Raw genomic sequence first — 72,089 nt, 5'->3', positions numbered from 1 at the left:
GCCTTTCATCTGAGTAGTGTTTGTTAGTATCATGCATGAATGAGTTCTGAAGAGCGAATTTTATTCCTTTTTCTTATCGGTTTGACTTCACAATGCAAAATCATTACAGCTGAAGGAAATTAGTCTGGTAGTGGATGATGGTGGTCCTTCGGAGCAACTCAAACAGGGGTTCTCTACAGATTCTACTCTGCCATCCTCCCAACAAGATTCGCAAGACAACACAAGGTTGGACAGTCAACATAGCTGTGTAGATGATGAGCACATCTCCCCTACTCCACCATCACAGGTGCTTGCTCTAACTTGGCACTATTATATGTGGTTGCATGTTGCGTATGATGTCTAGCTTGTATTGCTTCTAACTTGAATTGCATCTGCTTATTTACACATAATGCCTGTGAATATGACATATGTTCCTGTTTCTAGAACATACGTGTACATGATGAGCACATCTCCCCTACTCCACCATCACAGGTGCTTGCTCTTACTTGGAACTATTATATGTGGTTGTGTTTTCCGTATGATGTCTAGTTTGTATTGCTTCTGATTATGTTGAATTGCATCTGCGTAGCTTACAACTTATACCTGCAACGATCACTTACCCATAAGACACATTTAACTTGGGACTGTGATGTAGGTTGCATCTTGCATTGTCTTCTAGCTTGTATTGCTTCTAATTTCTTGAAATGGCACTTACGACGAGGCACTTTTTACCTGATAGAGTGATATTGGTTGCGTGTTCATATGGTGCCTAGCTTTCATTTCTTCTAATTTTGTTGAAATGCCTTCCACTTACTGTTTTTCATACATATTCCATCCTCCTATCGTACGTGTGAATATGAAACGCTGTCTTTTTTTGTATATATTCCATCCTCCTATCCTGCGCTTGCCTTACATCAAAGTAGTGTTCGTCGGTATCATGCATCAACCAGTTATGCAGAGCTAATTTTATTCATCTTCTTGTGGTTTTGACTTCATAAGGCAATATCAGAAAATAGGAAGGAAAAGAGTAAGTTAGGGGATGTTGGTGGTCCTCCGCACCGACGCAAATAGAGACTCTCTAGATTTGCCACTGCTACTGCTAATGAAGTTGAAGTCCCAAGTCTACATGATGAGTTCATCTCACATACTCCAACATCACAGGTGCTTGCTCTAAGTTGACAGTGTGATAATTGGTTTCATGTTGCATATGTTGTCTAGCCTGTATTTCTTCTATTTTGATTAAATTGCACCTGCTGAGTTTATATGTTATACATGTGCATAGACATGGCTTTTTGTGTCTAGAATACACTGCATCTATCTATCATACCATGTTCTTACATCAAAGTACTACTGTTGTGTATCCCGCATCAGTCACTCATGATTGGACGTTTTTAACATGGCAGTTTGATAGTGGTTGCATCTTGCATTGATTTCTATGTTATACTGCTTCTAATTTTTCGAATTACCACTTATGACAAGACACTTTTAACTTGGCAGAGTAATATTGGTTGCATCTTTCATATGGTGTCTAGCTTGCATTACTTCTATTTTCTTGAAAATCCTTCTTCTTAGTTTGCACATCATAGCTGTGAATATGTCATGCCGTCCTGTTTTTCTTACACATTCCATCCTCATACGGTTGTCTTACATCAAAGTATTGCTTTTCTGTATCATGCATCAATGAGTTCTGAAGAGTGATTTTATTCTTTTGTGTTGTGGGTACAGCTTGACATGGCAAAGTCAAAAAAGAGCAAGGAAAATAATATAGTAGGGAGTGCTGTTACTCGTCAGGTGAAGCGAAAAAGGATCTGCCGTCGAGATTCTGCTGGTACTTATAATGCAGTCGAAGGTCCAAGTCCACCGGCTAAATCTACAAACACAGTATCACCTGCTCCACCAGCTGCAGCATCCGCTTCAACTGTACCAGCATCTCAACCAGTTACTCGTTCATTTGCTCCGGAACTGGCCAGTTCCCAAGCTGCCTTCACACCTAACACTACTTCTGAAGCACTGCTGACACAACAGGACTTGGCAAGATCAGATGAAGCTCATGAGCATCAACACCAAGATGGTACCTGACTGAGTCAAGTTACAGTTGCATGCTCCTTTATATGTACTCTCACAGTTTGATGTACACTAACACTTCCCATATTCGTTGTTGAACTAGCACCATGGCACAAGCAGAAACAGACATCAGGAATAATGCTTGATAGATTAACAAAATATAAAGGAGGAAGAATGGAGATCCATTTTGAGGCAGGTTTAAAAAGGCCACGTGATGCTACAGAGTCAGCCAAGTTAGTATTAGAGGCAGCCGTTCCCGTTAGGTGTCATGCATGTATCCTCCCAACGTGGATCCAGTACAGGAATGAGAAAGACAATACCCAGTTTAACACCTTCCTCGACCATTTATCCGTAAGTAATGTTATTCATCGCAATTAGTAATGTTGTCTTGCTCTGTCCCATACTTTCTAGCTTCCTCCTAATAAGACTCACATTCTTTTTTCAACAGATGAGGTTCAAGTTTGAAAGATCGTGGATGTCGCCTAGAGGGGGGTGAATAGGCGCTTTAAAATAATTACGGTTTAGGCTTGAACAAATGCGGAATAAACCTAGCGGTTAATTTGTCAAGCACAAACCTACAACAACTAAGCTCACCTATGTACACCAACAACTTATGGTAAGCAAGATAAGCAACTATGTGATAGCAAGATATATGACAAAGAACAATATGGCTATCACAAAGTAAAGTGCATAAGTAAAGGGGCTCGGGTAAGAGATAACCGAGGCACGCGAAGACGACGATGTATCCCGAAGTTCACACCCTTGCGGATGCTAATCTCCGTTTGGAGCGGTGTGGAGGCACAATGCTCCCCAAGAAGCCACTAGGGCCACCGTAATCTCCTCACGCCCTCGCACAATGCAAGATGCCGTGATTCCACTAAGGGACCCTTGAGGGCGGTCACCGAACCCGTACAAATGGCGACCCTTGGGGGCGGTCACCGAACCCGTACACTTTGGCAACCCTTGGGGGCGGTCACCGGTACCCGTCAAATTGCTCGGGGCGATCTCCACAACCTAATTGGAGACCCCGACGCTTGCCCGGAGCTTTACACCACAATGATTGAGCTCCGAACACCACCAACTGTCTAGGGCACCAAGGCACCCAAGAGGAACAAGCTCTAGGGTGCCCAAACACCCAAGAGTAATAAGCTTCTCAAACTTCACTTCCACGTATCACCGTGGAGAACTCAAACCGATGCACCAAATGCAATGGCAAGGGCACACGGAGTGCCCAAGTCCTTCTCTCCCAAATCCCACCAAAGCAACTAATGCTAGGGAGGAAAATGAGAGGAAGAACGAAAGAAGAACACGAAGAACTCCAAGATCTAGATCCAAGGGGTTCCCCTCACTTAGAGGAGAAACTGATTGGTGGAAACGTGGATCTAGATCTCCTCTCTCTTTTCCCTCAAGAACTAGCAAGAATCCATGGAGGGATTGAGAGTTAGCAAGCTCGAAGAAGGTCAACAATGGGGGAAGAACACGAGCTCAAAGGATTAGGTTTATTGGGGAAGAAGACCCCCTTTTATAGGACCTCCCGAATCCAACCGTTATGTGCTCAGGTCGTGCACAAGCGGTACTACCGCTTGGAGGAGCGGTACTACCGCTTAGCACGGTCAAAACAGCCCAAACGAGAGAGAAAACACGAGATTTTGGTCCGGGGCGGTACTACCGCTTAGGAGCCACGGTAGTACTCCTCTGGAGTGGTACTACTGCTCAGGAGCAGCGGTAGTACCGCTCTGGAGCGGTACTAAAAAATTACATCCGCTCTAGTCGCGGTAGTACCGCTGCAGTCTTTACCAAAACAGCCACAACTTTTGCAAACGGACTCCGAATTCAACGAAACAAAGTTTGTTGGAAAGCTAACGACATGGGCTAACACAATATTGATAGAAATATCAAGAATAAGCAAATGAGAAAAGTCCCATAAGAAAATGGTGAGAACCCTCATCGAATAAGACCGGTAAAACCTCCAACACCGAAAACATCATAGAAGACGCATGCGAACTCCGTTTTCGATGAACTCAAGCTTGTCATCAAGATGACCATAAGCTCTAAGACTCACAAAGATAACCAAACAAGAACCAAGAAACATGATGCAAGGATGCAATGGTTTGAGCTCTCTACTAACGATACAATCAAGCTACCAACTTGAGAGCCCCCCTTGATAGTACGGCAAACGATCCTATAACTCGATCTCCCAACTACCACCACAAGACCGGTAAAATAGAACATCTATCAAGGGAAAACCTTTGCCTTGCACATGGTCCACTTGAGCTAGATGAAGACAATCTTGACTCCCTCAAGTTGGACCACCTTTCTTGATTGTGTTGGCTCGATGAAGACTAGATGATTGCTCCCCCATAGTTCACTATGGGTGAGCCACTCTTCGGCACATCTTCACAAGTCCATTGACACCACAATGGATGGCAAGATTCAAGCACTTGATCTCTTCGTGATGCTCCACTTGAACTTGCACACGGCAATCTTGATGACGATCACCACTTGATGTCATCCTTTCCATGGGTTGTATGATATCTTTCTCTTGACGCAAGCCCATGGATACGTACCTAACCCCACATACAACTCTCACATAGACCATGGGTTAGTACATAAAGTGTAATGGACAATGCTTACCATAACATGGGATCACTTGATCCCTCTCAGTACATCTTCTATGCTTTGTGAGTTGATCAACTTGATTCACTCTTGACTTAGTCTTGATCAACCTTGAATCGTTGCAACTCTCTTCATTTGGATGATGTCTTGAAGGTAAACATGAATGATCACACAACCTTCTTCTTCAAGACATGCTTGCAATAAGCTCAACACTCGCATGACCAATCTTTGGATAATTCCTTAATAGCACCTTGATCAACTCAAAAACTCCTTGAAACCAACACATGGACTTCAAGAAAAGCCTATGGACAAATCCTTCAAATACAACTCAAGACAACCATTAGTCCATAGAGATTGTCATCAATTACCAAAACCAAACATGAGGGCACCGCATGTTCTTTCAATCTCCCCCATTTTGGTAATTGATGACAATCACTTTCAAGAGAGTTTATATAAGGAATTATGCATCACCATGCAATGCAACAACTAATAGTGCATGTGAATGAGATGCAAATGCTAAGGAACAAAAACAAAGCAAGAAGAGATAACTCTCTAAACTTCTCCACAAAACTCTGAAACTTCTCCCCCATTGGCATCGATTGCCAAAATGGGCGAAAATCTAAGAAGTCCAATATAAATTGTGGTCCTCCATAAATTATGTATTTCTCAACAAGAGAGTGGAATGCAATACACATACCCAACTGCCAATACTTGGAGGAAGACAAACTATATTGATGCCCAAAGATTGCAACAAAAAGATATGCCACAAAGACATAACAAAGAGAGACACAAGCAAGCAGAAGATACCAATTGAAGCAAGCAATCAACGGATATCAATTGAACCAACTAGACCAATGATCCTACATGCCACAAGAATAAAGATATTATGAAAAGCGCAAAGGAGTGTTCTAAAGAAACTAGAGAAGCTCCCCATGATTTGTGCACACATAAGAATTTTTGTATTTGAATACAAAGTGCACAAAATAGGATCATAGCTCCCCCAAAATAAATAGAAACTCACATCCAGTGCAAGTGAGCATATAGGAAACAAAGCCTAGCGCTTGCAACAAGCACATGGTTGAGCAACATGTAAAAGAGGCAACTTAAGAATAGGCTCAACCAAAATGATGTGTGTGAGTCATGGCGAAGCACTTGAGAAGACTAAGATTAGGATGAGCATTAAGCATCAACATAGTCTTAAAAGAATGAGGCACACGGTGCAAGGCCTATCATTCCCACACACAACTGGCAAATGGGTTCACAAGCTTACTAATAAGCAAAAGAGAACCTATGCTTGTGACAACCCGTGGTGAAGATAGACGAGGGGAGGCTCATCAAGACGAGGGATACCAATTAAGATGGCAAAAACCTCGTAAAGATAAGCAAGAGGAAAATAATCTTCACCACACAAGAGTGCAACAAGATGCAATGATAGAGGACACGCACTCAAGGCAAAAGCTTTCACGGAGCCACCAAAGAAATAACATAAGAAAGACAAGGTGGACGCGAAAGAAAAGATATCAACTAGAGATGTAATTTCTCTCAAGTGTATAAGGTTCTATGTAGACGAAATCATGATGATATATATATCTACAAAGAAGGATGTACACCCGAAATAGTTACAACATGAAGGAACAAGATATCCACAAGGAAGTCATAAATATACCAATAAGATATTTGCTTGAAAGCATAGCACTTGGATAGATATGGTCTTATTGTATATAAATGAAGTCCAAACACACATCCATCAAAGGCATCACAACTAGCAACAAGAGATCATCGTTGGGATGCTTTGAGAAAGGAAACAAGTATCACAAGATATGAAATGAATATCATGCCAAGATGCAACCTACACAAGGTTGAATGCAAGAGGAGAAAGCATGAATAGATACTTGTTACCGAGATATCATTGGAAGGATGTAGTAGATACCAATTGAAGGTAGATAGTAGTTCATTGATCATCCTTGCTTGACTCCAATATGCACATGGTAACAACACCTTCCTTGTGAGTGAGCCGAGCATCCAATGCATCTCCAAATGTTCCTAGAAGAACAACACAAACTAAACGGTACCCAAACTCATCGGGACCAAATAGTTAGAAACACCAATACATAGGACAAACTCCACATAAATATGTGCATATAGATATGAAAATGAATTTCATGCACATCTCATCCAAATTGAGACTAGGTGGAGTTTCCCCTATATATTAAGTCAAAGAAAGAAAGCATGCCAAACGAAATACATGAAGTAAACATGCATGCTCAAGACTTTCAAAACCCGAAACCAAAAACAAAGAAATGCCAAGTGAAAAGGATACCAAATGGAGAAATCATCACTTGGAAGATATCATTAAAGATACATCAAGGAATGAGATATCCATTGATACACACTAAACTAAAGATGTCAAACTCCCAAAGAGAGGATGGTTCCAAACAAACCAGACTCTCAACAAAGTTTCATGATGGCACAACGTACCAAAAAGAAATGGCTTGCCTTCCACCAAAACACACTTGATAAGGATCACAAGAAGAGTGTTCTAAAGAAAATAGGATAGCTCCCCCACGAGTTGTGCATTATATAGGATTTGCATTTGAATACAAAATGCACAAGGTGGGATCACTACTTTCACTATATCTAGAAAACACTAGACAAGAACAAGAAATAAACAATATCCACAAGTGGTAGGGAAGACACCGGGAGTTGACACAAACCTTGGCAAGAGAAAAGGCAAATAAAACAAAAGTCAAAGTAAAGATGATCAACAAATTCTACCACACATAAGTGACTACCAATTGTCAAAAGACAAGAAGTATTTGGAAATAATTCCCGGTGGTAGATAACAAGGACATCCAACATCATCTTCACAACAAACACAAGCAAATTGCAACTTGTAGAGCTAACATGCCACCTAGGAACAAGATAATCTACAATATCAATTCTAGGTGACAATATCTCAATGTACACATTTTCTAGGCTTGTAATATGCACTTAGCATATTACTCCCCCATAATGTGATACCAATAAGAACTTAACAAGAGGCAATAAGAGGAACAAACAAGAGATAATTAATGGACTATTTAGAATTTGAATTTCTCATGAGAGATATACCACCTAGCGACTAGATAAACTTGTAATATCAATACTAGATGGTATTCCTCATGTACACACATTTATAGGATTGTGAGGTGCACAAAGCACATCACTCCCCCAAAATGGGATGTTCCATTAATCTCTCACACGAGCCAACTAGGATACAAACAAGAAGCATAAAGGCTCAATGCACAACACACACGTACATGGTGTGCAAACCAACACACACATACTTGATTTCTCAAGATAAGCAAGTTGGAATCACAACATATACAAACACATGCAAGGAACAAAACCAAAACATGCAAGGGGTCAAGTAACTTTCAATGTAAGAAATTTTAAGTACAAGTTACCGCAATGAGGCACATTGGATATAAGATATAAACTTGATGGTTAAATTGACTTGGCTTGAGACAATAAGAGTGATGAAGTCCCCTTAATTCTTCATAATGTAGCCAAGTCTCCAATGCCCTCCAACAACACCTATTGATCAATTTTGAGCTTGTTGGTCCCCAACCAAGTTGGGTCCTAAGAGGTTAGTCACAATAGGTTTGGCTACCCAAATGGTTCTTTGCTTGACACCACTTTGAGTACCAACAAACTTGGCAAACACATTGCCAACCTTATCCTTACCAAGAGAATAGATATCATCAATAATAATTGGGTTGGATAAGTTACCACTAGTGCATGAAGAAGCGATGTGACCTTTCTCACGACATAAGTAGCAACGTCTACTCTTCACTTTCTTCTCACTTGATTTCTCAATTTGAGAAGCATTAACTTGAGTCTTCTTGGGAAGAGGCCTTTCTTCAACTTGATGTTGAGCATGAGATTGAACTTGTGCCCTCTTCCCTTGTTTCTTGACACTAATGGCCTTCTTCTTCAATGGGCAAGATCTAACATGATGCCCTTCGACTTTGCACTTGAAGCAAACAATGTTGGCCAAATTCTTGACTTGTTCTTGGCCTTTCTTCTTGTTCAACTTGGACTTCTTCTTCTTGTTGGAGTTGAATCCAAGTCCACCTTTGTCATTGGGGGATTTTTGCACACTCAAGATATTGTTGAGTGTGGCCTTTCCTTCATGACACTTTCCAAGTCTTTCTTCAAAGAAGTGACTTGGGCCTTGAGCTCTTTGATTTCCTCTACATGGTTAGTCTCAACACAAGTACTAGAGGAAGTATAAGCTTCATCGTTAGAGCAACAAGGCAAGGAAAGCAATTCATCACAAGATGTACCAACATTGTGAGTAGATGAATTACAAGGACTAGCACATGGCAATATACTATTTTGACTAGAAGTAGTGCTAGTATCCACATGAGGCTCACTAGATGTTACCTTAGCAATCATGGCCTCATGAGCTATCTTTAGCACACTATGGGATACTAGAATATCATCATGAGAGCTTGAGAGATTTTCATGAATTTCTTCCAATTTCCCATAATTGCTAGATAGCACCTCAAGTTGAGCCCGTAGCTCAACATTCTCCTTCAAAATGGATGCTTCACAAGTAATAGAATTAGTAGCACAAGCATCATCATTAACAACAAGAGGAGAAGGCAACTTGGCAAGCTCTTTTAAATAAGAAGCTTTAAGTTGGGCATGAGACTCGGTGAGTTTGATGAGCTCACCCTTGATGACCCTTGAGCCATTTTCGAGGTGCTCAAAATCCTCAAGGAGTCTAGCATGAGAAACTTCAAGCTTAGCATTTTTAGTTTTGAAATCGTTGGCCACCTCAAGAGCTCTATCATGAGATTCCCTCACTCTAGATAATTCTAGAGCAAAAGTCTCCTCAAGAGATTCGGAGGTGGTTTGTTCATGTTCAAGAGCTTGAGATAGCTCCGCGATCTCATTTGCGTAATCACGCCCATGAGCTTCCATTTTCTCAATGGTGACCTCATGCTGCTCGAGATGAGATTCCAACTCCTCAATATATTTCTTGCCCTCAATGGCAATGGACATAATTTCCATGAAGTTGGAACGAGCAATTTTATTTTTATGAAGAGCTTTAAAAATCATCTCCCCCTTAGTTTTTAAGGAGGCAACATTATCATTCTCTTCATCATTATCCTCATCATCATTAGCATCAACATCATCATCAAGAGACATATTGGGGTACAAAGTAGGAGATACCTTTGATGCCTTAGCCATAAGGCAAAAAACAATAGATGACGATGTAGGATCCCTTGAGGCACCATTAAACACCACATCTTGTTCCATGGAGTGTTTGGTTTCCTCTACATTGTTAGCACAATAATTCGAGGAAATAGATGCATTTTTATCATGGCAACAAGACATAGCAAGCATATCATCATGCGATTTAGTCAAGCAATTTCTACATGATATGCAAGGACTATCAACACAAGCATGTGAAACATTTGGAGTGCTCGAAGTGTTAAAGCCCAAAGAAGGAGCATTGCAATAATATAGTGATGAAGGATCATCCACAATAAGCATACTATCACCATTGCAATGACCAACACTACTCACCATATCATTACCTTGTGGCAAACCACATGTAGGTGAAGTAGAAGAAGTTGAGAAGACTATACGACCGGAGGTGGAGGGGGAACAATCATCCCCACAAATATTGGACACACCATATTTATCTTGAAGCTTTGTCCACAACTCATGAGCATCCCGGAACGGCATGAGTTGAAAAATAACTACATTGCTCAAAGCATCAAAAAGCACATTAGAAGCTTGAGCATTGAGATAAGAGTTTTTCTCATCCTCTAAAGATAATCTTTAGGGATCCTTTGGAGGAGAAAAACCCATATCTACAATTCGCTCTAAATTTGGGTCCACGACCCTAAAGAGATTAAGCATGCGAATTACCCAAACATCAAAATTTCTGCCATCGAAACTAAGAGTGTCAGAGAATCCTAATCCCCTAGTCGACATCTTTACTCTCTAGGCGGTTAAGCCTAACAAAGAGAGACGAGGCTCTGATACCAATTGAAAGATCGTGGATGTCGCCTAGAGGGGGGGTGAATAGGCGATTTAAAATAATTACGATTTAGGCTTGAAAAAATGCGGAATAAACCTAGCAGTTAATTTGTCAAGCACAAAACCTACAACAACTAGGCTCACCTATGTGCACCAACAACTTATGCTAAGCAAGATAAGCAACTATGTGATAGCAAGATATATGACAAAGAACAATATGGCTATCACAAAGTAAAGTGCATAAGTAAAGGGGCTCGGGTAAGAGATAACCGAGGCACGCGGAGACGATGATGTATCCCGAAGTTCACACCCTTGCGGATGCTAATCTCCGTTTGGAGCGGTGTGGAGGCACAATGCTCCCCAAGAAGCCACTAGGGCCACCGTAATCTCCTCACGCCCTCGCACAATGCAAGATGCCGTGATTCCACTAAGGGACCCTTGAGGCCGGTCACCGAACCCGTACAAATGGCGACCCTTGGGGCCGGTCACCGAACCCATACACTTTGGCAACCCTTGGGGGCGGTCACCGGTACCCGTCAAATTGCTCGGGGCGATCTCCACAACCTAATTGGAGACCCCGACGCTTGCCCAAAGCTTTACACCACAATGATTGAGCTCCGAACACCACCAACCGTCTAGGGCACCAAGGCACCCAAGAGGAACAAGCTCTAGGGTGCCCAAACACCCAAGAGTAATAAGCTTCTCAAACTTCACTTCCACGTATCACCGTGGAGAACTCAAACCGATGCACCAAATGCAATGGCAAGGACACACGGAGTGCCCAAGTCCTTCTCTCCCAAATCCCACCAAAGCAACTAATGCTAGGGAGGAAAATGAGAGGAAGAACGAAAGAAGAACACGAAGAACTCCAAGATCTAGATCCAAGGGGTTCCCCTCACTTAGAGGAGAAAGTGATTGGTGGAAACGTGGATCTAGATCTCCTCTCTCTTTTCCCTCAAGAACTAGCAAGAATCCATGGAGGGATTGAGAGTTAGCAAGCTCGAAGAAGGTCAACAATGGGGAAAGAACACGAGCTCAAAGGATTAGGTTCATTGGGGAAGAAGACCCCCTTTTATAGGACCTCCCGAATCCAACCGTTATGTGCTCAGGTCGTGCACAAGCGGTACTACCGCTTGGAGGAGCGGTACTACCGCTTAGCACGGTCAAAACAGCCCAAACGAGAGAGAAAACACGAGATTTTGGTCCGGGGCGGTACTACCGCTTAGGAGCCACGGTAGTACTCCTCTGGAGTGGTACTACTGCTCAGGAGCAGCGGTAGTACCGCTCTGGAGCGGTAGTAAAAAATTACATCCGTTCTAGTCGCGGTAGTACCGCTGCAGCCTTTACCAAAACAGCCACAACTTTTGCAAACGGACTCCGAATTCAACGAAACCAAGTTTGTTGGAAAGCTAACGACATGGGCTAACAAAATATTGATAGAAATATCAAGAATAAGCAAATGAGAAAAGTCCCATAAGAAAATGGTGAGAACCCTTCATCGGATAAGACCGGTAAAACCTCCAACACCGAAAACATCATAGAAGACGCATGCGAACTCCGTTTTCGATGAACTCAAGCTTGTCATCAAGATGACCATAAGCTCTAAGACTCACAAAGATAACCAAATAATAACCAAGAAACATGATGCAAGGATGCAATGGTTTGAGCTCTCTACTAACGATACGATCAAGCTACCAACTTGAGAGCCCCCCTTGATAGTACGGCAAATGATCCTATAACTCGATCTCCCAACTACCACCACAAGACCGGTAAAATAGAAAATCTATCAAGGGAAAACCTTTGCCTTGCACATGGTCCACTTGATCTAGATGAAGACGATCTTGACTCCCTCAAGTTGGACCACCTTTCTTGATTGCGTTGGCTCGATGAAGACTAGATGATTGCTCCCCCATAGTTCACTATGGGTGAGCCACTCTTCAGCACATCTTCACAAGTCCATTGACACCACAATGGATGGCAAGATTCAAGCACTTGATCTCTTCGTGATGCTCCACTTGAACTTGCACACGGCAATCTTGATGACGATCACCACTTGATGTCATCCTTTCCATGGGTTGTATGATATCTTCCTCTTGACGCAAGCCCATGGATACATACCTAACCCCACATACAACTCTCACATAGACCATGGGTTAGTACATAAAGTGTAATGGACAATGCTTACCATAACATGGGATCACTTCATCCCTCTCAGTACATCTTCTATGCTTTGTGAGTTGATCAACTTGATTCACTCTTGACTTAGTCTTGATCAACCTTGAATCTTTGCAACTCTCTTGATTTGGATGATGTCTTGAAGGTAAACATGAATGATCACACAACCTTCTTCTTCAAGACATGCTTGCAATAAGCTCAACACTGGCATGACCAATCTTTGGATAATTCCTTAATAGCACCTTGGTCAACTCAAAAACTCCTTGAAACCAACACATGGACTTCAAGAAAAGCCTATGGACAAATCCTTCAAATACAACTCAAGACAACCATTAGTCCATAGAGATTTCATCAATTACCAAAACCAAACATGGGGGCACCACATGTTCTTTCAAAGTTGGATCCGAAAGATGATGCAACCAAACAAGCATGCACTCATGTTTTTCAGTCTGCTCTACGACAGTATCGGTACCACCTTAGAAAATCTCACTTTGAAGGCAAGGCTAACAATGAAATCGCCCAAACATCTCAAGTGGAATATATTACAGATGAAGACTGGACAGCCCTTGTTAAACACTGGTCTGATCCAAAGTATCAGGTGGTCTATATGTATTTGATCAGACCACATATTGAACTTGTATTTATGTATGTGCCTTACAAGTGTATCTTGTTCTAGGCTAACTATTTGAAGAACAAAACCAACCGTTCTAAAGTGAAATTCCAACAGGCAACAAGATCTCGTAGCTATATTGCACACTGCAAGGCTCTTGTAAATAGCTGCTACTTCCTTCTTTTTTGTGTGCCATATTATCGTATCTATATTGACTTGTTCCAAATACAGAGGAAAGTCCGTGCGGACCAAAAAGAACCTGAACCGAATGCAGTGCAAATCTTCAAGGATTGCCACACCAGCAAGATGAAAGGCATGAGCACACCAGTTCAAGCCGCTGTTGTAAGTCCTTACTCCTCCTGCCTTGAACTGATTGGTACTGCGATGTGTTCATTTAACTACTTGGTGTGCAGCCAATGTCAGTTACTCTGTTCACTTTTATACACAGTTGTCTTCACGTATCATTTCACCTTACATGGTTTAAGAGAGATGAAGGATATTCTTTCGGTCTTGATCTGTAATCTAGTTGTTATGTTCACGTGCACACACAATGATAAAATAGCCTGTTTGTTTTATATCTATTTGCCCATGATATGAATAATGTCATACTATGTTCATCCTACTTTAAACCATGTCTCTTTATCCTTAGATGTCAACGAATGTGAGGAAATAGACAATACAGTAGGCATGCTACATGGACATATGTTCCGAAAGTGATTTTATTATGTAGTTGGCACTACAATACATGCTAATGTATTACAGTAGTTCACCAAAATAAGTTATGTATAAATGTTTAACCTACTTTGTTTGTTTTTATCTCATTAGTAAATTATCTGGTACACTAATCTACAAGTTCAAACTTTCAGGAAGCTATGGAACAAATGATTGAACAGCCACAACCACCTGAAGGTGACGAGGCTACTACAGGCACAATGTCACCTCTTGTTGCAGTGCGTCAGTATCTCTCCAATAACAGTGCAAAAAGCACCTTCCTGCGTAATTCTGGGTTGGTTGTCAAGGTAACCTCGTCCAAATCACCTTCTGAACAAAATCTTCCTGCTAGACAGAGTGATATATCTGTGCTCCAGACACAAGTCCAATCCCTAATGGACATTATTTCGGAAACAAGAATAGTGGTTGAGAAATGTCGTCAAGATATGAATGGTTTTGAAACCAGACTATTAGACATTCGCTTCATTGCTCAAGAGCAATGGCGGAAAAAAGGTGGAGATCATGCTGCTCCATCAGATTCTACAGCCTGAAACATTAGCACTCAGGTCAAATGATCTGTGCTTCTATACATCTGATGGTGCTTTTATCTGGAAGGACTGTAAACTTTATGCCAACAGGCCTTTTGTTGTATGGTTGGAATTTATTTTGTTGTGATACAACATTTATGATGCTGCCACAGGCTACAGTAATTACGACGCTATTTTTGTATAGTGTAGGTTTATCTTAGTAACGTATTCGGCCGAAAGCTTCATAGCAGCCCAACATGCCAACATTCGTTGGGCCCATTCCAATTGGGCTAAAAATGATTACGGGACGAAATTGGCATGTACCCCACTAAAAATATCTGGGCCTAAATTAGCATAAGCTTTCATATTTTTCTGGTAGGCATGTGCCCATAGTGGGCCTTTAACAGGCCTAAACATAATGTGGGCCCTCGGTAAAATTAGGCCGTTTACAGGTGTAAATATCTCGAGCCCATAAAAAACATGGGCCTTTAATAGACTGAAAGTGAGAATGGGCCCTGATTGTGCCAAATAACCCACTGGACTTAGCAGGCCGAAATGGTGGCCCATTTATGATGCGGATCTTTGACAGGCCGAAATTCGGACGGGCCGTAAATGCGCCGACCTAATACACGGGCCTTTAACGGGCCAGAACTTCGGTCAGGCTAGATTATCGTCATTTTTATATGGGCCATTAATGGGCCCGATATGACGTTGGGCAACATATGGCCCATGGTTTGCGTCCGGCGTTAACAGGCCGGAAATGACAATAGGCCGAAAGTGGCCCAAATCTATAGTGGGCCTCTAACAGGCCGAATGTCAGACATGGCCGAATATGACCCAAATCCTTTACGGTCATTTATGGGCCGAAAGTTTTGATGGCCTGTAAATGGGCCCAAATGAAGCCGGACATTTAACAGGACGGAAATACACCGGGCCGTAATTCGGCCCAATTACTTAGCGGCCAGTTAACGGGCCAGAAGTGACCATGGGCCACGTTGATGACAAGTTTAGGACAGGCTGTTGAAGGGCCGATTTGACAGAGAATGTTGGGCCTTTAGATGGGCCGGCCTATTATGGTCAGCAGAATCTTGTGGGCCTTTAGCTGGGCCAGCCCATTGTGGTCCGCAAAATCTTGTGGGCCTTTAGCTGGGCCGGCCCATTATGGTCTACAAATTCGTGTGGGCCTTTAGCTGGGCCGGCCCATTATGGTCCGCTAAATTTTGTGGGCCTTTAGCTGGGTCGGCCCATTATGGCCCGCTAAATCTTATGGGCCTTCGGTTGGGCCAGCCCATTTAAACTTTGTGGGCCACTTTTGGGCCGGTCTACGTGTCAACATATCATAGGCCCATCTCGACCGTTGGATGAGTGACACTTGTGTCAACGAGGAGCTGACGCGTGGATCCGTCAGCCAATGAGAATTTTACACGTGAAAAATTGGCATTGGTCGTGGCTGTTAACGGGTTATTGGATCCAAAATCCGACCCGATAGCTTAACGGCGTTCCGCTATGGTGGATGCCACGTGTCGGTCACCCTTGACGAAAGCACTTCTATGACGCGCGATTTATCATCATGGAAGTGGACACTTCCGTGATGACAATTTTGGTAATGTCATGGAACACTTCTACGACAGCACAGGTATGACTATCTTGATTCTGTCATAAATTTGTCATGGATGTACATGCATGACAGAAAACGCGACCTACTGTGACAAACAAGTATCATCACGGAAGTGTAATTTTTTTGTAGTGCTCGTAGGTCAACCAGAGTACGTTCCGCACCAGAGTGGTAAGGCAATCCTGTTCTGGAAGTCATGTTACTACACCATGATGAACCTACGAACTATGAGGAAGAGATGATGAGCCCAGATTCTGCGAAATGGCTTGAGGCCATGAAATCTAAGAAGGGATCCATGTATGAGAACAAAGTGTGGACTTTGGTTGACTTGCCCGATGATCGGCAAGCAAAAGAAAACAAATGGATCTTCAAGAAGAAGACTAACGCTGACGGTAATGTTACTGTCTACAAAGCTCGACTTGTTGCGGAAGGTTTTCGACAAGTTCAAGGAGTTGACTACGATGAGACCTTATCACCCATAGCGATGCTTAAGTCTGTCCGAATCATGTTAGCAATTGCCGCATTTTATGATTATGAAATTTGGCAAATGGATGTCAAAACTGCATTCCTTAATGGATTTCTTAAAGAAGAGTTGTATATGATGCAACCAGAAGGTTTTCTTGATCCTAAAGGTGCTAACAAAGTGTGCAAGCTCCAGCAATCCATTTATGGACTGGTGCAAGCCTCTCGGAGTTGGAATATACGCTTTGATAGTGTGATCAAAGCATATGGTTCTATATAGACTTTTGGAGAAGCCTGTATTTACAAGAAAGTGAGTGGGAACTCTGTAGCATTTCTAATATTATATGTAGATGACATATTATTGATTGGAAATGAAATAGAATTTCTGGATAGCATAAAAGGATACTTGAATATGAATTTTTCAATGAAAGACCTCGATGAAGCTGCTTCTATATTAGGCATTAAGATCTATAGAGATAGATCAAGACGCTTAATTGGACTTTCACAAAGCACATACCTTGATAAAGTTTTGAAAAAGTTGAAATTGATCAGTTAAAGAAAGGGTTCTTACCTATGTTACAAGGTGTGAAATTGAGTCAAACTCAATGCCCGACCACTACAGAAGATAGAGAGAAAATGAAAGTCATTCCCCATGCTTCAGCAATAGGTTCTATCATGTATGCAATGTTGTGTACCAGACCTGATGTGTGCCTTGCTATAAGTTTAGCAGGGAGGTACCACAGTAATCCAAGAGTGGATCACTGGAAAGCGGTCAAGAACATCCTGAGATACCTGAAGAGGACTAAGGATATGTTTCTCGTTTATAGAGGTGAAAAAGAGCTTGTCGTAAATGGTTACGTTGATGATAGCTTTGACACTAATCCAGATGACTCTAAGTCGCAAACCGGATACATATTTATATTGAATGGTGGAGCTGTAAGTTGGTGCAGTTCCAAGTAGAGTGTCGTGGCGGGATCTACGTGTGATCTGGAGTACATAGCTGCTTCGGAAGCAGCAAATGAAGGAGTCTGGATGAATGAGTTCATATCCGATCTAGGTGTAATACCTAGTACATCGGGTCCAATGAAAACATTTTGTGACAATACTGGAGCAATTGCCTTGGCAAAAGAATCCAGATTTCACAAGAGAACCAAACACATCAGGAGATGCTTCAATTCCATCCGCAATCAAGTCAAGGAGGGAGACATAGAGATTTTCAAAATACGTACAGATCTGAATGTTGCACATCCATTGACTAAGCCTCTTCCACAAGCAAAACATGATCAGCACCAAGACTCCATGGGTGTTAGAATCATTACTATGTAATCTAGATTACTGACTCTAGTGCAAGTGGGAGACTGAACGAAATATGCCCTAGAGGCAATAATAAAGTTATTATTTATTTCCTTATATGATGATAAATGTTTATTATTCATGCTAGAATTGTATTAACCGGAAACTTAGTACATGTGTGAATACATAGACAAAACCGAGTGTCCCTAGTATGCCTCTACTTGACTAGCTCGTTAATCAAAGATGGTTAAGTTTCCTAAACCACAGACATGTGTTATCATTGATGAACGGGATCACATCATTAGAGAATGATGTGATGGACAAGACCCGTCCGTTAGCTTAGCATTATGATCGTTTAGTTTTATTGCTATTGCTTTCTTCATGACTTATACATGTTCCTCTGACTATGATATTATACAACTCCCAAATACCGGAGGAACATTTTGTGTGCTATCAAACATCAAAACGTAACTGGGTGATTATAAAGATTCTCTACAGGTGTCTTCGATGGTGTTTGTTGACTTGGTATAGACCAAGATTAGGATTTGTCACTCTGTGTATCGGAGAGGTATCTCTGGGCCCTCGGTAATGCACATCACTATAAGCCTTGCAAGCAATGCGACTAATGAGTTAGTTATGGGATGATGCACTATGAAACGAGTAAAGAGACTTGTTGGTGACGAGATTGAACTAGGTATTTGAAGGAAATATGCCCTAGAGGCAATAATAAAATTGTTATTTATATTTCCTTATATCATGGTAAATGTTAATGCTAGAATTGTATTAACCGGAAACTTAGTACATGTGTGAATACATAAACAAAACCGAGTGTCCCTAGTATGCCTCTACTTGACTAGCTCATTAATCAAAGATGGTTAAGTTTCCTAAACCACAGTTATGTGTTATCATTGATGAACGGGATCACATCATTAGAGAATGATGTGATGGACAAGACCCGTCCGTTAGCTTAGCATTATGATCGTTTAGTTTTATTGCTATTGCTTTCTTCATGACTTATACATGTTCCTCTGACTATGAGATTATACAACTCCCGAATACCGGAGGAACATTTTGTGTGCTATCAAACATCACAATGTAACTGGGTGATTATAAAGATTCTCTACAGGTGTCTCCGATGGTGTTTGTTGACTTGGTATAGACCAAGATTAGGATTTGTCACTCTGTGTATCGGAGAGGTATCTCTGGGCCCTCGGTAATGCACATCACTATAAGCCTTGCAAGCAATGCGACTAATGAGTTAGTTATGGGATGATGCACTACGAAACGAGTAAAGAGACTTGTCGGTGACGAGATTGAACTAGGTATTTGAAGGAAATATGCCCTAGAGGCAATAATAAAATTGTTATTTATATTTCCTTATATCATGGTAAATGTTAATGCTAGAATTGTATTAACCGGAAACTTAGTACATGTGTGAATACATAGACAAAACATATGGTCCCTAATATGCCTCTACTAGACTAGCTCATTAATCAAAGATGGTTAAGTTTACTAACCATAGACATGTATTGTCATTTGATTAACAGGATCACATCATTAGAGAACAATGTGATGGACATGACCCATCCGTTAGATTAGCATAATGATCGTTGAAGTTTATTGCTACTGCTTTCTCCATGACTTATACATGTTCCTCAGACTATGAGATTATGCAACTCCCGAATATCGAAGGAACACCTTGTGTGCTATCAAATGTCACAACGTAAATGGGTGATTATAAAGATGCTCTATAGGTGTCTTGGAAGGTGTTTGTTGAGTTGGAATAAATCAAGATTAGGATTTGTCACTCCGTGTTTCGGAGAGGTATCTCTGGGCCTTCTCGGTAATGCTCATCACTATAAGCCTTGCAAGCAATGTGACTAATGAGTTAGTTGCGGATGAAGCATTAAGAAACGAGTAAAGAGACTTGTCGGTGACGAGATTGAACTAGGTATGAAGATACCGACGATCGAATCTCGGGCAAGTAACATACCGATGACAAAGGGAACAACGTATGTTGTTATGCTGTTTGACCGATAAAGATCTTCGTAGAATATGTGGGAGCCAATATGAGCATCCAGGTTCCGCTATTGGTTATTGATCGGAGATGTGTCTCTATCATGTCTACATAGTTCTCGAACCCGTAGGGTCCGCACGCTTAATGTCCCATGATGATATGTATTATGAGTTATGTATTTTGTTGACCGAAGTTTGTTCAGATTCCCAAATAAGATCACGGATGTGACGAGGAGTCTCAGAATGGTCGAGACATAAAGATTGATATATTGGATGGCTATATTCAGACATTGGAAAGGTTCTGGTGAAGTTTCGGATAAAACCGGAGTGCCGGAGGGGTTACCGAAACCCCGGGGGATTAATGGGCCGCCATGGACCTTAGTGGAAAGAGAGAGGGGCAGCCAGGGAAGGCCGCGCGCCCCCTCCCCTTGCAGTCCGAATTGGAAAAGGAAGGGGGGGCGACGCCCCCTCTCCTCCCTCTCCCTTCCTTTCCCCCTCTCCCGGGAGGTGGACTCCTACTAGGACTTGGAGTCCTAGTAGGACTCCTCCCTCCCGGCGCGCCCAACAAGGGCCGGCTGGCCTCCCCCTCCATCCTTTATATACGGGGGCAGGGGGATCCCTAGAACACACAAGTTTCTCTCCCAACCGTGTGCGGTGCCCCCTCCACAGTTACACACCTCAATCATATCATTGCAGTGCTTAGGCGAAGCCCTGTGTCGGTAGCATCATCATCATCATCACCACGCCGTCGTGCTGACGGAACTCACCCTCATCCTCAACTGGATCAAGAGCACGAGGGACGTCATCGAGCTAAACGTGTGCTGAACGCGGAGGTGTCGTACGTTCGGTACTTGATCGGTTGGATCGCAAAGAAGTTCAACTACATCAACCACGTTACTAAACGCTTCCGCTTTCGGTCTACGAGGGTACGTGGACATACTCTCCCCTCCCGTTGCTATGCATCACATAGATAGATCTTGCGTGATCATAGGAATTTTTTTTAAATACTATGTTACCCAACAGTATGAAGATACCGACGGTCGAATCTCGGGCAAGTAACATACTGATGACAAAGGGAATGGCGTATGTTGTTATGCGGTTTGACCGATAAAGCTCTTTGTAGAATATGTAGGAGCCAATATGAGCATCCAGGTTCTGCTATTGGTTATTAACCGGAGATGTGTCTTGGTCATGTCTACATAGTTCTCGAACCCGTAGGGTCCGCACGCTTAAATGTCCGATAACGATTTGTATTATGAGTTATGTGTTTTGGTGACTGAAGTTTGTTCGGAGTCCCGGATGAGATCATGGACATGACGAGAAGTCTTGAAATGGTCGACAGGTAAAGATTGATATATTGGACAAAGGTATTCGGACACCAGAATGGTTTCGGTACGTTTCGGATATTTATCGGGGAACTGAGGGGTTACCGGAACCCCCCGAGAAAGTTATGGGCCTTAATGGGCCATAAGGGAGTAGGAGAGGGCAGCCAGCAGGGTGCCCCCCAAGTGAGTCCAGATTGGACAAGGGGGAGGGGGCGCGGCCCCCTCTTTCCCTCTCCCTCTCCCTCTCCTTCCCTCTTTCCCCTTCTTGGAATAGGAAAGGGAGACCAACTAGGATTGGGAATCCTAGTTGGACTCTCCCTTGGCGCGCCCCCTCTAGGTCGCCGGCCTCCTCCCTCTCCTCCTTTATATACGTGGGCAGGGGGAACCCCAAAGGCACACAATTGTTTCTTAGCCATGTGCGGTGCCCCCCTCCACAGTTTACCACCTCGGTCATATTGTCATAGTGCTTAGGCGAAGCCCTACATGGATCACATCACCAACACCGTCGCCACACCGTCGTGCTGACGGAACTCTTCCTTGACCCTCTACTGGATCAAGAGCTCGAGTGACGTCATCGCGCTGAACGTGTGCAGAACTCGGAGGCGTCGTATGTTCGACGCTTGATCGGTTGGATCATGAAGATGTTCGACTACATCAACCGCGTTAACCTAATGCTTCCGCTTTCGGTCTATGAGGGTACGTGGACACACTCTCCCATCTCGTTGCTATGCATCTCCTAGATAGATCTTGCATGATCTTAGGATTTTTTTTGAATTACTACGCTCCCCAACAAGCTATAGTAGCTAGTTCCCAAGATGGGTGGACAAAGAAAGGTCAAAGAGAGAGCTAGGGTGGCCAATGAGAGATGAGAGAGAGATGGCTTGCTGCCACAGGATGGTTTAAATGGTAAATGAATTTTTACATAGGTCAAATGGATCAAATCAAGTCGATGGAGTAAGAAGCAATGGTAGGTAGAGTTGAGGTAAAAAATTGATAGCAAATGGATCAAGTTTGATTTAAATTTCATTCAAAACTGGATTTGTGAAGGAAATATGCCCTAGAGGCAATAATAAAGTTATTATTTATTTCCTTATATCATGATAAATGTTTATTATTCATGCTAGAATTGTATTAACCGGAAACATAATACATGTGTGAATACATAGACCAACATAACGTCACTAGTATGCCTCTACTTGACTAGCTCATTAATCAAAGATGGTTATATTTCCTAACCATAGACATGTGTTGTCATTTGATTAATGGGATCACATCATTAGGAGAATGATGTGATTGACATGACCCATTCCGTTAGCCTAGCACTTGATCATTTAGTATGTTGCTATTGCTTTCTTCATGACTTATACATGTTCCTGTAACTATGAGATTATGCAACTCCTGTTTACCGGAGGAACACTTTGGGTGCTACCAAACGTTACAACGTAACTGGGTGATTATAAAGGAGTACTACAGGTGTCTCCAAAGGTACATGTTGGGTTGGCGTATTTCGAGATTAGGTTTTGTCACTCCGATTGTCGGAGAGGTATCTCTGGGCCCTCTCGGTAATGCACATCACTATAAGCCTTGCAAGCAATGTGACTAATGAGTTAGTTGCGGGATGATGCATTATGTAATGAGAAAAGAGACTTGCCGGTAACGAGATTGAACTAGGTATTGGATACCGACGATCGAATCTCGGGCAAGTAACATACCGATGACAAAGGGAACAACGTATGTTGTTATGCGATTTGACCGATAAAGATCTTCGTAGAATATGTAGGAGCCAATATGAGCATCCAGATTCCGCTATTAGTTATTGACCAAGAATAGTTCTAGGTCATGTCTACATAGTTCTCGAACCCGTAGGGTCCGCACGCTTAAGGTTTCGATGACAATTATATTATGAGTTTATGAGTTTTGATGTACCGAAGGAGTTCGGAGTCCCGGATGAGATCGGGGACATGACGAGGAGTCTCTAAATGGTCAAGACGTAAAGATCGATATATTGGACGACTATATTCGGACTTCAGAAAGGTTCTGAGTGATTCGGGTATTTTTCAGAGTACCGGAGAGTTACGGGAATTCGCCGGGGAGTATATGGGCCTTATTGGGCCATACGGGAATAGAGGAGAGAGGCCGAAAGGAAGGAGGCGCGCAGCCCCCCTCTAGTCCGAATTGGACAAGGGGTGTGGCCCCCTTTTCCTTCCTCCTCTCCCCCTCTTTCCCCTTCTCCTACTCCAACAAGGAAGGAGGGAGTCCTACTCCCGATGGGAGTAGGACTCCCCTTGGCGCGCCCCTCCTAGGCCGGCCGCCCCCTCCCCCTTGCTCCTTTATATACGGGGGCAGGGGGGCACCTCTAGGAACAACACAAGTTGATCTACGGATCGTTCCTTAGCCGTGTGCGGTGCCCCCCTCCACCATATTCCACCTCGGTCATATCGTCGCAGAGTTTAGGCGAAGCCCTGCGCCGGTAGAGCATCATCACCGTCACCACGCCGTCGTGCTGACGGAACTCATCCCCAAAGCTTTGCTGGATCGGAGCCTGGGGATCGTCATCGAGCTGAACGTGTGCTGAACTCGGAGGTGCCGTACGTTTGGTACTTGGATCGATCGAATCGTGAAGACGTACGACTACATCAACCGTGTTGTGCTAACGCTTCCGCTTACGGTCTACGAGGGTACGTGGACAACACTCTCCCCTCTCGTTGCTATGCCATCACCATGATCTTGTGTGTGCGTAGGAATTTTTTTGAAATTACTACGTTTCCCAACAGTGGCATCCGAGCCTAGGTTTTATGCGTTGATGTTATATGCACGAGTAGAACACAAGTGAGTTGTGGGCGATACAAGTCATACTGCTTACCAGCATGTCATACTTTGGTTCGGCGGTATTGTGAGATGAAGCGGCCCGGACCGACATTACGCGTACGCTTACGCGAGACTGGTTTCACCGTTACGAGCACTTATGCTTAAAGGTGGCTGGCGGGTGTCTGTCTCTCTCACTTTAGCTGAATCGAGTGTGGCTACGCCCGGTCCTTGCGAAGGTTAAAACAGCACTAACTTGACGAACTATCGTTGTGGTTTTGATGCGTAGGTAAGAACGGTTCTTGCTAAGCCCGTAGCAGCCACGTAAAATTTGCAACAACAAAGTAGAGGACGGCTAACTTGTTTTTGCAGGGCATGTTGTGATGTGATATGGTCAAGACGTGATGAGATATAAGTTGTTGTATGAAATGATCATGTTTTGTTGAAGTTATCGGCAACTAGCAGAAGCCCTATGGTTGTCTCTTTGTTGCATAAGATGCAAGTGCCAAATAATTGCTTTACTTTATCGCTATGCGATAGCAATAGTTGCAAGAGCAATAGTTGGCGAGACGACCATGTGACGACACATTGATATAGATCAAGATGATGAAGATCATGGTGTCGTGCCGGTGACGATAGAGATCATGATAGTACTTTGGAGATGGAGATCAAAGGCGCAAGATGATCATGGCCATATCATGTCACATATTTTGATTACATGTGATGTTTATCTTTTATACATCTTATTCTTGCTTTGTTTGACGGTAGCATTTTAAGATGATCTCTCACTAATTATCAAGAAGTGTTCTCCCTGAGTATGCACCGTTGCGAAAGTTCTTCGTGCTGAGACACCACGTGATGATCGGGTGTGATAGGCTCTATGTTCAAATACAACGGGTGCAAAACAGTTGCACACGTGAAATACTCGGGTTAAACTTGACGAGCCTAGCATATACAGATATGGCCTCGGAACACGGAGACTGAAAGGTTGAGCGTGAATCATATAGTAGATATGATCAACATAATGATGTTCACCATTGAAACTACTCCATCTCACGTGATGATCGGACATGGTTTAGTTGATTTGGATCACGTGATCACTTAGATGACTAGAGAGATTTCTATCTAAGTGGGAGTTCTTAAGTAATATGATTAATTGAACTTAAATTTATCATGAACTTAGTCCTGGTAGTATTTTGCAAATTATGTTGTAAATCAATAGCTTGCGTTGTTGCTTTCATATGTTTATTTTTATATGTTCCTAGAGAAAATTGTGTTGAAAGATGTTAGTAGCAATGATGCGGATTGGATCCGTGATCTGAGGTTTATCCTCATTGCTGCACAGAAGAATTATGTCTTTAATGCACCGCTAGGTGACAGACCTATTGCAGGAGCAGATGCAGACGTTATGAACGTTTGGCTAGCTCAATATGATGACTACTTGATAGTTTTGTGCACCATGCTTTATGGCTTAGAATCGGGACTTCAAAAACGTTTTGAACATCATGGACCATATGAGATGTTCCAGGAGTTGAAGTTAATATTTCAAGCAAATACCCGAGTTGAGAGATATGAAGTCTCCAACAAGTTCTATAGCTAAAAGATGGAGGAGAATCGCTCAACTAGTGAGCATGTGCTCAGATTGTCTGGGTACTACAATCGCTTGAATCAAGTGGGAGTTAATCTTCCAGATAAGATAGTGATTCACAGAATTCTCTAGTCACCACCACCAAGTTAGTAGAACTTCATGATGAACTATAATGCAAGGGATGACGAAAATGATTCCCGAGCTCTTCGTGATGCTGAAATCGACGGAGGTAGAAATCAAGAAAGAGCATCAAGTGTTGATGATTGACAAGACCACTAGTTTCAAGAAAAGGGCAAAGGGAAAGAAAGGGAACTTCAAGCAGAATGGCAAGCAAGTTGTCACTCCCGCGAAGAAGCCCAAAGCTGGACCAAAGCCTGAAACTGAGTGATTATACTGCAAAGGAAATGGTCACTAGAAGCGGAAATGCCTTGAATATTTGGTGGATAAGAAGGATGGCAAAGTGAACAAGGGTATATTTGATATACATGTTATTGATGTGTACCTTACTAGTGTTTATAGTAACCCCTAAGTATTTGATACTTGTTCGGTTGCTAAGATTAGTAACTCGAAACAGGAGTTACAGAATAAACAGAGACTAGTTGAAGGGGAAGTGACGATGAGTGTTGGAAGTAGTTCCAAGATTGATATGATCATCATCGCACACTCCCTATACTTTCGGGATTAGTGTTAAATCTAAATAAATGTTATTTGGCGTTTGCGTTGAGCATGAATATGATTTGATCATGTTTATTGCAATACGTTTATTCATTTAAAATCAGAGAATAATTGTTGTTCTGTTTACATGAATAAAACCTTAAAATGGTCATACACCCAATGAAAATAGTTTGTTGGATCTCGATCGTAGTGATACACATATTCATAATATTGATGCCAAAAGATACAAAGTTAATAATGATAGTGCAACTTATTTGTGACACTGCCGTTTGGGTCATATCGGTGTAAAGCGCATGAAGAAACTCCATAAAGATGGAGTTTCAGAATCACTTGGTTATGAATCATTTGATGCTTGCGAACCGTGCCTTTTGGGCAAGATGACTAAAACTCCGTTCTCCGGAACAATGGAACAAGCTACTTACTTATTGGAAATAATACATACCGATGTATGCGATCCAGTGAGTGTTGATGCTTGTGGCAAGTATCGTTATTTTCTGACCTTCACAAGATGATTTGAGCAGATATGGGTATATCTACTTGATGAAACATAAGTCTGAAATAATTGAAAGGTTCAAAGAATTTCAGAGTGAAGTGGAAAAATCATCGTAACAAGAAAATAAAGTTTCTGCGATCTGATCGCGGAGACGAATATTTGAGTTACGAGTTTGGTCTTCAATTAAAATAATGTGGAATAGTTTCACAGCTCACGCCACCTGGAACACCACAACGTTATGGTGTGTCCGAACGTCGTAACCGCACTTTATTGGATATGGTGCGATCTATGATGTCTCTTATCGGTTTTACCACTATCGTTTTGGGGTTGTGCATTAGAGACAGCTGCATTCACGTTTAAAAAGGGCACCATCTCAATCCGTTGAGACGACACCGTATGAACTATGGTTTAGCAGTAAACCTAAGCTGTCGTTTCTTAAAGTTTGGAGTTGCGATGCTTATATGAAAAAGGTTTTCAACCTGATAAGCTCGAACCCAAATCGGAGAAGTGCGTCTTCATAGAATACCCAAAGGAAACTGTTGGATACTCCTTCTATCACAAATCCATAGGCAAAACATTCGTTGCTAAGAATGGATCCTTTCTAAAGAAGGAGTTTCTCTCGAAAGAAGTGAGTGGGAGGAAAGTAGAACTTGATGAGGTAACTGTACCTTCTCCCTTATTTGAAAGTAGTTCATCACAGAAATCTGTTCCTGTGACTACTACACCAATTAGTGAGGAAGTTAATGATGATGATCATGAAACTTCAGATTAAGTTACTACAGAACCTCGTAGGTCTTACAGAGTAAGATCCGCACCAGAGTGGTACGGTAATCGTATTCTGGAAGTTATGTTACTAGACCATGACGAACCTACGAACTATGAAGAAGCGATGGTGAGCCCAGATTCCGCAAAATGGCTTGAGGCCATGAGATCTGAGATAAGATCCATGTATGAAAACAAAGTATGGACTTTGATTGACTTGCCAAATGATCGGCGAGACATTGAGATTAAATGGATCTTCAAGAGGAAGACGGACGCTGATAGTGTTACTATCTACAAAGCTAGAATTGTCGCAAAAGGTTTTCGACAAGTTCAAGGTGTTGACTACGATGAGAGTTTTTCACTCGTATCTATGCTTAAGTCTGTCTGAATCATGTTAGCAATTGCCGCATTTTATGAAATCTGGCAAATGGATAAACAAAATTGCATTCCTTAATGGTTTTCTTAAAGAAGAGTTGTATATGATGCAACCAGAAGGTTTTGTCAATCCTAAAGGTGCTAACAAATTGTGCAAGCTCCAGCGATCCATCTATGGACTGGTGCAAGCATCTCGGAGTTGGAATATATGCTTTGATGAGTTGATCAAAGCATATGGTTTTATACAGACTTTTGAAGAAGCCTGTATTTACAATAAAGTGAGTGGGAGCACTACCGCCTTTCTTATAAATATATGTGAGTAACATATTGTTGATCAGAAATGATGTAGAATTTTTCTAGAAAGCATAAAGGAGTATTTGAAAGGAGTTCTTTTAAAAGAAAGACCTCAGTAAAGCTACTTACATATTGAGCATCAAGATCTATTGAGATAGATCAAGACGCTTGATAAGTTTTTTCAATAAGTACATACCTTGTCAAGATTTTGAAGTAATTCAAAATGGAACAGTCAAAGAAAAAGTTCTTGCCTGTGTTGCAAAGGTGTGAAATTGAGTAAAGACTCAAATCCCGACCACGGCAGAAAATAGAAAAGAGAATGAAAGTCATTCCCTATGCCTCAGTCATAGGTTCTATAAAGTATGCTATGCTATGTACCAGACCTATTGTATACCTTGTTCTGGTTTGGCAAGGGAGTACAATAGTGATCTAATAGTAGATCACTGGACAGCGGTCAAGAATATCCTTAGTGAGGACTAAGGAGATGTTTCTCGATTATGGAGGTGATAAAAGAGCTCGTCGTAAAAGTTACATCGGTGCAAACTTTTACACCGATCCAGATGACTCTAAGTCTCAATCTGGATACATATTGAAAGTGGGAGCAATTAGCTAGAGTAGCTCCGTGCAAAGCATTGTAGACATAGAATATTTGCAAAATACATACGACTCTGTAATATGACAGACCCGTTGACTAAACTTCTCTCACGAGCAAAACATGATCATACCTTAGTACTCTTTGGGTCTTAATCACATAGCGATGTGAACTAGATTATTGACTCTAGTAAACCCTATGGGTGTTGATCACATGACGATGTGAACTATGGGTATTAATCACATACAGATGTGAATATTGGTGTTTAATCACATAGCGATGTGAACTAGATTATTGACTCTAGTGCAAGTGGGAGACTGAAGGAAATATGCCCTAGAGGCAATAATAAAGTTATTATTTATTTCCTTATATCATGATAAATGTTTATTATTCATGCTAGAATTGTATTAACTGGAAACATAATACATGTGTGAATACATAGACCAACATAACGTCACTAGTATGCCTCTACTTGACTAGCTCATTAATCAAAGATGGCTATGTTTCCTAACCATAGACATGTGTTGTCATTTGATTAATGGGATCACATCATTAGGAGAATGATGTGATTGACATGACCCATTCCGTTAGCCTAGCACTTGATCATTTATTATGTTGCTATTGCTTTCTTCATGACTTATACATGTTCCTGTAACTATGAGATTATGCAACTCCCGTTTACCGGAGGAACACTTTGGGTGCTACCAAACGTCACAACGTAACTGGGTGATTATAAAGGAGTACTACAGGTGTCTCCAAAGGTACATGTTGGGTTGGCGTATTTCGAGATTAGGTTTTGTCACTCCGATTGTCGGAGAGGTATCTCTGGGCCCTCTCGATAATGCACATCACTATAAGCCTTGCAAGCAATGTGACTAATGAGTTAGTTGCGGGATGATGCATTATGTAACGAGAAAAGAGACTTGCCGGTAACGAGATTGAACTAGGTATTGGATACCGACGATCGAATCTCGGGCAAGTAACATACCGATGACAAAGGAAACAACGTATGTTGTTATGCGGTTTGACCGATAAAGATCTTCGTAGAATATGTAGAAGACAATATGAGCATCCAGGTTCCGCTATTGGTTATTGACCAAGAATAGTTCTAGGTCATGTCTACATAGTTCTCGAACCCGTAGGGTCCTCACGCTTAAGGTTTCGATGACAGTTATATTATGAGTTTATGAGTTTTGATGTACCGAAGGAGTTCGGAGTCCCGGATGAGATCGGGGACATGACGAAGAGTCTCGAAATGGTCGAGACGTAAAGATCGATATATTGGACGACTATATTCGAACTTCGGAAAGGTTCTGAATGATTCGGGTATTTTTCGGAGTACCGGAGAGTTACGGGAATTCGCCGGGGAGTATATGGGCCTTATTGGGCCATATGGGAATAGAGGAGAGAGGCCGAAAGGAAGGAGGCGCGCAGCCCCCCTCTAGTCCGAATTGGACAAGGGGTGCGGCCCCCTTTTCCTTCCTCCTCTCCCCCTCTTTCCCCCTTCTCCTACTCCAACAAGGAAGGAGGGAGTTCTACTCCCGGTGAGAGACAAAGAGAGCATGAGAAGGCAAGTTGTTTGCACAATGCCGGGAGAGAGAAAAAAAAGCTTGCTCAAAATGGCCTATAAACTAAGGCCTGGTCGAGCGACATCATACATTTATTAAGAATTAAATCGAGCGTGTATTTCTTGTATTTTGTGGATTGTTGGCCCAATAAACCCAATGAGAGGGAGCGTGGGCGTCATCTCCGTCCAATAAAAAAAGGATGCGTGGGCGAAGAGGAGAATCAAAGCAACTACTCCTGGCAGCAGCAGCTAGCCAGCTACCCCTGCTTGCTTTGCTTTGCTTCCCCGTCGAGGAAGAAGAAGATGGGGGGCGTGGGCGTCTCCCTTGCGCTGCTCGCCGCCGTCGTCCTCTCCGCCGCTGCTGCTGCCCCGCAGGTTCGCTTCTTCTCTTCTCCCCCGATCGATCCCGTCGCCACTCGACTCGAGTCAACTCTCGAAGATCCGGTCTGGTTCGTTACCAAACTTGCGGAGATTAGCAATTTAGCAGGGTACGGCTTTCCGTTTAGGGAAACTTTGAGGATCAAAAGCTTAATGGGTCCCGACCGTCCTCGCCCGTGCTGGTGGAGCTCGACTCGATGGCGAGCCAACCGAGGGCCTTTTCTCTGATAAGCTGATGCCAAACACTGAAAGTCGAATAGCTCTGAAACAAAATTCTGTTTTTTTTAGTGTTATCGTGCTGACCTTCCCAGGAAGGCGTGGCAGAACAAACGTTTTTTATGGCAATTTTAGTAACCGCGATGATGACAAAATTAGTTAGCAAGCACGGCAAAACCTGGCCAAAAAATAATTGAACTGAACGGATTTGTCATGCTTACCCACTAAACTTGCCATCCACGGACAACAAAAATTTTTTTTTTCGAGAAAACGCAAAAGAGTTTGCGTTTCATTTCATTGAACAGGAAGAGAACAGCAGTACAGGTACAACCTCCCGGGAGGAGGGACACACGCACACACATCATCGTCCTCACCAGACAAGCAGGTGAGGAGGTGCTACCAACTACAGACCGCAACAACGAAAGGTCTAGCCTTGTCCAGCCTCCAACCATGAATGGCAAGGTAGCTAGACACAGAGCCTCAAGGCCGCGTCACAGCCGTTGCCAGGCGCCTCCGAAGAAGACTGCATCTCCAGGGCTGACCGGGCCAACGTACCTTCCACCCATATGTGCCTAGGAGACGGCAGGTGGATGGCAGGACCCAGCCAAAACTAGCGAAGCCATCGTCTTGGACGTGCCGGCGCCGGCGTACATTGCGCCCCGGACGCCCACGCTCCATGCTGCAGCCCTCATCACAGCATCGCATTACCAGCAAACCTCGCCGGAAAGACCGGGGAGGCCACCATCTCCAGCTGACGCATAGGGGACTCCAAGTGCGACCCAAGCAGCGCTTTCAAGAAAGGAACGGCGCTGAGACGCCGTCGCTGCCTTGTCCAGGGAACTGGACCAAGGGTTTCCCCCGGTGCCCGAGGAGAGGGTCCAGTCTGGGCCATGACAGCGCCTCCATGGAGGTAACGGCACCCTCAGGTGTCGCCGTTGTCAGCGCAGGCCATCGCCGCGCAGGGATTTCGCCCGGCCCAAGACCAGAACCCCAAAACCGCCGAAGCAGAGCAAACAGGAGATGGGGAAGCAGATCGCCAGAGAGGACCACCAGCACCGAGAGGGAAACCACGTATTGTCACTCTCGATGTAGGGAAGCACCGGCCAGCGCAGTGCAGCAGCTGCTGGATGGCTGCCAGACAAGGCCAGCCATCGCACGGGACGCGTCGAGCAGGGCTAGTGGCGCCGTCGCGGAGACCAGCCACCTGCACCTTGCCGCCGCCGACCATGGCCGCTGCTGCGCCGGCCCGCAGCCTCCGCCACCCGGATCCGCCGGGGCACAGCCAAGCAGCCGCAGCCGCGCCCCCAAAGGGTCGCGCCGCGCCGCCCGCGTGCTCGCCACGCCAGTCCAGAGGCCCGACCCTCTGGATCTGGGGCCGCCGTCGCGAAACCCTAGGTTCGGAGAAGCGCAGCTCCGTCAGCCTCGTCGAGCCCCACGCTCGAGGGGGGAGGCCGCCTGGGAGCGAAGTCCCGCCGCCGCCGGATCCACCAGGGCTTTGCCCGGCGGGGAGCACCGGCGGCGGCAGGGGGAGGGGGAGGAGGAGGGGAGGGAGCGCTTGAGGGCTGCGTCGCCTCCCGAGTCGCCCGTGGGGAGGGCGACGCGGGGGAGGGGGGGGCTGAGGTAGCAAGATCACGGACAACAAAAATTGCTAAGAACGAAAACCCGATCCTAACACCGAATAGATAGGGGGTCAGGGTGTTACTCGGTTAGCTGAATCACATATATATTTGCTTAAAATCTCTATGTACATGCAGCTAGCGGGAGCAGCCAAGGCAGAGCATTCCCTAGGAATCATCCAGGTGACTTTTAGTCCCACTCAGATTGACACCATCTCTAAATCTATTGTTTGTATTGCTCTTCATGATATGGTGTTGTATTGTACTGTCGCAGAAGGACATCATTCAGACGGTCAACAAGCATCCCAATGCCGGGTGGACGGCTGGACACAACCCCTACTTCGCAAACTACACTGTAAACACTAAACAGCAACACCCTCCTGTTGTTCTCATCATCAAGGCAACAATTTTTTCCTTCCTTGCATTCTGACCTGAAAATCACCCTCCTCCATGCAGATTGAGCAATTCAAGCATATCCTGGGTGTGAAGCCAACGCCTCCGGGTTTGCTCGCTGGTGTTCCAATCCAAACCCATCCAGAATCAGTGGATCTCCCCAAGGAGTTTGACGCTAGAACTCAATGGTCCAGTTGCAGCACAATTGGGAACATACTTGGTAAGTAAAACAAGATAACTCAATGTTGATCCACTTTCAAATTTCAGCCAGAAATTGGCTACCTGCATCGTTTTGATTACTTTGACTCACTCCATTTCCTCTCTACCTTTCCAATACACTGGAAAACGCGGAATCTCATGAGCAGATCAAGTAAGAATATTCACACTACCTTAAATTGTTAGCTCCATGAATGCTTACTGAATCATGAGATGCTCATGGTATTATGTTATGTATTGGTTAACAATGGCAGGGTCACTGTGGTGCCTGTTGGGCCTTTGCTGCCGTGGAAGCTCTCCAGGATCGTTTCTGTATTCATCTCAACATGGTGAGTGCATATGAACGATGTATCTGCTCTCAAACTACTTTCAAACAGGCACGTTTGGTCCTTATCCTTACATAACCTAGTTGCTGTTTGTACTCCTTGCAGAGCGTCACACTTTCGGTCAATGACCTACTGGCTTGCTGTGGTTTTCTGTGTGGTAGCGGTTGTAATGGAGGATATCCTATCAGCGCATGGCGCTACTTCCGTCGCAGTGGTATCGTCACTGAGGAGGTATATATGATACTCTTCTACTTTGTACCACTTGAATGTTCTGGTCCTCCAAGAGCAACAAGTATCTGTTATCTAACTAAAATCCTTGGTATGTGGAATATGTCAAACAATGCTATGTAAACTGGACTTCTCATCAGTTATTAATGCAAGCTGTACTGAAATTCTCCATAAATCTTGCAGTTGAGTTAGTGGATATATGATACTCCCTCCGTTCCAAATTACTCGTCGCAGAAATGGATGTACCTAGAACTAAAATACATCTAGATACATCCATACCTGCGACAAGTAATTCGGAACGGAGGGAGTATGTGGTGCGAAATGCTAACAGTGTAAATTTGAACCAAAACATAAGGGAGATAGTAATTAGTAGGAGCATATTGTATTCTTCAGTTTTACTGATTGTGTAAATTCATTCCAAGTTGCTTTGAGAAAAAGATACAAGTGTCTGTGTTTAAAGCTTAGGAAAGTTATTGCAGCTTAACGCGAAACATAAAATAGATGAACCATCGTCAAAATTTCCGTCAATCTTGATCAAAATTGATACCAGTGCACATGTATGGCTTCTCTTTCCTGCCTACAACGGCTGAAAGTTCGATCATGTCCTGCTTTGTTAGCTTCATAATTTAGGGTTTTCTCCTCTTTCATGTTAATGTATTTATTCAAGTAGCGATTTCCCCATGTTGTTTGCTGTATAAAATTCTGCTTGGCATACCACTAACCTGATTTTTTTCCCACTCTTTTTGCAGTGCGATCCATACTTCGATCAGACTGGTTGCCAGCATCCTGGATGCGAGCCAGCTTATCCTACACCAAAATGTCAAAGGAAATGCAAGGTGCAGAACCAAGTGTGGAAGGAAAAGAAGCATTTCAGTGTTAATGCGTACAGAGTACATTCTGATCCCCATGACATCATGGCAGAGGTCTACAAAAATGGCCCTGTAGAAGTTGCTTTCACCGTTTATGAGGTAAACTTTTAGTATTTTTCCTATTTCTGAGTTTTAACCCAAGGTTCTAAAAAATGCTATTTAGCAGAAGTCAGTGGCGGACCATAGGTTGCAGTTACTGCTGTAAATTATTAGCAAAACCTTAGAAACAACTAACATAGGCACTCTAGTGAGTAAAATGAAACATGCAATACTGTTTCTTTTTTCTCGGGTTGCTGATTTAGTACTGCCAAATTGTGAAGGACTTCGCACACTACAAGTCAGGAGTGTACAAGCACATCACAGGTGGCGTGATGGGAGGTCACGCCGTCAAGTTGATTGGTTGGGGAACCAGTGATGCTGGCGAGGATTACTGGGTATCTTGTTGATTCTCTATCTTACACTATTTATTAACCAATGATCAAGTCCTGACATGTTTTCTTTCGTCTTCTGCTCTTCAGCTTCTTGCAAATCAGTGGAACAGAGGCTGGGGTGATGTAAGTTTGCGACAAATTCCTCGCATTATTAAAGCACCAGAGTGAATGTTAGTAACAGGGTATTGGGCTGAATTAATAAACTTTTTGGTGGTAATGCATTGTAGGACGGGTACTTCAAGATCATAAGGGGCAAGAATGAATGTGGCATCGAAGAAGATGTTACTGCCGGTATGCCCTCGACAAAGAACACGGCCAGAAACAATGATGTCGCCTTTGGAACGGCCATACTTTGAGCAGCGCCCTGGTTACAAACACGGTTGAAGTTAGCTGTTTGCATGTCAAATGAAGCCAGTAAATTAGCTTTGATGGTTCCAGGATACTGTATTATGTACACTAGCGCAAACGCTGATATGTTGCTGAAACAACACCTTGTTCAGAAACAAAAGGGAGTAATAATAATACCAACAAAACCATAAGGCTGTCATCTCTAACATCATTGTGCGCCATGTTTCATCTTTGGTATGCAAAGTTGATCTGTACTGAAGAGGAGCACATGATGAACGGTACCATGAAATGGAAGAATCCAAGTCAAGCTGCCTTGATGGTGCACATAAACCATGATGCAAATCGGCAAAATCTGATTGCGTCAGGAAACTATAGAAGCATGACTCTGAAAAAATTATTCAACGATAAGATGCCGTGTTGGGAACATTTTATCATGAGCAGCTCACTAGCATTCACTCTTGACGAATTTGGATTCGACGAGAAAAGGCATCAGCTGTATCTCTTTTGACGAATTTGGATTCGACAAGAAAAGACATCAGGTGTATAAGCAGGTATATCATGAATGCATGAGGTTAACATTGATCATGCAAGGCAAAGCACAGGGTCTTCCTTCTCTCGTTGAAATGCTCTGTTAAGAATGTAGTCATGGATTACAACACACATTAACATTTACATTCTTCCCTCCACTATTCTCCGACGAAGAAGAAAAAGGAACCTACCACCCACCACCCAGCTTCCCACTCCCTGCCCCCTCCAGTCAGACTAACCTTCTAAACAAAGAGAAGACCCAGATACTGACACCAGGCACCCATCTTCGAGTGCCCAGGTGAAATGGACCTCTACTTTCCGTATCCTACAATTGGAAAGCATTGGCTAAAAACGAAAATGAATATGGATAGGGCAATGCGGCTTATACTTTACACCTCTGAGCTTCGGCCAGAGTAATAAGGGGAAGAAGCGCTCCCAGGGAAGTTGTTATAGCCAGGAAGATTTCTTCTCACCGTATCCTGTGCATGGAACGCCCTTCTCTTCTTCCTCCCTCTTGCTAAAAAGGGTCTGGTCCGAGCAATCAAGACCCGCCCCACATGCCGTATTGTACAACTCGCAAGCGGAGTAGCACACCCGAAGCCTGTTGTCCCCATCCTCGTCGCACCTTTGAATTGAGATCTGATCAATGGAGTAATAAGAATGAGATGAGAAGACAGTTTTCCCTCTTAACAGCACAAAACTATAAGGCCACGTATACAAGGAGGGCACTGCCGCATGGCCAATAAAATTGTCTATTAGCTTAAACATCACCACTACTTGGCATCTTACATACTGCAATCTATTTAAGTATATACGCGTCTTCAAAGTGGCATTTATTGGTCTATTTGAGATAAGTTGTGCAACTTGATCTATTATGCTTGTTTTTAGAAGCTGTAGTGAGAACTAAACTTCCTGTAAGTATGCAGCTGAAGTTAAACATTCCAAAAATAGGAAGATAATCTAAGTGTCACTATTCACCCACTTAATGCAAGCTGTACTCAATATGTTCTTCTAACGCAGCAATTAACGGCAAAATATAATCTCATGGGTAAGCAACTGGGGCTACATAATTTCGAAATATCAGAAGGAAGTTAATGACATAAACATTTGAGAAATGGTCAGAGGGAGCAGTACCCAGCAAGCCAGCCGCTTCGCCGCTGCTGCACAATTGGCATTGTTGAAGAAGTTAAGGAAAGTCCGCCCACTTGGCATCAATCTATTGTAATTTGGCACAAGAACTACTGCTTCGAGTTGCTGTAGTATGCTGAGTTCACTTGGTGCACAATGCTGCCCATCAGAATCCCGAACGAGTACATCATGACACATTGACAGGCTGGGCAGTATTGTCGAACCCTTTTGACAAGTGTAGCCCGCATAATCTGAACATCGAAACTCGCATTTACCATTGTCACAAACCCCTCCATGCAAACTACACTGCTCATCACAAACCGCTGCATACAATGAAATAAGACATTACTATAGCTTGTTCAATTAAGAGCAGAGCAACTAAGGGGCCCAAGCTAATCAACGCATTGTGAGCTTCGATGTTTGATCATTCTAAAATTGCAAACTTTACTGATATCACAAACCATGTCTTTCATCCCACAATGCAAATGGATTTGTAGAAGTTAGCATGCGAAATTCTTCAGGCCTTCACCATGGCCTAAACCTCATGAATACAGCCCACAGTAATAGATGTGTGCATCTATAGAGACTTTCAGTTGTTATTAAGTTTTTACCTGTTGAGCAGTCAATTCCAGTCCAGCCATTTTCGCATTCACAGATCCCATTAGCTTTGCATATACCATGACCACTGCACTTGTCTGGGCAAGATCCTGTTGACCCAAACCAACACTAGTTAGTAAACAGAATGAGCACTTCAATATATCAGGATGGCGATCATGCCAATTTCTCAAGAAATCAAGGACTACACATTCTTCGTATGACCAATAATTGCAGATTGTACATGTTGGCTATTTGCTTCATCCTGATTGACAATTCACATGAAACAGAACACGATAAAAGTTGCATGGCACGTTTGGCACCAAATAAATGTTTCACTTGAACCTCCAGGTTATTCATCATCATTTCCAGGATACAAATTAGAGAATTTTGTGCTGAAAAAGTTAATAACTGGAAGAAAAAAAACATCCAGGGTTGTGCAGCTGTATACTCACTTCTACTGCAGTCATGGTCATGAAATCCAGGGAAGCAGTGGCAGGTTCCAGCAATGCAATCACCATTGAAACTGCACGACTTGGGGCACTGGCCGCTTATTTGGACTGGTACGGTGTTGCATAATTCATGATATGCCGGGCAAATCAAGTCCCCTTCAGCACAAAATTAACTTGAGTGAGAAGTGAGAACTAAAGAACAGAGCTTGATTTAATACACCTCAGACAACAAGACACACCATTGAAGCCTGGGAACTGAACTGGGCCACCAGATTCTGGACATGACTTCCAGACGCCGTCAACAGCAACCTATCATTGTTCGACGGCATTTTAAAATTGACAATAGGAACATGATTCATAATTCATTGCTTGAGAAAATGTGATGTGGCCAGTATCAGAAACAGTATGATGATGCAGTTAAAAAACACAAAACATGAAGATAATCACCCAAAAAAAAGAGAGCTAGCTGCATGACTGCATTGTAGGTAGCAAAAATAGTGTAATCACGTGGCACATCAATCTCCATACAAATCCAATGGTGACAAGAGTTGTCGATCAAATCCATAATCATATTCGACATTTTAAAATCTGCACACAAGACTACCATTGGTGCATGTGAAGTAAACTAAACTTACTGTCACTGCCATTTAGTATTTTAGGAGTGAAGAACCGAACATAAGTTCCTATAGCCATAGATTATATTTTTGGCAATTATTATGATGAACATTACAAATAACAGACACCACACCTGGAATAAAAATATAACACTGCACGAGAATAGTTGGAAAAAGACAAGGTCCAGGCAAAGTTTAACTTAGTGCAAAGTGATATAATAAATGAAAGAGTAGTCACCTCTAAGGAGTTATTTGTGCAGCGATGCTGATAACAGCCATTTCCCTGGGTCATAGATCCACGGACAAACCCAGTTCGCACTAGTGTTGAAGCCATACACCTGTACATTGGCGAATTTTCAGAAAACAGTCAGAATTGTGAAACCGAGTGTTTTATAATGAGCATGCATCCAAATTATCTTCAGCAGTCTCACCTCGAGTTACTTCCTCGTACTTCACCTAACATTCTGTCAGGTGCTCGTGCACTATTTACGTCAGTGCACGAGCCATCGGAATAAGCAACAAAATATGTGCAGTAATCAGCTAATGATGACTGTCCACCTACAGATGTGAAATTGTGTATGAGAAACTCAAAACATGGCATGCTGACATACAAGTATTGAAGGATTAAGAAGGAAAGAAGATAAAACAGGATGGGAGGATCCTTCTGTTGTTGTGTGTTGTGACGTAATCTAATTACTAGCTGATCTGTACTCATTTTCTGGTGTGCAAGTAATATGTCTCTGTTACAGCACGACAGCAGCCAAAGAAAATGAAGTGCTTTCTGAAACCAAAATGCATAACAGACCCTAAGATTGAATAGAACATGAAAAAAGAGACTTCCAGAAAGAATAATTGATTTTTTAACCTCAGAGATAGTTCTAAAACTGATCCCCTCAATAGCTTATCAGGATCACCTCTTGGATTAGGAGATTCAACTTACTCTGCAGTGGGAGATTATTGCGAAACAGCAGCAGAAGGCAAAGCTTTGCACACTTTTCAGAGAGGATAGAGTGGATTGATGGGGTACTCCCAAGTCCTAACATGCCAACAGCTATATACTAATTGCACCCAACCAAAGTTATGCATTTAGTACAGAAAAAATAGTGTGCCTCCCCTCAACTAAGAGGAGGTGTAAGAACTAACAGTGATTAAACAGAAAAATTAAATCCATATTAAGAGTTCCCTATGTCATTTGAACAGCCCGTATAATGTCAACAAAAAGGACCATTTATCTCACCTTTATTGGCTTGAGGGAAATATTGAGCCCACTTGGGCAAGTCCCCACTATAGCTAACTATAGGACAGTAACCTTCTGCCTCCCTATTGTATGTGCATCCTGATAGTTGAGTTGTGTTGCAGCGGTATGCCCCTTTCCATGAATTGCAGGGGGAGATCGCAAACTCTGTTCCCTGATTTCGACCCCAGTCTAAATGCTCAGCCATGCTATAATTAGCTTGATACCATCCACTGTCCTCCAATAATGCTAAGGTCATCTTTGAAACTACTGATCTTGTATCCACCGACCCAGTCATGATCTCATTCATTAAGAGTCTTTTCTCCCAATGTGAACCTGTTAAGAGTGTCAAATGTTAGTGAAGAGAGGAAATCTACACAACTGGGGGTATTCTCAACTCATATAATACGTAAATGTCAGTAAATACAAACATCAAACTATGGAGATTTAGTTTTTTGGCAGTACCTGAGGTACCCCTGCCTCCGCCATCTTCCAATTCCAGCCCACTGAAGTTCTGGGAAAATGCCTAACACGATGAAGAAATGTATCAATTAGTACGAAGCAGCTTTCTTTATGTAAGTAACATATAAAAATGGAGAAGCGATTGACAGTGGCAATCACATGAACAATCCAAAAGATTCAACATAGCTCACAAATCTTCAGTTACTACTTACTCCATAATGATGCCTAGAGTGCATTACAACTCGAGGAAGGACAACACGGGTAACCATTCTTCCAAGCTTTTCGTCCAAAGCCTGAACAGTAACCTGAAAAGAGAGAGATCAACATCAGTGTGCAATGCGAACTAGGCAAGGGGCATAAACTATCATCAAAAAGAGATATGGCAAAAGTACTTCCACATAGTTTTTCAGGCTATACTACTAATCAATGGAAGTAAACAGAGAAGTTTTGCACTGGAGAAACTGAATATATGTGGTGATGTGTATTCTTTCTAAAGCTCTTCTCCCTCAGGCTCTAAGAGGTACCCCAAGTATGCTCCTTTGCAGAAAACCTTTTTTTCCCACAAACAACCGAACGATATGAATGCACAGGAGGATTTTTTTAGCAGAAGGCGCAATAATTTCCAACATAATGCCTCGACTAAATCCTTTACCTAACAGGAAAGAGATATTTTGTGAATCTCTGAACATCAGTGCACAAGAGTGGAAGACCGAAAAGATGAGCACCAAACAATGGCCTGTCCTTGTGCCAAACCAATGGACTCAGAACCTAGTGCTGAAGACCACGTGGCAGGCGTGGTGAGGAATCTTCAAAACATTCAAAAAAAAGAACCTAGTGCTGAAGGGCTCAAAGATTACAAGAACATGGTCCCGGTTTACTCCGGTCACAAGGCGCAAATCCATCATGAGCTACACATGCGGAAATCAGGCTGTTGGTTGGCCGAAATCCAAGTGAGTTTTGCATTCTCTTAGCAACAAATCACCAGAAGGTATTCCGTGAAGAGAACGACAGCAGAAACTGAATTTCTTTTGGAGGATAATTCATTTCCTTTGAAGCCAAAATGCAATCAGCCAAGAAAAAGAGGGGAGAGGGAGAGGGCGAAGGGTTAGTGCAAACAAGGGCCTGCTGGACAGGACATGTCAAAGTCCAGTTGTGCACACCCTTGATCATCCTGTGGGGTGTGGATCATGGGCCCACAGGCTGATAAGATAGTTCAATCTAACTAGCTAAATACTTGTGTGTTGCTACTGAAGTTAAATGCTCATGCATTGTTATGTAAGTTCTTTTTATTGCTTGAGTTGTTTAAACGCATGTGTCATCGTAGTCCCCAGCTTTGTGCAAATAAAGAAATATCTCAAAATGTACCTCAACTGGACCAGCTAATCAAAGGTCGTGATACATCTGTCCACTACATAGAATATACGATAACTGCGGTAACAAATTTCTTGCCAACTTAAGAGGTAATCTTTGAAGGTGAACACCACCAACTCAGATGTTTATAAGAGTTATTACTAGCACAATGCCCGTGTGTTGCTACTACGAAACTATAAAATATGATGAGTTCGGTCACTGGCTTAGGAAGTCGTCAAAATACGTTGGTGTCCTGCGGCCTTTGCACGTGATTCCTGATTTAAAATAGTGAAAATATATCGAAAGATCATGCTGCAGGGGTTGGAGAATCTTAAGCAATAGGAGTAGGTTCTTTGCAAGACATAATATTTTTAATGTTGAAACATATGAGAATAGGCATTAGTAAGTTGACTGCACAAGGTCGTCTATTGGGTAGAAGGGCAAGGTCTACCGTCGCTTTGGAATTACAATTTGTTCACTCGTTCTCTGATATAGAATTGGAAGAGCTTGGTTAGAAAGAGAAACTGAAAACAAGAGCATAATTTTGAGTTGGAGTCACATTTTTGCATTTGTTATTTGTGCATTCTGCAAGTGTTGGTCTCACATGAAAGTAGTAGTGTACTTGTTTATTAGTTTTAGGTCCCACATGTGGGTAAAAGTACATTTGTTTATTTATGTCTCTTGGAAGGTTGCTAGTCCCACATGTGGGTAAGGGTGCATATTTTTATTGGTGAAGATTGTCCCACATGTGAACTCACCACCAACTCCAACCTTTATAAGTAAGGAAGCAAGAGAATAGAGTTAAGAGTTGAGATTGTCTCTTTAAGAATCCAGAAATTCACTTGCATAGAACATACACGGTTAACTCCGCCTATGTTGTCGCAACATAGCAGGTAGCCGAGGTAAAGGAGGGTTGTAATAGGCTTGGTGAGCCAACGTCAAAACTCAGCCACTCTTATGGAGATGAAACCCGAAAGAAAATCGTTGGGGCGTAACCCTCTCAGCGACGCACCATATCGGAACCCGGGTGTGGTGTCAAATGGGGGCCGGGCCGTCACCCCCTGGTGGCCTGCCGTATCTTGATCTAGATACGGCAAGTGAGCAAGGATCGGGTCGTCGCATCCTTAGTGGCGCACTACATCGGTCTTCGCATTTGACTCTACGAGTACGAAGGGTAAGGAAGCTAGCCAAGCCTAGGAGGATCTGCTTAGGTAGCTGGAACGTAGGGTCCCTAACAGGTAAGCTTCAGGAGCTAGTTGATACAACGGTGAAGAGAGGTGTTGATATCCTTTGTGTCCAAGAAACCAAATGGAGGGGACAAAAGGTGAAGGAGGTGGAGGCTACTGGCTTCAAGCTATGGTACACGGGGATGACTGCAAACAGAAATGGATCTTGATCAACAAGATCCTCAAGTATGGAGTGGTAGACGTCAAGAGGCGTGGGGACTGGATTATCCTGGTCAAGGTGGTAGTTGGGGACTTGGTTCTCAATGTTATCAGTGCGTATGCCCCGCAAATAGGCCCCAATGAGAACACCAAGAGGGAGTTCTGGGAAGGCATGCAAGACATGGTTAGGAGTGTACCTATTGGCAAGAAGCTCTTCATAGGAGGAGACCTCAATGGCCACGTGGGCTATGTTTTTAAGGCGGTAAGGCGATCTAAGGCGCTGGGGGGGCGCCTTATCGCCTAGGCGACGCCTAAGCGCCTAAGGCGGACGCCTAAGCGCCTAAGGCGGGCATATTTGTAAGGCGCTGGCGGGGCGCCTTATCGCCTAAGCGTCGCCTAAGCGTCCAAGGCGGGACGCCTTAAAAACAGAGCACGTGGGTACATCTAACACAGGTTTTGAAGGGGTGCATGGGGGCTTCGGCTATGGCATCAAGAATCAAGAAGAAGATGTCTTAAGCTTTGCTCTAGCCTACGACATGATCATAGCTAACACCCTCTTTAAAAAGAGAGAATCACATCTAGTGACTTTTAGTAGTGGTCAACACTAGCCAGATAGATTTCACCCTCTCAAGAAGAGAAGACAGGCATGCTTGCCTAGATTGTAAGGTGATACCTGGAGGGTGTTATCCCTCGGCATAAGCTTGTGGTGGTTGGCTGACTTCCGCTTTGGGATTCATGTCCAGCGGGATAAGCATGTGGGATAAGCGTGCCAAAGTCGCTAGAACGAAGTGGTGGAAGCTCAAGGGGGTAGCTTAGGCATTCAAAAAGAGGGTCATTAAGAAGGGCCCTTGGGAGGAAGGAGGTGATGCAAACAATATGTGGATGAAGATGGCGACTTGCATTCGTAAGGCGGCATCAGAAGAGTTTGGAGTATCCAAGTAAAGTAGAAGCGAAGCTAGAGATACCTGGTGGTGGAACGATGATGTCCAGAAGGCTCTTAAGGAGAAGAAGGATTGTTTCAGACGCCTTTACCTGGATAGGAGTGTAGACAACATAGAGAAGTACAAGGTGCCAAAGAAGGCCGCAAAGCGAGCTATGGTGAAGCAAGGGGCCGTGCGTATGAGGACCTCTACCAACGGTTAGACATGAAGGAAGGCGAAAGGGACATCTATAAGATGGCCAAGATCCGAGAGAGGAAGACGCGGGATGTCAACCAAATCAAATGCATCAAGGACAGAGCAAACCAGCTCCTGATGAAGGATGATGAGATTAAGCATATAGATGGCGGGAGTACTTCGACAAGTTGTTCAATGGGGAGAATGAGAGCTCTAGCATTGAACTGGACGACTCCTTTGATGATACCAGCAGGCGTTTTGTGCGCCGAATCCAGGAGTTTGAGGTCAAGGAGGCTTTAAGAAGGATGAAAGGAGGCAAGGCAATGGACCTTGATTGTATCCCCATTGAGGTGTGGAGAGGCCTCGGAGACATAACAATAGTATGGCAACTATATTAGTACCAATCTTTAAGAACAAGGGGGATGTTCAGAGTTGTACTAATTACCGTGGGATTAAGCTGATGAGTCATACAATAAAGCTATGGGAGTCATTGAACACCGCTTAAGAAGAATGACAAGCATGACCAAAAATCAGTTTGGTTTCATGCATGGGAGGTCGACTATGGAAGCCATTTTCTTGGTACGACAACTTATGGAGAGATACAGGGAGCAAAAGGACCTCCATATGGTGTTCATTGACTTGTTGAAGGCGTACGATAAGATACTGTGGAATGTCATGTGGTGGGCCTTGGAAAAACACGAAGTCCCAGCAAAGTACATTACCCTCATCAAGGACATGTACGATAATGTTGTGACAAGTGTTCAAACAAGTGATGGCGACACTGATGACTTCCTGATTAAAACAGGATTGCGCCAGGGGTTAGCTTTGAGCCCTTATCTTTTTGCTTTGGTGATGGATGAGATCACAAGGGATATACAAGGAGATACCCCATGGTGTATGCTCACGGATGATGTGGTGCTAGTCGATGATAGTCGAACGAGGGTTGATAGGAAGTTAGAGCTATGGAGACAAACCTCGGAATCAAAAGGTTTAAGACTTAGTAGAACTAAAACCGAGTACATGAGGTGCGGTTTCAGTACTACTAGGCACGAGGAGGAGGTTAGCCTTGATGGGGAAGTGGTGCCTCAGAAGGACACCTTTCGATATTTTGGGTCGATGCTGCAGAAGGATGGGGATATCGGTGAAGATGTGAACCATCGACCAGATGGATGATTGCCACCAAGCTACTGGCTTTCTCTGTGACAAGAGAGTGCCACAAAAGCTAAAAGGCAGGACGGCGATTCGACCAGCAATGTTGTATGGCGCTGAGTATTGGCCGACTAAAAGGCGACATGTTCAACAGTTAGGTGTGGCGGAGATGCGCATGTTGAGATGGATGTGTGGCCACACAACGACCAGGTCCAGAATGAAGATATACGAGATAGAGTTGGGATAGCACCAATCGAAGAGAAGCTTGTCCAACACCGTCTGAGATGGTTTGGGCATATTCAGAGGCCTCCATAAGCTCTGGTGCACAGCAGACGGCTAGAGCGTGCTGATAATGTCGAGAGAGGTCAAGGTAGACCGAACTTGACATGGGAGGAGTCCGTAAATAGAGATCTGAAGGACTAGAGTATCACCAAAGAACTAGCCATGGACAGGGATGCGTGGAAATTTGCTATCCATGTGGTTCAAATTTGCTATCCATGTGCCAGAACCACGAGTTCGTTGCGAGATCTTATGGGTTTCAGCTCTAGCCTACCCCAAATTGTTTGGGGCTGAAGGCTTTGTTTTTGTTGTATGGAACATACACAGTTCTCCCAATCATGGTCCTCACTTATGGGACATTCTTGTGTAGGTTTGTTTCCAACAACTAGTTGAATGAGAAGTGATGCGCTGCCTATTGCACCAAGGCATGGAAGAAAATTATGGTCTATCATTCTATATGAATCATATGTACTGAATATCAAGCCACCTGCATGGCTGCATATACTCCTTAGCAAGGCGTGCACGCATCAGCTATCATGCCAGCCAGTTAATGCTCATTACACATAAAAAGGCTTTAGCACAGATATCAAATGGCTGCTATGAGAGATTTGAAAGCATCAAAAAATATTCCATTGCATAGTGGACTATTTAACCACAAGTGCTGAGGTTTGCCAATTGGTTGTTTCTCAATATTCGTACAGGCCTTTCTGGCTTTTCTTATAATGGATTGCGATTAATAATAATAATCTCATAAGCTGGGTTTACAGCACATATGCGAAACATTCCAACAGGCTCATTTCTTAATAGATAAGCCCCAAAAGTTGTGCGAATACCTCCTGACTTATTAGTACTTGTAAACTTGGAGATAATTCGTGACTTCTCAGCTTAAACCCAAACCTAAGTCGTAATACTAGGCTGATATGGTAAGTTGGTAACTAACATGTAAGGCTGCCGAACAACTGTAGTGCCCACTGGATTGTTGAGCACTTCGGTCATAAACCCTTTAAAGATAAAAGGTAAAAGCAGTTTTGAATGTTACATCTAACCCAAATACAATAAGGCAAACATCAGCACTTAACACTGGGATCTACAACAGCAGATGGAAATATACTACACCAATAAGAGGAAAGACATCGCCAATTACCTGATCACGCCTTCTTTTCCTTTCGTCACGAAAATGTGTGAAGGCATGAGGATCAAAGCCTAGAACATGCATGACCTCATGTATCAAAGTAGCAGAAAGTAATGTTTCTGCTTCAGCCGTCAAATGGCGAGGGGCCACATTAACATGTCCTAAATACAAAACATGCATATGTTAGTTCAGAATAGCATTACAACCTCTCCTGCCTGTTAATATTTGTATGCGAATGTGAGTGGGCTTACAAACCTGCAATTGCACGACCCCATTGGTCTCGTTCACAGGCTACAGCCCATGCAAGGGTATTGCCTGTTGTTGGTCTAGTTGTTACTAAGAGTACTAAATCAGCATTAGCAACACCATCTGCAATTCAGGAAAAAAATCAATGGAGAACCAGATCAAAAAGGCTACAAGATGGCCTAATTATAACGGCAAATTACCTTCAATGTACGCATGGGGAAGCTGTACGCCTCCATCCTGGCCACAAGCAGAGTACCCACTGAGCCGCAGGTTCCCCTTGACAGGTTCGACAGCTAAAGCTTTTCTGAACCACTCTACTGTTTGTCCCAGTGCCTGCCAGTAATCCAACTCAGCATTTAGCACACAGAATAACATGACAATAGCGTATCCTGTCATTTTTAAGCTATGCCGCATTTCAGACCGAAATGACAGACAGAACCACCAAAAGCACAAGAACTGCACCTTCCGAAGTCGTTGCTTCTTGTCCTCCCCAGCTATATCCTCGAAGGTGCAATTGTACCAGCAATCTCCCACCAATGGTGGGTCTCCATGAGGAGAACAGATAGGTGTTCCTGGTGCCGATGGTACAGGAGGTTCACCGAGCTAGCAAGACCAAACAGCGAACTCAGCATTACAGCCAGGATATTAAAGCAGCTCCTGACGCGGCATAAGCTTATGTCAAACCTACCTTGACAATGTCACCAACATTTTTACAATCCCGGTCGGGTGAGTGTCCAACAGCATCATAGTTGAGGTATATCCGTATTGGCTTCTTGACATTACTCCGTGGAGCACGCCAAGATGACACCCCCAACAATTGCCTGCCTCTTACGCGCTCCACTTTCTCTCGGGGCATATGGTAGACTTGTGGCATGACAGAATACTCCTTTCGACCAGCTCGTCGCCGCTGATGCAGTATTTCGTCATGGATGCAAGAATGGCTAAGGTAAACATCCTTGTCTCCAGCATCCGCGCCTTCCAGCGACAACGATGCTTTGCCGTCGTCGGAATTTGCACTAGCTCCTCCAGACCAGACTAGAATCAACACAATCTGCAGCAGGAGCAAAAAAATGAAAGAATTGATTATGGGTATCAATAAAAATGCAGCAGTTCCTTGTAATGGTACTGGACCACAGCCGGTAAGAAGTGTATCAGCAAATTGAATGGGCAAACAGCAAGGAATCCATCCAAAAACGGCAAGTTTTGATTCATCTGCTTTCACTAGTTTAACTGCGACCCAGATGCCCAAAAATAGTAGCTCCGGGAGAAACATTCCCTTCCTTGCCCAAGAAAGTCCGCGGCGGAACAGTAAAACCCTACACCGGAGAAGGCAGGCCAAATCTACCAAATCGCCACGAGAAACCCAGAATGCGAACCAATTCGTACGAAATCCATCCAAGGCAAACCGGGTCTCCCGACCATTTCGCCCCAAATCCACGAAACCCGGGTAGTGACCCCGGGCGCCCCAGCCGGATCGAGGCAGCAGCTCACCTGGAGCCTGACGAGCCAAAGCACCCTCCCGCGGCGGCCGCTCGCATCCATGTAGTATAGTAAGCTGGCCCCCGCAGCGTCCCGCCGCTCCCATTCACCGCCGCCGCCTCCCCGTCTCCGCCAGCCTCCACCTCATCCCTGGTCCGCGGGGAATCAACTCCTCCTATACGGCCTCCTCCTCCCGCCTCACGCCGCGCGCAGCCTCCGACGGGACGACGGGTCCTGGCCACCGGCGCCTCCGCGCGGGCGGGGGCGCAACCACCGGGAGCAATCAATCAGATCGAGGCCTGCCGGCGGGCGGGCGGGCGGGCGGGCGAGCCACCGCCCCCGAATGATTAGGGTTTGGTGGAGGCCCTACCCTACCCCGGGGCTCCGTCCGAAGAGGGCGAGGGCGAAGGAAGGAGGAGACGACGCGGGTGGGGGTGGGGGTGGGGGGAGGTGTGAGTGGTGGATTTAGTCGTGAAGGCTACTACTTAGTTGTTGTTGTTGCGGCAGCAGTACTGTCGAGACGAGAGGGGGAGGGGAGGGGAACGGCAACAGAGACAGAGACCGGATTAATAACGGGAATCAATCAGTCGATCCAACGAACCAAGCGGGCGGACGGGTTAACTATCGAACTCTGTCTTCTCTCCTCGCTGTTGTCTGGTCTCGTCCCCCTTTCCGTGCCTCGGAATTTCTGGCCCCCCACGGCCACGGCCTTTTCACGCCGTGCCGGCGAGCGACCGTGTGTGGCGTGGGGTGGGGTAGGGGTGGAAAGAGGGTGGTATTTACGGCTCAAGTGCCATCGGGCGGTTCGGTTCGGTTCGGTAGCCGCGCACCGCGGGCTTTGGGGGCGGAGACGCGGAGCCGTTTCGGGTTTTTTTTATTTATCGTTGCTTTTTTATGTTTTCTCTACCGTTGCAGGCCTTTTTTAAAAAATCAATTCACTTTGACGGCTTCCGTTTCTGTTGGAGGGGGGGTAATAACGTAACTTAACCAACTTCCTGCCCTGAAAAACAGCGCGAGATTTAAGCGAGTTCGAAACCGAGCAAGGCTCGCCCGTGTGGCGTGCGTGCGTGCGTGCGTGCGTGTGCTTTCCTTCAGGTTTTGCTCTCTCCTGGGTCGCACGTACGCTACACACGTACTGCTACTTTGCGTTACGTGCTCTCCAGAAAAAGAAAGGGAAGGAAAGAAACCTGCATTATTCCATTGCGTCACAGCGACGATGCGACGCGCCGATGCGATGCGCTTCGCCATCGGCGCAATCACCGCTCACCGATCACCAGCCCTCCTCCTGACACCTACTACGAGACAACGAGTCGTCGAGTCTGGCCCGTTCATCTGTGCTTTTGCTTCCGCAAATGGGCGGGCTGACGCGGCTCCGCGAAGCACTACTGATGCGACTACTAGTTGGGTTTGCGGTTCAGCTAACCCCAGCGTACTAATTGGGTCAGCGGGGCCGGGCTAACCACTCCCGCCTCGCTCGCTCGTCAAATCCACCGCTGCCAAATGGGCGCCGCCGGCTCGACGGTGGAAGCCGTCAGCAGCAAGCACGCGCCGAGCACTAGCAGGCACCGCTGGCTCCCGATTTTCGGAAAGGGACGAGCAATTTTTATAGTGTGTGGTGAAAAAGAAGTATAGTACTGCTAAACGGCACGATCATTTGATCCAGATCTGTGTTCGGCCCACGTGGCCCACTTGATCGCCTTATCCACCGAGGTGGCTGGGGGCTTGATGGCCAACGATCGGGTCGACTGGTTTTGGTGCATATAAGTCAAACTTCTGATGATGGTGTAGGCGGCCAACCGGTGGATGCATGCCTACTCTTCCTGCTCGGTGTGTCGTTATGGATAACGGGGGTTCCACGCCGACCGTGCCAACATCTTTATGTTTTCTATATACTCCCTCTCTGCTCCGTACATAAAAATTGTGTGAAACTATGTAAAGTTTGATCATAAATACCAACATCTATAATAGTAAAATTATGTAATGTAAATATTAAATTCATGACACATCCAATGATGTTGATTTCACATTGTAAATGTTGATATTTGTTCTATAAAGTTGATCAAACTTTGCGAAGTTTGGCGTCAGACAAATCTTATATGCGGAGTAAGAAGGACCGGAAGGAGTATTTGTTTCTCTCTGTTTTGCACTATTTTTCATATGTCATGGAGTTGAGCCCGGACCCTCGGGTCGCTCCTCGTGGGTGACTCGGGGGTGACCTTGCCCGCAGCCACCAGCCACACCCTCTCGGTTTCCTCCTCTCCGTTGCTGCCGCCGGCTTCGCCGCGGTGGCGGCGGCCCACGCCACCGAAGGAGCATGGGGGACCTACGGTGGACGCCTGGGCGCATTCTCAGGAGTGGCTCACGGTGGCGCCATTGACAGCGGCGATGCGGTCGCACGGTGTTGGTGGAATGGGTGCGCGGAGGAGTGCCTGCTTGCACGGTGGTCGTTGCCCGGTCTTCAGGGTCGGGCCTGCCTGGATCTAGACTTCCCGGGTGGCGGCTCGATTGGATCTGCGGCGGCAGTCTGTAAGGGCATATTTCTCCCTACGTGGTTTTGGTGATTGATGACAATGCATTTGCGGACTAATCGTGTCCTTTGAGCATTTCAGATATCTCATGTCTAGGCACAAGAAGATTCGTTGCTCCTCGGAGCCTAAGTGAAGACGACGTTTCTCTACGTTTTTTTTCGGTGGATGAGGGAGTCCCGGATTAGGGGGTGTCCGGATAGCCGAACTATCATCGTCGGCCGGACTCCAAGACTATGAAGATACAAGATTGAAGACTTCGTCCCGTGTCCGGATGGGACTTTCCTTGGCGTGGAAGGCAAGCTTGGCGATACGGATATGTAGATCTCCTACCATTGTAACCGACTCTGTGTAACCCTAGCCCTCTCCGGTGTCTATATAAACCGGATGGTTTTAGTCCGTAGGACATAACAACAATCATACCATAGGCTAGCTTCTAGGGTTTAGCCTCCTTGATCTCATGGTAGATCTACTCTTGTAATACCCACATCATCAATATCAATCAAGCAGGACGTAGGGTTTTACCTCCATCAAGAGGGCCCGAACCTGGGTAAAACATCGTGTCCCTTGTCTCCTGTTACCATCCGCCTAGACGCACAGTTCGGGACCCCCTATCCGAGATCCGCCGGTTTTGACACCGACATTGGTGCTTTCATTGAGAGTTCCTCTGTGCCGTCGCAATCAGGAAGGATGCCTCTTCCCGTCTTTAAAGACGGTACCATTGCCAAAGGAGCTTTGGCCGCCGGTCAAGCTATCCGGCTAGGTGGTTTTCTTATGACCGCCTGTTCGGCCACCGCTTTGACAATGACCTCTCGGGTCATCAAAAGCGATCTTCGCATCAACTCGGAATTCGCCGAGCAGCTGGATCCGATGGAGCTCTCTTTCGTAAACGAGCTCTTGGATCGCATCGCCGCCATGGGAGTCGCTACAGACTACGATCAGATTGGGCTTAAAACCAATCTGAGAGAAATTAACTCTCCCCAGGCTACCCACCATGTTGCTGTGGTAGAAGAACAATGCGGCGACTCTTCTTCTATGTTAAAACCCAGTTATGTCCGGATTCCCGATCCCTCCATGCCGGATTCCCGCGGAGGGACGGACGTCAATCGAGTACTGAACCTAAAGTCAGACAGCGGACTAGATTCGTTGGACGACCTCCAGCAATCCAAGCTTTCAAATCCGGAAACTCCTCGGCCTTTGAGCCTCAGATTGGGCGGGGTTCCGAATTTAGTTCCACCCACCCACCCAAACACAAGCGATCTATCTCAAATACGGCAAGAGCCCGATGAAATAGTACATCATTACTGGGCCAGATTCCTCCTGGTTATGGACAGGATAAAGGACTGCCATGAGGAAAGCGCAATCTCTATTTTCTACAGCAATTGCACGGACAAGGGAATCATGAACGCCATAAGTCATCGCGAGGTCACGCGCTTCGCCGACCTGGCGACCATAGTACGAAAATACTGTGCGATGGAGAGTGCCTGGAAAACGGAAACTAGATTTTGGGACAATCCGGTCCTGAACACAACCTTAGTCCGGAATAAAAGGGTGCACCATGCTCAAGCACCTGGGTCAAAAACCAAAAAGCAAAAAAAACCTAAAGGGTACGAAACCGTACTGGAGGGATGGCTCAGCGGACCCTGCAAAATCCATAATGCAGAAGGCGCCACTCCAACACATAGCCTCCGAGCATGTTGGATACTACGGCAGGTGGCCAAAAGTGGTGAAGGGCTTCTAGCCCCGGAGAACCAGCCCAACAGTACCAGTACGGTATTAACAGTCTTCGAGACTTTCGCATCAAATAATATGCGGAAACGAACAATCCGCAGCCTCGCCGAAGTCTACCAAGTAGCAACAACAAATCCATGGAGCGACACGGCTATCACCTTCAATGCCAGCGACGAACCTAAATTCCGAACAGCCCGAGCACCAGCCGCATTGGTCCTCAGTCCAATAGTGGACGGCTTTCGTCTTACCAAGGTACTCATGGATGGCGGCAGCGGATTAAACCTCATCTACGAGGAAACCCTCCAAAAAGGGAAATAGACTGGAGCCGCATTGAGCGAAGCAGCACAACCTTTAGAGGAATAATCCCTAGTCGGGAAATACGCTGCACAGGAAAAATCACACTAGATGTGGTGTTCAGCTCGCCGGACAACTACAGGTCCGAAGAAGTCACGTTCCAAGTGGCCCCGTTCAGCAGCGGATATCACGCTCTATTAGGGTGAGAGGCATTCACAATTTTCCAAGCCGTACCCAATTACGGGTACATGAAGCTCAAAATGCCCGGGCCCAATGGAATCATCACTCTAGTCAGTGATCCGGACATAGCACTCCGCGCTGAAAATAAGACAGCCGCACTAGCCCTAGAGGCACTATCCGAAGCCCTAGCGACAGAAGAACTCACTACACTACGCTCCACGGTGAATAAGGACGATGTAATACTCGATAAGAGATCTAAGTCCACCTCTTTTAAACCAGCAGACGAAATAGTCAAATTTCAGGTCCATCCAACGGACCCCACAAAGACGGCCTCCATTGGGCACAATTAAACCCTGATGTAGAAGCCGCACTACGAGAATTCCTTCGGGAAAATTGGGACATTTTTGCCTGGCACCCTTCAAATATGCCAGGAATCCCACGCAGGCTGGCAGAGCACAGCCTAAATATCCTAAAAGGATTCAAGCGAGTCAAACAGGCTCTTCGACGATTTTCCGAACCCAAAAGACAGGCAATGGGAGAGGAGCTAGCCAAACTATTAGAAGCCGGATTCATCAGAGATATAAAACATCCGGACTGGCTAGCGAACCTGGTAATGGTACCAAAAAAGGACAAATCCTGGCGCCTTTGTGTGGATTTTAAAGACCTTAATAAGGCCTGTCCAAAGGATCCTTTCCCTCTCCCCCGCATCGACCAAATCATCGATGCTACCGCGGGGCACGATTCATTGTGTTTCCTCGACGCATACTCTGGATACCATCAAATCAAGATGGCGGAAACAGACCAGGCCGCAACGGCATTCATTACTCCATACGGACCATTCTGCTTCAACACAATGCCCTTCGGACTTAAAAACGCCGGCGCAACATATCGACGCATGATTCAGACATGTCTGGCTACCCAGATCGGCAAAACAGTGGAGGCATACGTAGACGATGTGGTCGTTAAGACCAAACACGTCAAAACTCTAGTAGACGATTTGAGGCTCACATTCGACAACCTCCGAGCATATGACATTAAGCTCAACCCGGAAAAATGCGTTTTCGGCGTACCAGCCGGAAAGCTCTTGGGCTTCATTGTATCCGGTAGAGGAATTGAAGCAAACCCAGCCAAGATCCGAGCTCTGTCACAACTGGATATCCCAAAAGACCTCAAACAAATACAAAAACTGACTGGATGCGTGGCGGCTCTAAGCCGCTTCATCTCCCGTTTGGGAGAAAAGGCATTGCCTCTCTACCGCCTCCTCCGGCACACTGAACACTTCGAGTGGACGGATGCTGCCACGGCCGGACTCGAAGAAATAAAGGCCATATTAGCAACAAACCCGGTCCTGGCCGCGCCCAACCTAGGCGAACCAATGTTATTATATATCGCGGCAACACATCAAGTTGTCAGCGCAGCGCTCGTCGTCGAACGAGAAACAGAAGGACACAAATTCCCTCTTCAAAGACCAGTGTACTACGTATCCACTGTCTTAACCCCATGCAAGTCCCGGTATCCACATTATCAAAAGATAGCGTACGCGGTGTTCATGGCATCCCGGAAGCTGCGACACTACTTTCAAGAGTGCTCGATAACAGTGGCCTCCGAAGTACCCCTCAACGACATTATAAACAACCGCGACGCGACGGGCAGGATTGCAAAATGGGCCATTGAGCTCTTACCATTTGACATAACCTACAAACCAAGGCCAGCTATTAAGTCGCAAGTTTTGGCTGACTTCATCGCCGAATGGACCGAAGCCGAACTCCCTAAAGAGTACGGCGCATACTCCAATTGGATCATGCATTTCGACGGCTCCAAAATGTTGGCCGGCTTGGGGGCTGGCGTCGTACTGACGTCCCCAACCGGAGACACAGTCCAATACATACTTCAGATAATGTACACGGACTCCAACAATGCAGCTGAATACGAGGCCCTTCTACATGGTCTCCGGATGGCAATCTCCATGGGTATTCAATGCCTAGAGGTGCGCGGGGATTCAAACCTCGCAATATCCCAAGTAAATGGAGACTTTGACGCCAAGGATCCAAAAATGGCAGCCTATCGTAACGCCGTCTTAAAATATCAGCTCGGTTCGAAGGACTCGAATTCCACCATGTAGCCCGGGATAATAACCAGGCAGCCGACGTGTTGGCACGCATCGGCGCAAAACGCGACGCCGTCCCTCCAAACATCTTCCTGGAGCGGCTCTTTAAGCCATCCGTACTATGGGAAGAGGAGTCCCGAAATAGCAACCCGGAACCAATCGCGCCACCCAACACGGAACATTCTGACACAGTCGGTGGCTCAGCCAATGAAATAACACCCTCAGCCCATGAAATAATGGCAGTAATCGCCCCGTGGACGGAACCATTCCTAGCCTACTTAACTAGGCAGGAACTCCCCGAAGACCAAAATGAGGCCCGCTGCATAGTTCGGCGATCTAAAGCCTACAAGGTCCATGAGGGAGAACTTTATAAGAAAAGCACAACCGGAGTCCTTCAAAGGTGCATCTCCGAAGAGGAAGGGCGAAATCTCCTGGCTGAAATTCACGCCGGACTCGGCGGGCACCACGCCGCAGCCCGGGCCCTTGTACACAAGGCCTTCCGTACAGGATTTTATTGGCCGACTGCCCGGGCAGATGCTCAGGACTTAGTCCAACGATGCGTCGGTTGCCAACTCTTTGCTAATCAAAGCCACATGCCACCCACCGCCCTCAAAACTATACCCATCACCTGGCCGTTCGCGGTCTGGGGGCTTGATATGGTTGGACCCCTTAAAGGGGGAACCCACAAGCAAAAATACCTATTGGTCATGGTGGACAAAATCACCAAATGGATAAAGGCCAAGCCAATTAAAACGGCCGAATCCGGACCCGTGATAGACTTCATATCCGGGGTAGTACACCATTATGGTGTCCCCCACAGCATCATCACTGATAACGACACGAATTGCACGGCCGACGAGGTTAAACTCTAGTGCAAAAACATGGGCATCACGCTCGACTACGCTTCAGTCTATCACCCCCAAACTAACGGTCAAGTCGAACGAGCAAATGGTCTAATCATGAGCGACATCAAACCCAGATTAGTGCGGTCCCTCACGGAATCTAACACGCACTGGGTAGAGGAGCTCGACTCCGTACTCTGAGGGCTGCGGACCATGCCGAACCGCACTACCGGATTCACACCATTTTTATGGTGTATGGCGCAGAGGCAGTTTTGCCCTGCGATATAATTCATGACTCACCTCGCGTGCGCATGTACGAAGAAAGGGAAGCCGAGTTGGATCGGCAGGACAGTTTGGACGCCTTAGAGGAGGAGCGGGACGTGGCAAAAGCTCGTTCCGTATTCTATCAGCAGCAGGCTCAAAGATATCAAAGCAGAGAAGTACGGGCCAAAACTTACAATGTTGGCGAACTTGTTCTACGCCTGCCGGACAAGAAAAAGGACAAACTTAAGCCCAAATGGGAAGGTCCCTTCATCATCGACCAAGTCCTGACCGGCGGAGCATACCGTCTGCGTGACGCATCTGACAACCGACTCGAGCCGAACCCATGGAACGCAGCCCGTCTCCGAAGATTCTACGCCTAGCGCCGGACTCAGAGTTTGTCCCCCTCCTCCGTCCACCTTTTATATTTTCACTATCTCTTGTTCCCCTCCTTCTTCACCCCTTTTTTTCTTTTTAGTAAAAGCCTTTGAGGGCTGATCTGCGCATTGTTCGCACACACTTGATGTGCTACTCGCACTCATTATACCTGGGGGCTTCTCTAACAGAAGCTTATTTATACGGGCTTCAGGCCCAACACATGTGTTATACTTCTGCATGTACCTTTTATTCACCATTATATGCATCGATATGACTTAAGTTTTGGCCAAGATGGGTTGCCTGGCTCCTGTGCTTACCCCTACGTTCCCGATTGTTCGGCTAGGAGGTAAAGGGAGCACCTCTGCGATTGTTACTGCCGGGTCAGCAGGATGTGTACCTCAGACTGGGTGAAGCCGAAAGCTAGTGTTCTTAAGGGAATATTCGTTCGGTGACTTGAAAGATGATTTATTACTTATTTCTTTATCTGCCCCCAGATGCTTTTTCTGCTCTTTTCGCAGTAAGGACATGCACCTTAGGGCATGCCTCCCAAGGAAAGGAACCCCTAACGGAACTATTCTCCCTGGAAGATGTTTCTTACTAACCATGTAATATAACATAACTAGTTGGGCACTTGTCTGATAAAGCACTAATGACCCCTATGCCTGGTCCCCATGCATGCCCCGGTTTTTATAACCGCTAGGGTATTCGGACACACTCCGGACTGTTGGGTCCCGAGGTTGAAGCGAAAAGGTCTGCAAAGACAAATGATCTACAATCCGGCTAGAAGGCATTTTACATGTCATTTTAAAATTACATCGTCAAATTGACTGATTGAACTCCTCTTCAATCCCATCTAACAGGCTGTCTAGTTTACAGTCCTGGTGGGAATATTTCACGGCCAACTCTACTTGGCCGTACATTAAGCTCACAGGGATCTCCTTCCCATCGGGCCCCACAGGCCCGACCTCGGCCATGTGGTTTGGATCAGCCTTCATGTACCGCGTCTTCACCATGTCCCAGGCCTCTTTGGCGCCTTGACGGCAGGCCGATATCTTCCACAGACGGAAGCGCTGCCGTACTCCTTGAAGCTTGTCAGCAAGCCCTCCAAGACCCTCGGGTAGGGAGACGGACGGCCATAAGGCCTGGATGACGCCGCTCATCGCCTGCCGAATACGTTCGTGCAGTTGCAGCAGCTCGGGAAGAAGGTCACCTGTGGAAGCAGGCATTTCCTCCGCCGGACGACCCGTGAGCACACCTACAGACACATTTCTGTCAATCGACTTCCTCGCCAAACTCTTCTTTTCAAAAGAGTTTGCTCAAGCACTTACCGTAAATGTCGCGGCGAAGCCGCCGATTCTCCTTTACGGAGTCAGACAGCTGGACCCAAACATCTTTTAGTTCTTCGCCCAGCTGGGTGTTGGCATCTTGGAGTTTGTTCCTCTCCTGATGCACCCTCATAAGCACCTTCTTGCCGGCCTTCAGCTGGCGTAGCAGATGTTGCTTGTCCGGTTCCAGTCCGGCACCCTCTGCAATTTAATTGTCAGACTTACGCACACGCCGCACTTCATAAACTACTTATCTTTTCGAAGTATGTATTACCAGAGGGGGTCTCTGTGGCTCCCCCTGCGGCGGCTAGTGCGGCCTCAGGTTGGGCCTTGAACTCTTGAAGCTCCTGGGACAGATAGGTATTCTTCTCCGTAAGATCCTGCATAAACAAATGATCCTTAAATCAGTTATTCTAACTATTTTAAGTCTTGGGGGCTACTGGCATATATAACTATTAAAATTCCTCACCTGTATGTCTTTCACATACTGCTCCGTGGCTCTGGTTAGACCATCTCGAGCGGCACGGAGGTGCGCGTCTCCCGCATTAAAGGCATTCAGTGCCTCCGGAGAGAAACACGCGTCACGAAGAACCGTCCAGCGGCGCCTGTGATTCATGGCGCTCTCCACCTCAGACCTGGTGGCGGACAGCCTGTCGGCATCCTCCATTGGAGGAGCATCCGGCTCATGCCTTGTGTTCGCCTCCCCTTCCGGACCACGCGTTGGAGCATGGCTAGCGGAGGCTTGATTGGCAACCTCTCCGGACACTGTCCGGCGAGCGCTCTTCCTCCTGGGAAATCATGAGCGTTAATATACCTCCTAGGGATCTTTCCCTTAAAAACAGCGGTGCGTCGTACTGTTGTGGCGATGTTTCGATTCGCGCCGCACTCCTCTTCCGCCTGCTGGGCCAAACTGACCCTTGTTGGCCAGCCGCCGCGGGTTCGGCTTCCCGCCTTAAAGGCGCCTCCTGCGATGCACCATTGGTATACGATGGTCAGAAATGAGCATGGATCAAATGATGGTGTCAGGACTCCGGTCGTAGTCACCTGGGAAGCCGGAGATAAACTGGGGTAGTCAGCCGTAATGGCGACTAGAGCATTGTCCATGCTAAGTTGGTGGAACACCCCATCAATCAGCTCCACCTTTATGTCCGGATCCTCTTCGGAGGCCGGATCAAGGGATCGTCCCGGATCCTCGGGCTGTGGAGTCAGGCTTTGTATGCCCTCCACGTCCCGGCGCAGCTCCTGCGTCAGAATCACAAAGTAAGACACTTGACTGTGGGAATACGGATGGGACAGATAAATGTCCGCTTACCCACCTCTGAGGGTTATTCATGGAGAATCCATTCAATGGACTCGTGCGGAGGAAGTCCTCCTCCCCCCCCTTCTACAAGCCGGACAGGATCTTCACCAGATCGGCGGCCGATCCCGGCCCCTTGCGGCCATGACGGGTGGCGTCATCCTCACCATTGAAATCCCACATGGGGTGGCCCCTATATTGGAGCGGCTGCACCCCTCGCATAATGCACGTGGCCATGACTCCAATCATGGTCAATCCGGAGTGGGCCAGTAACCTTATCCGGCCCATCAGATATTGGACGCTCCCATCATCTTCCCGTTGAGGACTCCGCGGGCGCCAACTCAGGGGTTTCTTCAAGGAAGCGTTGCTGAACTCCGGGAGGCCGATCCGAACTGGATCCGGCAGAGGGGCGTCCTCCATATAAAACCATTCCGAAGGCCAGTCTTCGGACGCCTTCTTAGGGGTTCCGGATAGATATCCGGTCCCGGCGATGCGCCATTTTTCGGCTCCGCCCACTTGATATATCGACCCCTCGTGAGAACGGGGTACGAGGCAAAACAATCTCTTCCACATCGCAAAATGGGGCTCGATGCCCAAGAACAGCTCGCAAAGAGCTACAAAGCCTGCAATGTGCAGAATGGAGGCAAGTGTAAGGTGGTGAAGCTGGAGTCCATAGAACTCCAGGAGCCCCCGGAGAAACGGATGTATGGGAAATCCGAGTCCCCTTATTAGATAAGGGACGAAGCATACCCGCTCTCCTTTGGAGGGATTGGGGACGCTTTCCGCCTGCTTTCCACCCCTGTAGGTGGCCAGTCCGGCTCGAACCGGAACCATGAAGGCTGGGGGAAGATATCCCTCGGTTTGGAGCATCACTAGCTCGCTGTGTGGAACTGAACATCTCCCCCAATCTCCTGGCCGAGGGCTGGGAGCACGAGAGGAGGAGCCGCGTCGACTATCCATGATGGAATGGATTTTTGTCAGAGGCACTTCGATGAGTACTTGTGGAAGGAGGATGGTGTGAGTTGGATCTAGATCCTCGCCTATCTTATAGGCAGCCCATTCGCGCGGCTAGGGGGTAAAACGCAAAAATACCCTAGCTTTTCGCATTCATACGACACGTGGAAGAGGGCCATTATTGGACGTGGAAGCCAAGGAGCGCAACATTTATAAGGAAGACGGACACTATTCGGCAGGCACATGGAATTTGAAGGAGAACCCGCCTTGCAACGCCGAAGACAATATACGCGCCGGACTCGTCGTCATTGAAGCCTGGTTCGGGGGCTACTGAGGGAGTCCCGGATTAGGGGGTGTCCGGATAGCCAAACTATCATCGTCGGCCGGACTCCAAGACTATGAAGATACAAGATTGAAGACTTCGTCCCGTGTCCGGATGGGACTTTCCTTGGCGTGGAAGGCAAGCTTGGCGATACGGATATGTAGATCTCCTACCATTGTAACCGACTCTGTGTAACCCTAGCCCTCTCCGGTGTCTATATAAACCGGATGGTTTTAGTCCGTAGGACATAACAACAATCATACCATAGGCTAGCTTCTAGGGTTTAGCCTCCTTGATCTCGTGGTAGATCTACTCTTGTAATACCCACATCATCAATATCAATCAAGCAGGACGTAGGGTTTTACCTCCATCAAGAGGGCCCGAACCTGGGTAAAACATCATGTCCCTTGTCTCCTGTTACCATCCGCCTAGACGCATAGTTCGGGACCCCCTACCCGAGATCCGCCGGTTTTGACACCGACAGTGGATTTGAGTCGTATGAAAGTCGTACTATTAAGAGGGGGTCTGCGTCGGAAAAGTTAGGGTGGAATCAACACGTACACTTCTGTTCTTTTGCACCGCCTTTCCTTTGCTTCTTTGGAGCATCGACCATTTATCCATGTCTTTGCAAAATAAAGGACTCCAAGTGTTAATGTGTTGTGGCATGCGGTAGTACTGCTCAAGGGAGCAGTAGTACCGCAGTGGCCCACGGTAGTACCGGCCAGGGACACGGTAGTACCGTGCTATGCGATAGTACCACTCCTCGAGCGCGGTAGTACCGTGACCTCTAGTCCAACAAAGTAACACACGCGGAAGTAGGGGCGGATGTAATTTTTTACATCTGCGCCCTACGCAGTAGTACCGCCGTCTGCATGCGGTAGTACCGTGTCGGATTTTTGCACAGATCGAAACTCAGCGGAAGTAGCCACGGATATAATTTTATTAGTCCGTGCTGTAAGTGCATCTAGTGCCACCCCTAGTTGGTTTTGGAGTATTGACGACAAACCTGGTTAAGGGACTAATGTGTTTGTGAGAATTGCAGGATAACACAGGTAGTAGTCCCTCATTGATTCAGTTTACCTACCGGAGATGACCCCTAAAAATGTGTGAAGACATTGAAGACAATGGTGGTCTGTGAAGCTATTCACGTTGAAGACTATGACATGAGAAGAGATCGAGTGAAGACTATGGAGCGCGAAGACTTTGCTATTTCGTTGTTTCCTTTTCTTCTTTGTTGAGTCATTGGAACCACCACACTGTTAAGTGGGGTCCAAGTGAACAAAGTCAGAGTGACTGAAGTGATGCTCAACCAAATCCTATGTCTTCGAGCGAAGACAATGAGAGCAAATCTTATCCAGAGTCGGATGAGTTAGCTTTACTTGTAGCCCAAGTCAAGTTGTCGCCTGTGTTTGAAATCTGACCGTTGCGACACGTGTCAGTTCCTTAGTGACCCAGGGTCATTTCGGACAAATCAGGTCGGGTTGCCCAGTGGCTATAAATAGCCCACCCCCTACACCATAAATTGGTGGCTGCTTAGAGTTAGTACACGGCTTTTGTCGTTTGAGAGCAACCCACCACTAAAGCTTTCGAGAGAGAATCCTTGCGAGGACAAAGCCCAAACCACCCAGATCCCAAAGAGTGTTTGGCATCACTGAAGTCTTTCTGTTCGCGTGATCTGAAGATTTGTTACACTTGAGGACTGTGAATCCTCCAGCCGGTTAGGCGTCGTGTTCTGAGCATCCAAGAGTAATTGTGGATTGCCGGTGAACGAAGTCTGTGAAGGTTCGGGAGTCTACCTTGAAGACTTACCAAAGTGATTGGGCGGGGACTAGGTGTCCTTAGCTCAAGGGGAATAAGGTGAAGACGCGGTCTTCTGAGTTGAATCTCAGCCTCCCTAACCAGATGTACAGTTGTCACAGCAACTGGAACTGGTCAAACAAATCCCTGTCCTCCTGAAGCTACTGGTTCTATCTCTCCCTTTTTCTCTACTTACAGTTTGTCTTCGTGAAGTCATTGCATGCTTGCATTATCTGTTTGACTTCACTGTGTGACTACCTGTTCTGATTGGCTTCATACTATCTTCCATCCTGATCTTTACTACCTAGCTGTTATTAGTCTTCGTGCTTTCACTTCATTGAATACTTGACTATGGCTTGTCTAGTGTAGTCTACCTTCCGCTGCATACGAGTAGTGTCATTTCTATTGTTTGTCTTCAAAACTCCCACGTTTTGAAGACTTTCATAAAAATCGCCTATTCACCCCCCCCTCTAGTCGATAACTAGCCCTTTCAATTGGTATCAGAGCAAGGTACTCCCTTGTTCTGTGTGATTCGGTTTAACCACCTGGAGTTTCAGCTATGTCGACTGCAGGGATAATCAAAGTCTCCGTTGTGTGCCCCATCTTCGATGGCACTGAATATCCCTACTAGAAGAATAGGATGCGCATGCATCTTGAAGCCATTGATGCGGATCTATGGTATGTCGTCAAGAACGACGTTCTTAAGACTAGTGAAGGTGTCACCCCTGCTGATGTCAAGAAGTTTATTCAACTAGACTCTACCGCCAAGAACATCATCTGTGGTCACCTTACCAAAGGACAGTATGGCCATGTGAGTGCTCTGAAAACATCGAATCTAGTCTGGGACTGGCTCTCCAAGGTCAATGAAGGCGTCTCAACTCAGCGAGATCAACATATCAGTACTCTTCGCAACCTCTTAAACCGCTTCAAGAGACACGACAACGAGAATGTCCAGCTCATGTTTGATCGCCTCTCTGATATCACAAATGAGCTCCAAGCACTCGGCGCCACTGAGATCACGAAGCATGAGATAGTGAAGACACTATTGAGATCTCTTGTGAGCTCATTTGACACCTTAGCCCTGATGATACAAGAACGCCCTGATTACAAGTCTCTCGATCCGTCAGACATACTTGAGGCTCAACACACATGAGTACCACCTATCTGAGAAACGAGATATCTATGGCCCCAACTATGGCCGAACTCGTCCTTTGAAGGCAAAGGTTGTTGCTTCCTCATCTAAAGAAGAATTTGACTGCAGTTCTGGTGATCCTGAAGACATTGGAAATGAGCTTGCTATGCTTGTGAAGAAGTTCCAGAAATTCACCAAGAAGAAAGGCTTCAGAAAGTCTTCACGATCCAGCTCAAGGAATGATGAAGATTCTGACTATGACCACAAGAAGAGAACCTGTCACAAGTGCAAGAAACCTGGTCACTACATCTCTGAGTGTCCACGGTGGTACAATGAGAAGAAGAAGAAGAAGAAGAAGAGCAAAGAATATGATTCTGATGACAAGAAGAAGAAGAAATCCTCAAAGTCTTCTTCCAAGTCTTCTTCCAAGTCTTCATCACACAAGAAGAGCTCATCTGGCAAGGCCCATGCTTTTGTTGGCAAGGAAATGGATTCAGAGGAGGAGTCAGCTTCTGAGGAGGCTGAGGTGGAGTCTGAGGAGGAGTCTGACTCTGGAGTTGCAAGTCTGGCTCTAGCTACAACCTACGTCACCAAGTCCATCTTCAACACTGAAGACAATGGCTCTGTCACCAACGCTGATGATAACGACAAGGACGACTCGCCTCCCACCTACTGCTTCATGGCACGTGGTGCCAAGGTAAAATCACGCGATGCTTACTTTCAAACATCAAGTGAAGATGACTCTGATGGTGAATCCAAACCTAGTTACAAAACACTTGCTAAAATTGCAACTGAACAACAGAAAGCTATGGAACATACTCAAAAACTGTTAGACAAAAGAGATGACCTGTTGGACGCGGAAATGACCAAGTCTCGGTCCTTAATTGAAGACATCAAAAATCTTCATGTTAAGTACCAGGAACTTGAAGGTCGACATGAATCGCTCTCAACTTCTCATGAATAGCTTTCCTATGATTATCTTCAAAGGAAGCAGGAACTTGAGAAATTGAGATCGGATCATGAAGATCTTCAAAAGGAGAACGAGTCACTTCGCGCTCAACAGATTAGTCCCGCTCAGGAAGGATCTGAACCACCATGCCTAAAATGCATTGAGCGTGATAGCGTTGCTTCTGTTGTTGAATGTTCTACTGCTGCTATTGTTGCAATATCCTCAACTGCTGATGTGGTAACTAACCCCTTTGCTGAGGATACCATTACTATTGCTGGTGAGAATGCTAGGTTGAAGACACTGCTTGAGACAGGGATGTACAAAAGTCTCAAAGGGCATAAGACATTATGTGATGTCCTCAAAAAGCAGATTCTGAACCGAAACCCTAGGAAAGAGGGTGTTGGGTTCGAGAGAAAAATGAATGTTGATGGGTCGTACTAGAAGCCTGAGCAGTACCCCAAAACCACATGGGTTGCTGCAAAGGAACCTTCAGTAGATCCATCCACCTTGTCTGGTTTCACTTGTGCTAACCCCATTATCATTGATGAATCCTTTGATGCAAACTATAAACTGTTTAAGAATCAGAATGGTGAAGTGTTTGCCAAGTATATTGGTACTAACTGCAAGAATGGGCCACCTATGAAGAAGATATGGGTTCCCAAAAGTTGTCTTGAGAATCTTCCTGTGAATGTCATCATGACACCACCTGTGAAGAAGACAAATCCCATACCAAAGGCTTCATATGGTCCAAAAGCTTCTTATAGACCGAGGACTCATCTGAGTCACCCTAATGTCAATGTTTTGCAGGGAAATCATACTCAGACCCATGAATATGAGTGTGTTTCCTCAAACCGCTATGTTCACAGAACAAAGAACTTTTCTGCTTATTCTTATGAGTATTATTCACCTCCTGCAAGGCTATTTACTAGGGCTCCAAAGCCGAAATTCTCAGATGCTGCACTTAGACTCATTGCTTCTAAGCCACCCCTGAAAATGTGGGTGGTTAAGAATGAAGGAAATATGCCCTAGAGGCAATAATAAAGTTATTATTTATTTCCTTATATCATGATAAATGTTTATTATTCATGCTATAATTGTATTAACCGGAAACATAATACATGTGTGAATACATAGACAAACTTAATGTCACTAGTATGCCTCTACTTGACTAGCTCATTAATCAAAGATGGTTATGTTTCCTAACCATAGACATGAGTTGTCATTTGATTAACGGGATCACACCATTAGTAGAATGATATGATTGACAGGACCCATTCCGTTAGCTTAGCACTTGATCGTTCAGTATGTTGCTATTGCTTTCTTCATGACTTATACATGTTCTTACAACTATGAGATTATGCAACTCCCGTTTACCGGAGGAACACTTTGTGTGCTATCAAACGTCACAACGTAACTGGGTGATTATAAAGGAGCTCTACAGGTGTCTCCAAAGGTACATGTTGAGTTGGCGTATTTCGAGATTAGGTTTTGTCACTCCGATTGTCGGAGAGGTATCTCTGGGCCCTCTCGGTAATGCACATCACTATAAGCCTTGCAAGCAATGTAGCTAATGAGTGAGTTACGGAATGATGCATTACATAACGAGTAAAGAGACTTGACGGTAACGAGATTGAACTAGGTATTGGGATACTGACGATCGAATCTCGGGCAAGTAACATACCGGTGACAAAGGGAACAATGTATGTTGTTATGCGGTTTGACCAATAAAGATCTTCGTAGAATATGTAGGAGCCAATATGGGCATCCAGGTTCCGCTATTGGTTATTGACCAGAGAGATGTCTCGGTCATGTCTACATAGTTCTTGAACCCGTAGGGTCCGCACGCTTAACATTCGTTAACGATATAGTATTATATGAGTTATGTATGTTGGTAACCGAATGTTGTTCAGAGTCCCAGATGAGATCACGGACATGACGAGGAATTCCGGAATGGTCCGGAGATAAAGTTTGATATATGGGATAATAGTGTTTGACCTCCGGAAGGGTTCTGGAATTCACCGGAAGGGGTTCCGGATGTTTCCCGAAATGTTTGGGTATGAGAACATGTTATTTGGGCCAAAGGGGAAAGCCCACGAGGCTTTTGGAAAGTGCAAAAGGAAGTTTTGCAGAGACCAGAGGCTACACGCCAGGAACCCTGGCGTCTAGGGGGTAGACACCGGGGACCCTGGCGTCCAGCCCTGGAGTCCGTGTAGGACTCTTGCCTTTCGGACAAAACCGACTTTGAGGAGGCTTTTACTCCAAGTTTCGACCCCAGGGCTCAACATATAAATAGAGGGGCAGGGCTAGCACCAAAGAGAGATCAAGAAACACCAAGCCGTGTGCTGGCAACCCCGTCCCCTCTAGTTTATCCTCCGTCATAGTTTCCGTAGTGCTTAGGTGAAGCCCTGCGGAGATTGTTCTTCACCAACACCGTCACCACGCCGTCGTGCTGCCGGAACTCATCTACTACTTCGCCCGTCTTGCTGGATCAAGAAGGCGAGGACGACATCGAGCTGAACGTGTGTAGAACTCGGAGGTGCCGCGCGTTCGGTACTTGGATCGGTCGGATCGTGAAGACGTACCACTACATCAACCGCGTTGATAAACGCTTCCGCTTAGCGATCTTCAAGGGTATGAAGATACACTCCCCCTCTTGTTGCTATGCATCACCATGATCTTGTGTGTGCGTAGGATTTTTTTTGAAATTACTATGTTCCCCAACAGTGGCATCCAAGCCTGGTTTTATGCGTAGATGTTATATGCACGAGTAGAACACAAGTGAGTTGTGGGTGATACAGGTCATACTGCTTACCAGCATGTCATACTTTGGTTCGGCGGTATTGTTGGATGAAGCGGCCCGAACCGACATTACGCGTACGCTTACGCGAGACTAGTTCTACCGACGTGCTTTGCACACAGGTGGCTGGCGGGTGTCAGTTTCTCCAACTTTAGTTGAACCGAGTGTGGCTACGTCCGGTCCTTGCGAAGGTTAAAACAGCACTAGCTTGACAAACTATCGTTGTGGTTTTGATGCGTAGGTAAGAACGGTTCTTGCTCAGCCCGTAGTAGCCACATAAAATTTGCAACAACAAAGTAGAGGACGTCTAACTTGTGATGTGATATGGTCAAGACGTGATGCTATATTTTATTGTATGAAATGATCATGTTTTGTAACCGAGTTATCGGCAACTGGCAGGAGCCATATGGTTGTCGCTTTATTGTATGAAATGCAAGCACCCTGTAATTGCTTTACTTTATCACTAAGCGGTAGCGATAGTCGTAGAAGCAATAGGTGGCGAAACGACAATGATGCTACGATGGAGATCAAGGTACCGCGCCGGTGACGATGGTGATCACGACAGTGCTTCGGAGATGGAGATCACAAGCACAAGATGATGATGGCCATATCATATCACTTATATTGATTGCATGTGATGTTTATCCTTTATGCATCTTATTTTGATTTGATTGACGGTAGCATTATAAGATGATCTCTCACTAATTATCAAGAAGTGTTCTCCCTGAGTATGCACCATTGCGAAAGTTCTTCGTGCTGAGACACCACGTGATGATCGGGTTTGATAGGCTCTATGTTCAAATACAACGGGTGCAAAACAGTTGCACACGCAAAATACTCAGGTTAAACTTGACGAGCCTAGCATATACAGATATGGCCTCGGAACATGGAGACCGAAAGGTTGAACATGAATCATATAGTAGATATGATCAACATAGTGATGTTCACCATTGAACTACTCCATCCCACGTGATGATCGGACATGGTTTAGTTGATTTGGATCACGTGATCACTTAGATGACTAGAGAGATGTCTATCTAAGTGGGAGTTCTTAAGTAATATGATTAATTGAACTTAAATTTATCATGAACTTAGTCCTGGTAGTATTTTGCAAATTATGTTGTAGATCTATAGCTCGCGTTGTTGCTTTCATATGTTTATTTTGATATGTTCCTAGAGAAAACTGTGTTGAAAGATGTTAGTAGCAATGATGCGGATTGGATCCGTGATCTGAGGATTGTCCTCATTGATGCACAGAAGAATTATGTCCTTGATGCACCGCTAGGTGACAGACCTATTGCAGGAGCAGATGCAGACGTTATGAACGTTTGGCTAGCTCAATATGATGACTACTTGATAGTTTAGTGCACCATGCTTAACGGCTTAGAATCGGGACTTCAAAGACGTTTTGAACATCATGGGCCATATGAGATGTTCCAGGAGTTGAAGTTAATATTTCAAGCAAATACCTGAGTTGAGAGATATGAAGTCTCCAACAAGTTCTATAGCTAAAAGATGGAGGAGAATTGCTCAACTAGTGAGCATGTGCTCAGATTGTCTGGGTACTACAATCGCTTGAATCAAGTGGGAGTTAATCTTCCAGATAAGATAGTGATTGACAGAGTTCTCTAGTCACCATCACCAAGTTAGTAGAACTTCGTGATGAACTATAATATGCAAAGGATGACGAAAACAATTCCCGAGCTCTTCGCGATGTTGAAATCAACGAAGGTAGAAATCAAGAAAAGAGCATCAAGTGTTGCTGATTGACAAGACCACTAGTTTCAAGAAAAGGGCAAAGGGAAAGAAAGGGAACTTCAAGTAGAATGACAAGCAAGTTGTCACTCCTGCGAAGAAGCCCAAAGCTGGACCAAAGCCTAAAACTGAGTGCTTCTACTGCAAAGGAAATGGTCACTGGAAGTGGAAATGCCCTGAATATTTGGTGGATAAGAAGGATGGCAAAGTGAACAAGGGTATATTTGATATACAGGTTATTGATGTGTGCCTTACTAGTGTTTATAGTAGCCCCTGAGTATTTGATACTTGTTCGGTTGCTAAGATTAGTAACTCGAAAACAGGAGTTACATAATAAACAGAGACTAGTTGAGGGGAGAGTGACGATGTGTGTTGGAAGTAGTTCCAAGATTGATATGATCATCATCGCACACTCCCTATATTTTCGAGATTAGTGTTGGACCTAAATAAATGTTAGTTGGTGTTTGTGTTGAGCATAAATATGATTAGATCATGTTTATTGCGATACGATTATTCATCTAAGACAGAGAATAAATTGTTATTCTGTTTAGATGAATAAAACCTTCTATGGTCATACACCCAATGTTGATGGTTTATTGAATCTTGATCATGGTGATACACATATTCATAATATTGATGCCAAAAGATGCAAAGTTGATAATGATAGTGCAACATATTTGTGGCACTGCCGTTTGGGTCATATCGATGTAAAGTGCATGAAGAAACTCCATAAAGATGGACTTTTGGAATCACTTGATTATGAACCATTTGATGCTTGCGAACCGTGCCTTATGGGAAAGATGACAAAAACTCCCTTCTTCGGAACAATGGAACGAGCTAGTGACTTATTGGAAATAATACATACTGATGTATGCGGTCCAATGAGTGTTTATGCTTGTGGTGGGTATCATTATTTTCAGACCTTCACAGATGATTTAAGCAGATATGGGTATATCTACTTAAATGAAACACAAGTCTGAAACATTTGAAAAGTTCAAAGAATTTCAGAGTGTAGTGGAGAATCATCGTAACAAGAAAATAAAAGTTTCTACGATCTGATCGTGGAGGAGAATATTTGAGTCACGAGTTTGGCCTTCATATAAAACAATGTGGAATAGTTTCACAGCTCACGCCACCTGGAACACCACAGCGTTATGGTGTGTCCGAACGTCGTAACCACACTTTATTGGATATGGTGTGATCTATGATGTATCTTACCGATTTACCACTATCGTTTTGGGGTTATGCATTAGAGACAGCTGTATTCACTTTAAATAGGGCACCATCAAAATCCATTGAGACGACACCATATGAACCATGGTTTAGCAATAAACATAAGCTGTCATTTCTTAAAGTTTGGAGTTGCAATGCTTATGTGAAAAAGTTTCAACCTGATAAGCTCGAACCCAAATCGGAGAATTGCGTCTTCATAGAATACCCAAAGGAAACTGTTGGGTACACCTTCTATCACAGATCCGAAGGCAAGATATTCGTTGCTAAGATGGATCCTTTCTAGTGAAGGAGTTTCTCTCGAAAGAAGTGAGTGGGAGGAAAGTAGAGCTTGTTAAGGTAATTGTACCTTCTCCCGAATTGGAAAGTAGTTCATCACAGAAATTAGTTCCAGTGATTTCTACACCAATTAGTGAGGAAGCTAATGATGATGATCATGAAACTTCAAGACCAAGTTACTACAGAACCTCGTAGGTCTTCCGGAGTATGGTCCACACCAGAGTGGTACAGTAATCCTGTTCTGGAAGTCATGTTACTAGATAACGATAAACTTACGAACTATGAGGAAGCGATGATGAGCCCAGATTCCGCGAAATGGCTTGAGGCCATGAAATCTGAGATGGGATCCATGTATGAGAACAAAGTGTGGACTTTGGTGGAGTTGCCCGATGATCGGCAAGCAATAGAAAATAATTGGATCTTCAAGAGGAAGACGGACGTTGATAGTAGTGTTACTATCTACAAAGCTCGACTTGTCGCAAAAAGTTTTTTGACAAGTTCAAGGAGTTGACTACGATGAGACTTTCTCACCCGTAGCGATGCTTAAGTCTGTCCGAATCATGTTAGCAATTGCCACATTTTATGAAATCTGGCAAATGGATGTCAAAACTGCATTCCTTAATGGTTTTCTTAAAGAAGAGTTGTATATGATGCAACCAGAAGGTTTTGTCAATCCTAAAGGTGCTAACAAAATGTGCAAGCTCTAGCGATCCATCTATGGACTGGTGCAAGCATCTCGGAGTTGGAATATACGCTTTGATAAGTTGATCAAAGCATATAGTTTTATACGGACTTGCAGTGAAGCCTGTATTTACAATAAAGTGAGTGGGAGCACTACAACCTTTCTGATAAATATATGTGAGTAACATATTGTTGATCAGAAATGATGTACTAGAATTTTTCTGGAAAGCATAAATAAGTGTTTGAAAGGAGTTCTTTAAAAGAAAGCCCTCGGTAAAGCTACTTACATATTGAGCATCAAGAACTATTGAGATAGATCAAGATGCTTGATAAGATTTTCAATGAGTACATACCTTGATAAGATTTTGAAGTAGGTCAAAATGGAACAGTCAAAGAAAGAGTTCTTGCCTGTGTTGCAAAGGTGTGAAATTGAGTAAGACTCAAATCCCGACCACGGCAGAAAATAGAAAGAGAATGAAAGTCATTCCCTATACATCAGTCA

General features: G+C 45.0%; 2 protein-coding genes and 1 pseudogene across 2 annotated transcripts; 2 read left to right on the top strand and 1 right to left on the bottom strand.

The window, feature by feature from the left end:
- Nucleotides 1–30,683: 30,683 nt before the first annotated feature.
- Nucleotides 30,684–35,810, top strand: LOC123090989 (cathepsin B-like protease 2). The gene is made up of 11 exons (XM_044512382.1): nucleotides 30,684–30,958; nucleotides 32,932–32,976; nucleotides 33,068–33,148; nucleotides 33,250–33,406; nucleotides 33,552–33,556; nucleotides 33,657–33,731; nucleotides 33,834–33,959; nucleotides 34,706–34,924; nucleotides 35,146–35,259; nucleotides 35,344–35,379; nucleotides 35,484–35,810. The coding sequence occupies exons 1-11, from the start codon at nucleotides 30,887–30,889 to the stop codon at nucleotides 35,610–35,612; spliced, it is 1,059 nt and encodes a 352-aa protein (XP_044368317.1). The 5' UTR covers nucleotides 30,684–30,886; the 3' UTR covers nucleotides 35,613–35,810.
- Nucleotides 30,983–32,778, top strand: LOC123090990 (translation initiation factor IF-2-like; annotated as a pseudogene).
- A 379-nt stretch (nucleotides 35,811–36,189) lies between the features above and the next one.
- On the bottom strand, nucleotides 36,190–49,205 carry LOC123090988 (uncharacterized). The gene is made up of 16 exons (XM_044512381.1): nucleotides 48,764–49,205; nucleotides 47,961–48,323; nucleotides 47,735–47,875; nucleotides 47,473–47,605; nucleotides 47,282–47,395; nucleotides 47,039–47,187; nucleotides 40,829–40,921; nucleotides 40,620–40,680; nucleotides 40,158–40,490; nucleotides 39,352–39,478; nucleotides 39,159–39,258; nucleotides 38,546–38,615; nucleotides 38,310–38,462; nucleotides 37,872–37,967; nucleotides 37,267–37,583; nucleotides 36,190–36,771 (listed from the first exon to the last, which is right to left on the bottom strand). Exons 1-16 carry the CDS (start codon nucleotides 48,812–48,814, stop codon nucleotides 36,580–36,582), a joined length of 2,493 nt encoding a protein of 830 aa, XP_044368316.1. The 5' UTR covers nucleotides 48,815–49,205; the 3' UTR covers nucleotides 36,190–36,579.
- Between the last annotated feature and the right edge of the window lie 22,884 nt (nucleotides 49,206–72,089).

The sequence above is a fragment of the Triticum aestivum genome, chromosome 4B, assembly GCF_018294505.1.
Source record: "Triticum aestivum cultivar Chinese Spring chromosome 4B, IWGSC CS RefSeq v2.1, whole genome shotgun sequence".
In the NCBI taxonomy this organism is placed as follows: Eukaryota; Viridiplantae; Streptophyta; class Magnoliopsida; order Poales; family Poaceae; genus Triticum; species Triticum aestivum.
This window is presented reverse-complemented; position numbering and strand designations above follow the sequence as displayed.

Excerpts from the sequence above, each read along its gene's own strand:
- LOC123090989 (XM_044512382.1), top strand. The coding sequence starts at position 30,887 with ATGGGGGGCGTGGGCGTCTCCCTTGCGCTGCTCGCCGCCGTCGTCCTC. Across the intron at positions 32,977-33,067 it reads ATTCCCTAGGAATCATCCAG|AAGGACATCATTCAGACGGT; the intron begins GTGACTTTTAGT and ends GTACTGTCGCAG. Across the intron at positions 33,732-33,833 it reads TCTGTATTCATCTCAACATG|AGCGTCACACTTTCGGTCAA; the intron begins GTGAGTGCATAT and ends TACTCCTTGCAG.
- LOC123090988 (XM_044512381.1), bottom strand. The coding sequence starts at position 48,814 with ATGGATGCGAGCGGCCGCCGCGGGAGGGTGCTTTGGCTCGTCAGGCTC. Across the intron at positions 40,922-47,038 it reads GGAAAAGAAGGCGTGATCAG|GTTACTGTTCAGGCTTTGGA; the intron begins GTAATTGGCGAT and ends CTCTCTTTTCAG. Across the intron at positions 37,584-37,871 it reads TGGAATTGACTGCTCAACAG|CGGTTTGTGATGAGCAGTGT; the intron begins GTAAAAACTTAA and ends CATTGTATGCAG.